This window comes from Leiobunum rupestre, chromosome 2 (assembly GCF_980474605.1).
Source record: "Leiobunum rupestre chromosome 2, qqLeiRupe1.1.hap1, whole genome shotgun sequence".
Taxonomy (NCBI): domain Eukaryota; kingdom Metazoa; phylum Arthropoda; class Arachnida; order Opiliones; family Sclerosomatidae; genus Leiobunum; species Leiobunum rupestre.
The window spans coordinates 33,484,880-33,556,968 of record NC_143385.1 but is presented as its reverse complement, the minus strand read 5'-3'; the positions used below and the strand labels follow the sequence as shown (position 1 = coordinate 33,556,968).

The 72,089-nt window shown below is 34.9% G+C and overlaps 2 protein-coding genes across 4 annotated transcripts in view; one reads left to right on the top strand and one right to left on the bottom strand.

The window, feature by feature from the left end:
* The window catches only part of LOC149957387 (uncharacterized), a 2,694-nt gene extending 1,447 nt beyond the window's left edge, over positions 1–1,247 (bottom strand). Inside the window, exons 1-2 of one of the 2 annotated variants that reach the window (XM_090164790.1) lie at positions 1,077–1,247; positions 236–369 (exon numbers count right to left, since the gene is read on the bottom strand). In XM_090164790.1, coding sequence (XP_090020916.1) covers positions 236–262 — 27 coding nt within the window. In that variant the 5' untranslated portion in view covers positions 263–369; positions 1,077–1,247. Of the gene's footprint in view, positions 1–235 lie in introns of both variants that reach the window. The other variant, XM_090164791.1, reaches the window with a different exon arrangement.
* Positions 1,248–53,856: 52,609 nt separating this feature from the next.
* Positions 53,857–56,490, top strand: LOC149957386 (uncharacterized). Of its 2 annotated transcripts, none has more exons than XM_090164789.1 (4): positions 53,857–54,009; positions 54,583–54,665; positions 54,772–54,905; positions 55,159–56,490. In XM_090164789.1, the coding sequence occupies exons 3-4, from the start codon at positions 54,879–54,881 to the stop codon at positions 56,092–56,094; spliced, it is 963 nt and encodes a 320-aa protein (XP_090020915.1). In that variant the 5' UTR covers positions 53,857–54,009; positions 54,583–54,665; positions 54,772–54,878; the 3' UTR covers positions 56,095–56,490. The 2 variants fall into 2 exon arrangements, with proteins under 2 accessions (XP_090020915.1, XP_090020914.1); XM_090164788.1 differs by having other exon boundaries at positions 53,857–54,014.
* The last annotated feature ends 15,599 nt before the right edge of the window (positions 56,491–72,089 follow it).

Here is a 72,089-nt window from a genome sequence, read left to right as displayed (position 1 = left end):
AAATGCAAATATTTGTCTTTGTTCTTAAGGTGGATAAACTACAATAATACACGAATAAATTAAGTAAAGCTAAATAACTCGTCAAAATTTAAACCAATTCCTTGAATATGCAAGAACAATTTTTGTGAAATACTCGTTTGCTACTTAAAAATTTTCTGACTATGCTGATTACTATTTAACGTTTCTAAACAAGGAATAAAGTGTTAATTATGAAAAAAATAACAGATGAACTGACCTTTGTATAACCAGATAGATAAAGCATTTTCAATCAGATCGAAGTCTGCGATGACTAGTGAGAAGAACAACCCTTACCTCTATATCTTCTAGTTTCAAAACAATTATAAAAAACGCTTTCACAGCTTCTGTGTACTACGAAAAATAAAACACTTTTTAAGAAAACTTGGAAAATTTTACTACTATAGTTTCTGTTGACTTGGAAAGCACCACACCATTGTGGTTTAGTTGGACAACTTAACCAAACAATTTTTGTTTTGGTTTCAACCTTATAAAAATGGTGGACCAAACTTTATTCCCAAACTATATATAAAATCAGGCAACCGCAAATTCCATCGAAAATTACAATTAAGGTGTCATTTTTTATAAAAATACAACGAATTTATTTCCAAAATGATCAAAATCATTTGATCAGAAAAACTTGACTTAAACTGGATGTATCTTGTTTCCATTTGGATCTAAATTTTGACATTGGATTGGGTCATTTTCGTAAGACCATTACACGTAAATTTAATTACTTTCCACATCATACAACAAATAGATCACAACGACAGCAAACGCTGGCTTATAGAAAATAACCCGCGTTCGTAAATTGTTACTACGCGCCAGCCTCGATGAATGCCATCATTTTCCGTGACCTTTGAGTAATGCCCTTTATTTCAAATACTTAATCCGAACCCTTAACAAAGCAAAGGTCCGGACTGAATTGTTTACAGAGATCATATAAAGGAAACTTGATTAAAGGTTGCTCAAATTTATAGACTTTTACAGAAAATTTAAATAAACCGTTTCGATTTATAGTCATTTAAGAAAACTTAGTTTTAAAAACGGATATACGTTACCGATGACAAAGTTAAACCATAAGTGAAGGGTTCTGGAATGTAAAGCTAACGGCGTCAAGAGCTTATACGGTTAACGGTATCACTCCTCATGCAAAATTAACGAAGTACGCGTATCCCATTTCAACGTTGGTTGGCAAACTTCACTTTGATGATGTGTTAAAACCAGTTATCTGCATAAATTTAAACATTTAGTTTAAAAAAATATTTCGCATACGTGTGTTAATTTGATTTAAATGAAAATTTGCTTTTATACCGACAGTTCAATTATTGAGATGACAAAATTTATTTTTCCATTGTATGGAAATAAAAACCTGGAATAAAAAACTAATATAAATTTATTTTGAATTATAATATATGGACGACAACGAAAGGCAATGCCTCCTATACATCTGGAATTTTCATTTCTAAAATACCTCCAATTTCATATTTTATTTTACTTTTTTATTATTAGGTTTGTCCGCATGGTTATATTGTGAACCTGCAGTATCTATGAGTGGGGAGTAAAAATTCAAACCGTAATCTGTTTTTTACACCAATTTATACTACGGTTTTGGTGGGGTAGTTCTCATATCAGTGACTTCACTGCCTCCGTATAAATGAACCATGAACTCTGTGCCTAACTTCGTGTAAATTTCTTCGGGGGCGTTCTCGTCGCACATTGGGGAGAGGTCAATGCTCGTTTTCCAAAACGGTTTTAAGGCCCCGACCTTCCCTTTTCCGAACGGAAATTCTGTCTCCTAACTTTGAAACAGTCTTATTTTTATCGATTTATCATCCGTCAAACTTCTTCATGGAGACTACTGAGCATATTTTGTACTTCCAAACGAAATAAATTAAAAAGATAAAAATATCTGTTTCATCGGCGGTAACTTGAATGTTAGTTCTTCCTTTTCTGTGCAGTTTTAGGAGGTAACTACTAATTGTCACGTCAGCCCCTTCGTGTTGAAATTCAGATTGCTCCTCGCCAATTAGATGCACTTTAGTACCGTGGTTAGAATTGCGGAGAGCCGCGATTAACTGGCGTTTATTTTCATCACTTTTCATTAGCATGTCTCTCGGGGGAAGAACTGAACCCTTTTTCAATATTAGTTTTTTCGATGCCAACTTTCTGGAGCGTCGAGACCGTTCGTGAGATTTTATAGACCTTTTCTGATTTTGATGAAAAATGACGAAAACTTTGTAAGGACCGTTCAAATGATGACATAACTTAAAAGCAAGATCTGAGACTGTACCAACTTTAGGCCAAGACGTATGATAAAGAGCTTCGTTTCCATCAATTATATCAACTCAAGTGAACCATTTATTTATCCGTTGTAAATTCCGCTAGTTTCGAAACTAATATGGATTTCGTGCCTTTTCTCATGTCACAAATATTCGTCAAACAACGAGGTTGGAACGGCGGAAAGTTCGTACTTGAATATGTCCTCCAAGCTTATTTCTCTCTTATTTGAAATTATAAGTAATCGCGCGTAAAGCCTTTCCATGTCATAAAGTTGCTGATTTCCAATTTTTACAGATTTCTTCGTAGCCTCCTTTTTAATAGGTCCATAAAATCCATTTGGTAAGTTCCAAGATAACTCGGAAAGTATTTGATATCCCACGTTAATAGCGTTATCGACGTTAACACTGGCTGTTGCGATTCGTCCAGCTACAATATAATAATAATCTGCTCGGCTAATACCCAAGGCACCATCTTAGGCCTAAGCCTTCATGCGACTTTTGAAGCCATTTTTTCAGGTGGCAGGGTTACAATGCGTAGGAGGATGGTGGCAAGCCCTTTATGCCACGCGAGTCAAAAGCTCCCTAAACTTACTATTACCGTTAACCTCAACAAGTTTTTAAGGAAGGGGAAACCGAACTGCTGGGGGGAAAACTTGCAAACTCGACTCAAAAGAAATTGTTCCGAGTTTTCACCCATTGCCACAAGCTGGGATCGAACCCGGCTCCTCTTGCTGCGAGGCGGAAGTGCTAACCAATCCGTCACCCACGCGTTGAATAGAGTATCGTTATTTTCTTGTGATGAGACTTTGTCCAAGTAGCTACTTGCTATTCGGACAACTTCTCACCAACGAGGCCTCCTTTTCCTTTTCCTTTTCCATGACGAATATACGTTTGCTCTCCAAACTTATCGAGGAATACTCCATTCCATACCCCATTTTGATGGCGACACACATGTTCTCCGTTCACAAAACTCTCGAAAGCTTCTAACGGCAAACACGATTTCATTTCTAAAAGATGCCACGTTATATATTCGGCGTATTTCCAGTGTCCAGCCGCAAAGAAATGGAATAATCTTCTAAGGGCAATGCAAGTGCACAAGCACGGGTTTGATTAAACAATCTATCCAGAGATGACTGTTTCTTGAGGTTTTCGACTTCTCAAGTGTTAGGTCTTGTAAGTATAAAACAAAAACTAGTTTGCTCGTGAATAAAACTTTTATTCCCGCAGATCTTTTGTTCTCACTCTTTGGATCCTTTCCCTCCAAGAGTGCCGTTTCTCACGCCCCCTCACGTGTAATCTTTACATCGAAAAAGGCGCGCCAAATACAAAATCAAATAAAGCAATTATGCCCTTGATAATTGTTCAAAACCTAACATCAAGAATATCATTTAAATCACAATATGTTGTTATTCCACAGTGAATAAGTGGTCGTAGTAGTTCTTCGACAACCATATAGTACAGTCATTTTAGCGAAATGTTAGGGTGTTAGTATCTCAACGGTTTCTGGATGAAAAAAATGCGACAAAATCGAAAAAAAAAAATAGTTTGACGCTGTACCTGTAGCCGAAAAAGCCACTTTCAGGGGTAAAATTGCCATTTTCAAAGTATTTTTTTTAATGAAGACGAAATTGCAATAGAAAGTATCTTAACGGTTTCTGATTAAATATTTGATATAAAATAGTTTATCTCTTGGTTACGAGGTAAAAAAATTTCCAGGGGTCAAATTATCATTTTTGAGCAATAATTTTGGTAAACACGGCAGAATTGCGACAAGGAATTCCAACATTTGTTACTTTATTGGTCCAAAAAAAACAGAAAAAATTATGATAACTTCGGCAGCAAAACCCTATTCAGGGATCAAATAGTATTTCCACCAGTCAAAAACAAAGCGTGCGCTTTAACTCAAATTTATTAGTACCAGAGTCGTTGCGCTATCTCGTAGCTGTAAACCGAATCCGAAACTAAAACCAAGCGAGTGACTCGACTGCGTAGTTGTTAATCACGTGTTTTACTTGTAAACAACCTAGGCTTAAAAAGGATCGTACAGCAAAATTGAACTTCAAGGTCAATAACATCAGTTGTTATGGAGGTGACTACAAAGTGTGCTCTCTGTGGAAATGAACTGGGAAAAAGAGATGATTACGCAGTATTCACTGCAAAGGGCGTAGATGGAATTCAACAATCTTGTAAAGCACGGAAAATAAATCGAATTGACATATGTATAGGCAATGTTGTTCATAACAAATGTAGAGCTACGATACAGAATCTCAAATGTTCTTTTAAAGCCGATTACTTCAATGAAATTTTGACAGATTCAACGTCTCAACGTACCTTACGTTCTTTGCAAAATCCTCTAGATTTTTAGTGTGATTGCCTGTTTTGTGGTGAAAAAATAGTGAAATATTATTTGGAAAGAGAAGATGCTTTTCCAGTTCGAACCACAGATTTCGACAAATCTATTCTTGTAGTGTGTGACCAAAGAAACGATAACTGGGCAGGCTTAGTACAGCGACGCATTCAGATCAACACGCCGCTGATGCTTGTTATCATCAATTGTGCAGTGTTAACTTTCACACTCATAAAGGGATTCCGAGAAAATTTCAAACCTCATATTCAGATGCAAAAGGACGTCCGGAAGACCAAGATCGCCGAAGTGCTTTTGTTAGTGTCGCCAAGTACCTCGAGGAGAATGACGAAGAACAAATTACAGTAACTGAATTAGTTTCGAAAATGAAAGAATACTTGCCAGATAATTCTGAATTAGAGCCGTACAGGGCAAAATATATGCAAACAAAACTACTCGAATTTTTTGAAGATGAAATAATAATTTCAACTGTCGGTGGTACGCCGGATACTGTAACTTTTCGGAAAACGGCAAATAACGTTCTGAAAGACTACCATATGATCAAAGAAAATTTGGAGATCCTGAAGAGGATAAAATTAATCTAATCCACACTTATGCCGTATTACTAAGGAATGAAGTAAAAGCAATGACGTTAAAGGAATAACATTTAGTTTATTCCAGCCCCGACGATGTTGAAGCAATTAAAACTATTGGCCAGAGAGTCTCAAAGCGTTTTTGAATATTCTAGTAACTGGAAAAGGGAAGGGAAAAGATAGAAAAGTGGCCACATTAGGGCAAGCTATTATACAAGCTATACGACCCAGAGTGGTAGTTACACTATTGCAATTGGGGCTGGGAATTTTGATGAACCACCATACAAACTCAAGACTTTTAGTCGATACTTTGCACAGTCTTGGTCTATGTTGTTCCTACACGGAGGTTCAGATATTTCAACGTTGCGCGACGGCTACTAGAGGAATATAATTAACTGAATATTTTCCTGGTAGTTTTGTTTAGTACGTAGCGAATAATGTGACTTTAGATGGACATGGTACATTTCACGGTATGGGGATAATTACAACTGTAACGCCTGGGGTTACGACTCAAAATAAAATCGAAAAGAGACCAATATCAATGGACGAAATTCGAAACATTGGACAGATTGATGTTAAACTATATCCATCAAACCTTACTTGTATGCGCCTAATTAAAGACTCTACGCTTAATGCTGAGACCTTAACGAATGAAGTATGTAATTTGGACAATGTTATAAAGATTTCACCATTTTTGGCATCGACGACCCCTATGTGGAGTGGAATGTGCCAAATGCTTTATACAGGTGATCACCCGGGAAAATCGACTTTATCCTTTTTACCTATGCTTGACATGGATCCAAGTAGCGAAACGTCTATTTATACAACTTTGCATTTTGTTTGTGATCACTCGTCTAAATACAACTGCACCTTAGTTTTAACATTTGATCAGCCACTTTTCTCGAAAGTGACCGGAATTATCGCCAATGAAAACTCTAATAATCCGTTAAAAAACATTGTTCTCCGACTTGATGATTTACATACTCAAATGAGTTTCATTGGAAGCATTGGCCATATTATGGGGGGATCTGGTTTGAAAGAGATCTTGGAACAAATATACGCCTAAAATACAGTAACACATATGCTCTCCGGAAAAGCGATGTGTTCCCTTGAAGAACGTTTTGACGACAATCGCGACGTCGCTGAAGCACAAGGTCTTTTACAAGCCTTGCTGAAATCAGAAACCGAGGTCGAAGACGTGGTTTCGTCGCTTGTATTCTCACGTCTCGAAGAAAAAAATTGTGCTAAAACTAGAAACCACAGCACCTGACTTATAGCTGTATATGTCAGGTTTGTCGAGGGTTATCACGTAGTGCGTCGTAGTGACCGTTATTTGGGTGGATTGTCGACCGATCTGATAATAGAACAAGTCTTAATGCGAACTGCAAAAGAACCTGGTGGTTTAACTCGCGGTCGTGGTATGACTGAACACCAAAGATTATTATGGGTTATGTACAGGCCCTTGTGTGCCCAAATGAACAGTGCTATGTAAGAATTCGCCGACTCTCTTCGTAAGTCTAGTCAACAGCGTGTTTCTACGTCCACGTCTAGAATAAAAAGGGACCAAGAAGACCGAAATAAAATAATTGAATTCCTTATTCCGTTAAATGTTTTCCAAGATTCGGCTCTACGAAACATATTAAGCGGTGTGACTGATCAATACGCGAATTCGCATCCAGCGGAAGATATAGGAAATTAAATTTTAGTGGATATGACTGGTCAATTCGTCTCTTCATTTAGTTTTAAAAGAAACAAACAAGTAATACCGTTAAACAAGAAAAATACTGTTGAAGTAGAAAATGGGGTCGATTTATATTGACCCGGAAATTTAATTTCATTGATTAATTGTTAGTGCTCAATCTAGAGAACAAAATTTTGAGAACCTCTTTACGTACGAGCTCTGTTCTTTCCCGGCTTCGCTGTTTTATTCTGAGGGAATGATGAGATAAGCGTCGAAGCCTCAATTGGCTAAAGACATTCAAACTATCGTTGGCTTTGGAACACGTCCTGACGGTATAGTTCATTATGTATTAGATGGAGGGACTCTACTTCATCGTATTCCGTAGGATCAAACTGCCTCACATGTACTCTGTAGCTGCAATTACTATGCAGCCCAGAGGTTTGAGCATTTGGGTATGCATCGGTTGGAGACGTATGACGTCTCTAACATCACGGCCAGGCAGATTTTAAGCTTTGTGTCAGCAATAGGACTTATTTAAGTCACCCAGTTTGGGGATGCACAATGGACCTAAGGTCGATGTGTTTTGGCTTGTCACCCCACTCAATAATAAGGCTGCTGATAGGACGGTAGGTGGTAGGATCATATCGAGAACCCTTCTTATGAATGGGCGTTAAGTTCGCTTCCTTCCAAGACGCGAAAATCACGCAGTGGGAAAAAGAGCTAGAAATAACGAGGGATTTAAGCAAAAATTGGTGAATCCCATCAGTGTACCCCAATAGAAGACCATATAAGCAGGCTCACACGTGAAATTCCTAAGAGTTTCCATGGGGCCTACAGAACCATTGGGGCTAGACACAACGATAGAAGGATTCAAGACTATCGAAGAAGCATCAGAACGGACAATGGAAGTAAAAAATCATTGAATACCAAAGCCGCCTCAGATAACGAAGCAGTTACAGAACCATCAGGTATTTTTAACTCAGTGATTGGGATCCTAGAAGAACTAAATTGGTTCACGTGAGTCCAGAATGCCTTGGGGTTTTCGCATATAAGAGATGTCAAGCTTGACTCATATTTACGACGTAAATTACGGACATTGGAAGTATAGGCATTTCTTGCTGCGGGGTACTGATTTTCGTACAAATAAAATCTTATCTATTAACGAGATTTTCTTTCATTAGTTTAAATAATTGTCTTTGCTTCATTATACACGGCTGATTAATGGGCTAAATCTTTCGCTGATGAGTCTAGGCGAACCAGCTTACTCGTTGCTACCTTAATTGATAAATGAATGCTTTTAGAAACATTGCTTCCTTAACGAAGGAACACGAGTGGTTTCACGTTTATCTGTTCTGCTCGTATGACAGTGGAGATGACGTTCGGCAGGCTAAAACCAAAATGGAGGATGGTGATGAAACGAATGGATGTACAATATAACGACGTATTGTGCTCTTGACAATAAGGTGGAAGGGTTGGAAAAAGATGGCTTTCAGCCACGGTGGCTCGAAGAAATTGAAGAAGTAAAGGAAAAGCTTTACCTACAGCATAAATCTAGAGACAGCACTACTGAAAGTTTAGAAACAATATTCGCTCGATTAGCTTTGAAGGACTATTCAGCAGCTGATTTTCCATAACGAGGAAGTTCACAATATGCTAGTCAAATATTTGTAATTTTTATTTCAATAAACCAATTATATTTACTTATGAAATTGATTTTTTTGCTTACCTTAGGGTAAAGGAATCTCTGGGTAATGTGTTAGTATTTACTGGAGTAAAATTAAAATGTGTTGGGCTTGCTGCAGTGTTGCTTGGTGGTTGGTTATTTAGAATTGGACTTGATTGAATTCTGATTTGTGGATTATGGGTGGTTAGAGAGGTTATATTATGGTAACTGGAAATAATGGTTGCTGGTCTCTTGGTTCGGAAATTGTCGGCAGCTGAAGATGTAAGGTTTTGAGAATTAGAGATAGGGGTAGCTGGACTATTTGGTAATTAAAGGCGCCTGGATAATTAATGTTTTTATAGATTTAAGTGAGGTTACTGGGGTACTGATAGGTTAAGTATGGGCGGCTAAACAAGGAATGATGTAATAATTTATAGGACGAGACATTGAAGACGTTGGTGTAGTTGCAAGAGATTTACCAAGAGTAATAACTTTTTAGATTTTTTTCATGGATCGGAAATGCATTAAGCTACCTCATCTTTCTTTTGTTAATGGAGGATCACCATTTTGTTTGTATGTAGCATCTGGAACTTAAGGATTTGAGATGGGTATACAACTTATGGTAAGATGCACTTTCATGTGGCCGATTTGAAGTTTCTTTGGTAGAATTTGGCATCTCAGGATCTGAAAGTAAATTAGGGCCTTGGGGCTGATATACTGAATAATTGTCGTATCTTACCATTGAAAACGTTTATATGATTTGTAGATTATTCAAGAAATCTCTTCATCTTCAAATCCTTCCGTTCCAACCCCTCTGCTTTTGAAACGGATTCTCAGCCCAATCTTGGTTCCTTTTTTTTGCCTACTTTCATAGTTCATTTATCTTTCTGTGGCGTAGCTCATAAGACTTTTAATTGGTTGAACAAGGTTTTGTTCTACTTCCTTGTAGATAAAGAAGTCAAAAAAATTTCTTTCAATTTTTAGAATATTGTAATTTTTTTTACGTCTCCTCCATCGTTAGAATATTCAATTAACTCAGCGTTTGTGTTCGCCACGGAATTATGATTATGTTTTCGCTTTCCTATAATAAATGTAATGAATACTGCCTGTGAAACCTTAATTAAAACTATACTTATTTTTTTAATTGGTACTAACCTGAGCATTTATTTTCTTTGTCGGTCAAATTGAGATTCCGAATTATTCAAGCTCGTTATCGGGCTCGACAATTTCTTCTTCTTTTTCTGTTTATGTTTTAAAGTTATGAAGGGTACTGTGAATTTACATTTACAAGATAATCTTACTGTTGGTTGATATGTTTAACCTTCGTTTTGTAACAAAATGTAACTTTATTTTAAAAACGTCAAATATTTTTAAGGAAAACGATAGATCTTAGTTTCCACTAGGACTTTTATATGACATAGTTAATAAGTTACTGTCATTATAATAATGGAGAAACGAGAAAAAATAAATAACGAGATATATCTCAGTAGAAGGAAAGTAAGGGCGAGGCTCCGACCCCGGGGTCGGGGTCCGGGATTTAAGGGGTGAAATGAGGGTAAAATCGTCGAAAAGTCAATGTATTTAGGGTATTTTTTCGCGACGATTTGTTTTTTCGTATATCAACATATTGTGTCCAGGCCAACTTGTTCATTTATCTACGCTTATCTCGAAAGATACTTGAACGTATATCTTATCAAGCTTTATCGTACGGAATAAGTTGAAATGATGTAAAAATTGATAACCTAGGCGACGCGTGTGCAGATTACCCCGGGGACGCGGTTAATTTGAATTTAAGAGTGTTTTGACGTCATTGAATATTCGTTGTTAAAGTAGAATGGAAATATTTTTAAACTTCATTTTAATATCATTGTAGTACGCTTGGCACTTGAACCAATCTCACGAGTATTTCTTAAAACGAATATCTCGATCACGTTTTATCGTACGAAATAAGTGGAAATTATGTAAGTTGTATGATACTTGATAACCTAGGCAGGAAGATAGCGCGCGCGTGCGCGGATTACCTGGGAGGCGCGGATTGCCCGGGCGCGCGGTTAATTTGAATTTAAAACATGGATTCCCTCTCCGAAATAATTCATGTACCCAAAATTGGATCGCAAGTTTTTTTCTTTTAGGGGAATCTCTATGGGAGTTTAACATTACAATAAAGCTAATAGGTCCAGTTTGGGGAACTTTTGGTCCGAAATGGGGTACATAGGGCCGAAAATGGTGACTTTGGTCGTTTTAAGGGTACTTTTGGTCTATTTTGGTCCATTTTTGGGTACATCAGAAAAGCAGTTGGAAAAACGAAGAGCCTTATTTTTTTTTCCACCCATCTCTAAACTCCAAAAATTTATTGCTTTAATTTATTTATCGCTTCCGTAGGTATAAAATAAGATAAAAACCACTTACCTATATTTTAATTACGGTAAATTAAAAATACTTAATTAGTGTACTAAGTTACGTTTAAAAGAACCTTTTGTAACAATTCCAATATGTAAATATAGGTATAAGGATTGAAAAAATACTTAAAGTGGTTTTACTGATAAACTCTAAAGGAATTTAACTTTAAAGGGTATCTTAGATTATTGTTTTTAATTTTATTCAAGTTGAAAACGTATTAAGAGTCCTTCAAAGTACTATAAAAGGATTTTATTTACGAACTTAATTCATATTTTCTTCAAACTTTCAATTCGCTTTTATTACTATTTAAATACGGTAAATTATAATTCTTATACACAAATATAGTCAGAAAGATACTATAAAACACTAAAATTAAAATTAAATTAAATTTGTGTGGATAAGATTTGTAAATATCATTTTGAAACTAATAACTTTCACGCTTTATTTAAGTCAAGCCAATAAAAACAATTACCTATATTTTAAATACGGTAAAATATAAATACATTTCCGATATGTAAATAGGTAGAATAACACTATGAAAAGTTCCTTTTTCTTCTTTTAATACGACAGCACACAACTCTGATACGCAAATATATAAAGAAAATAAAAAAAAATTTACTCTACGTTCGATACGTTAAAATACATTTCCGATACACACAAATATAGATAAAGAAATACTATAAAATGTAAAAAGGTAGAAAAATACTACACATTAACCATAATGAATTTAAGCTTACAACATCCCTCACGTATAGAGCATAACATATATGTTCAGAGTTAACTTGTTTCCTCGTTATCTTTATCGCATGTGTTTTAAATAGCGTATGGAATAAGTTAAGAATGTACTGAAATGGTGTATGTTTAAACCTCGTAGAATAAAGAGTAAAACATATGTTCAGAGTCGGCTTGATTACTAAAGCGAATAACACAGACGTTTCAGGTGTAGTCACGTAGGAAGAAAAATACTACAACACTCTCTATACTCTACATTCAACACGTTAAAATATACTTCCGAAATGCCAATATAGGTAGTAAAATACTACAAAATCTCTATACTTTACCTTCAATACGTTAAATTACATTCCAATATGTAAATATAGGAGGAAAAATACTACAAAAGCCTCTTTTCTTGGCGTTCAATATGTTAAAATAGATTTATGAAATGCAAATGTAGGTAGTAAATACTACAAAATCTCTATACTCTACCTTCAATACGTTAAATTACATTCCAATATGTAAATATAGGAGGAAAAATACTACAAAAGCCTCTTTTCTTGGCGTTCAATATGTTAAAATAGATTTCTGAAATGCAAATATAGGTAGTAATTACTACAAAAGCCTCTTACTCTACGTTCAATACGTTAAATTAATGATATGCCTCCGATCGAATCGTTCATTTTTTCCTATTTAAATATACGCATTTAAATTAGAATTGCTTCTAGTGTTCGGCAGTCGATTAATTATTATCCACAAATTTTCCGATTTATTTAAAAAACGTTGGTAAAAAGAATATCATTTTAACTTATTTAATTGTGTTTTTTACCCAACCAAGCATTTATTTGTTAAAAGTGGTATTTATTTAAATAACCAATAGTTAAATAAAAATTGTTAAATGTTTAAATAATCGAAAGTGAACAAGCCTATTTTTTAAATAAAACAAACAGACTTTAGAGTTGATAAGATTTGTAAATATCATTTGAAACTAATATTTTTCACGCTTTATTTAAGTCAAGCAATTACATTTTTGAAAATGAAAGAAGTTAAACAATATAAAAATTTGTAAATATTGTAAATATTTTTAGGTAATAAAGAAATTAAGAAATGTTTTAATTAAAATATCTTTCATTTTCTACTACATTTTTAAAAATGAAAGAAGTTTAACAATATAATTATTCTAATATAATTTCAAAATCAGGTATTATTTAAAGTACAAATGCATAATTTATTGAAGCAATTCTTATTTAAATACTTTTATTTAATCAATTTGTGTATCTGAAATGTATTAATTGTAAAATAAGTGGGTTTTACTATTTATCACGGTTTTTTATATATATATATATATATATATATATATATATATATATATATATATATATATATATATATATAAATATATATTGGAATTGTTACAAAAGGTTCTTTTAAACGTAACTTAGTACATTAATTTATTTTGGAAGTTCAAAACGTATTAAGAGCCCTTCAGAGTACTATAAAAGGATTTCATTTACAAACTAAATTAATATTTTCTTCAAACTTTCAATTCGTTATAATTTGAATTTAAATGAACACATCATGGGTTATAGGTGCGTAATCTACTATTAGACCGAACTAATTAAAAAAAATACTTAAAGTTAGTGGTTTTACTGATAAACTCTAAAGGCATTTTGGAATTTTCTAGAATAGCAAAGTAAAACTAAAACGTAAACCAAGTTTAAAACGAAACTAATAACTGGGAGAAAGGTTGAAATAAGTAATTTTTTTTTGATTTTTGGTTTTTTAATTTTTGAGTTCCCTATATTATTATAAACTAAATTAAATATAATTTTTGAAAATTTGTGATAAAAGATCTGCTCCTTCGTGTTTTACATATATTTAAAAACTCGAGATTTTAATGAATTGTTTTCAAAGCATGAAAAATATAGCAGATCCTTTGATTTTAATTGTAGTTAGTAGTTACTTAAAAAAAAGTCGCTAGCTGACTTGGAGCTGGTGTAGTTAAATTTTAAAAATGTGTATTTTAAATTTTGTTTGTAAAGGTTTTTTTGAAAAAGTTTAGTATTATAGTTTAAATTTATTAAATAAAATAAAATATAAATTATACATTTGGTTTAGTATTTTACTATTGCAAGTAAAATTAATAGTAATTTCAATTACTTTTTTAGTTTTTTTTGACAAATATGCAAACTATTTAGTTATTTCAAAAACAAATACGTCGAATTATTTGGTATTCGAAATACTATTGGTTAGTTTTTATATATTTAATTTTATTTTTCAGAACAATTTCTCTTTGTCTAGCTTCTTCTAACTTTAATTTAGATGGCCTTAAAGCCAAGTATTTAACAAATTTTGTAATCAAGTAGATGGAGCTTTAAACAATTTTTCAGTCATGTAGTCAAGGAAATGTTCAAATATACGTGTATTTGGTCATTTTGATGGTCAAATAGCCCAGTATGGAACTGCGAGATGATAGTCAGACATTGAGACGCGGGTGGCGCCCGTGCCCCAGCGTCCGCGCCCTGATGGTGCCCCGAGCCTCCGTCGACGTCTGAAATGTGAAATGGGGCACCGACGGGGCTGGCGCGGACGCTGGGGCACGGGCGCCACCCGCGTCTCAATGTCTGACTATCATCTCGCAGTTCCATACTGGGCTATTTGACCATCAAAATGACCAAATACACGTATATTTGAACATTTCCTTGACTACATGACTGAAAAATTGTTTAAAGCTCCATCTACTTGATTACAAAATTTGTTAAATACTTGGCTTTAAGGCCATCTAAATTAAAGTTAGAAGAAGCTAGACAAAGAGAAATTGTTCTGAAAAATAAAATTAAATATATAAAAACTAACCAATAGTATTTCGAATACCAAATAATTCGACGTATTTGTTTTTGAAATAACTAAATAGTTTGCATATTTGTCAAAAAAAACTAAAAAAGTAATTGAAATTACTATTAATTTTACTTGCAATAGTAAAATACTAAACCAAATGTATAATTTATATTTTATTTTATTTTATTTAATAAATTTAAACTATAATACTAAACTTTTTCAAAAAAAACTTTTACAAACAAAATTTAAAATACACATTTTTAAAATTTAACTACACCAGCTCCAAGTCAGCTAGCGACTTTTTTTTTAAGTAACTACTAACTACAATTAAAATCAAAGGATCTGCTATATTTTTCATGCTTTGAAAACAATTCATTAAAATCTCGAGTTTTTAAATATATGTAAAACACGAAGGAGCAGATCTTTTATCACAAATTTTCAAAAATTATATTTAATTTAGTTTATAATAATATAGGGAACTCAAAAATTAAAAAACGAAAAATAAAAAAAAATTACTTATTTCATCCTTTCTCCCAGTTATTAGTTTCGTTTTAAACTTGGTTTACGTTTTAGTTTTACTTTGCTATTCTAGAAAATTCCAAAATGCCTTTAGAGTTTATCAGTAAAACCACTAACTTTAAGTATTTTTTAATTAGTTCGGTCTAATAGTAGATTACGCACCTATAATCTATGATGTGTTCATTTAAATTCAAATTATAACGAATTGAAAGTTTGAAGAAAATATTAATTTAGTTTGTAAATGAAATCCTTTTATAGTACTCTGAAGGGCTCTTAAATACGTTTTGAACTTCCAAAATAAATTAATGTACTAAGTTACGTTTAAAAGAACCTTTTGTAACAATTCCAATATATATATATATATATATATATATATATATATATATATATATATATATATATATATATATATATATATATATATATATAAACACCGTGATGAATAGTAAAACCCACTTATTTTTCAATTAATACATTTCAGATACACAAATTAATTAAATAAAAGTATTTAAATAAGAATTGTTTCACTAAATTATGCATTTGTACTTTAAATAATACCTGATTTTGAAATTATATTAGAATAATTATATTGTTAAACTTCTTTCATTTTTAAAAATGTAGTAGAAAATGAAAGATATTTTAATTAAAACATTTCTTAATTTCTTTATTACCTAAAAATATTTACAATATTTACAAATTTTTATATTGTTTAACTTCTTTCATTTTTAAAAATGTAATTGCTTGACTTAAATAAAGCGTGGAAATTATTAGTTTCAAATGATATTTACAAATCTTATCAACTCTAAAGTCTGATTGTTTTATTTAAAAAATAGGCTTGTTCACTTTCGATTATTTATACATTTAACAATTTTTATTTAACTATTGGTTATTTAAATAAATACCACTTTTATTCAAATAAATGCTTGGATGGTTAAAAAACACAATTAAATAAGTTAAAATGATATTCTTTTTACCAACGTTTTTTAAATAAATCGGAAAATTTGTGGATAAAAATTAATCGACTGCCGAACACTAGAAGCAATTCTAATTTAAATGCGTATATTTAAATAGGAAAAAATGAACGATTCGATCGGAGGCATATCATTAATTTAACGTATTGAACGTAGAGTGAGAGGCTTTTGTAGTAATTACTACCTATATTTGCATTTCAGAAATCTATTTTAACATATTGAACGCCAAGAAAAGAGGCTTTTGTAGTATTTACTACCTATATTTGCATTTCAGAAATCTATTTTAACATATTGAACGCCAAGAAAAGAGGCTTTTGTAGTATTTTTCCTCCTATATTTACATATTGGAATGTAATTTAACGTATTGAAGGTAGAGTATAGAGATTTTGTAGTATTTACTACCTACATTTGCATTTCAGAAATCTATTTTAACATATTGAACGCCAAGAAAAGAGGCTTTTGTAGTCATTTTCCTCCTATATTTACATATTGGAATGTAATTTAACGTATTGAAGGTAAAGTATAGAGATTTTGTAGTATTTTACTACCTATATTGGCATTTCGGAAGTATATTTTAACGTGTTGAATGTAGAGTATAGAGAGTGTTGTAGTATTTTTCTTCCTACGTGACTTCACCGGAAACGTCTCTGTGTTATTCGCTTTAGTAATCAAGCCGACTCTGAACATATGTTTTACTCTTTATTCTACGAGGTTTAAACATACACCATTTCAGTACATTCTTAACTTATTCCATACGCTATTTAAAACACATGCGATGAAGATAACGAGGAAACAAGTTAACTCTGAACATATATGTTATGCTCTATACGTGAAGGATGTTGTAAGCTTAAATTCATAATGGTTAATGTGTAGTATTTTTCTACCTTTTTACATTTTATAGTATTTCTTTATCTATATTTGTGTATCGGAAATGTATTTTAACGTATCGAACGTAGAGTAATTTTTTTTTTATATATTTGCGTATCAGAGTTGTGTGTTGTCGTATTAAAAGAAGAAAAAGGAACTTTTCATAGTGTTATTCTACCTATTTACATATCGGAAATGTATTTATATTTTACCGTATTTAAAATATAGGTAATTGTTTTTATTGGCTTGACTTAAATAAAGCGTGAAAGTTATTAGTTTCAAAATGATATTTACAAATCTTATCCACACAAATTTAATTTAATTTTAATTTTAGTGTTTTATAGTATCTTTCTGACTATATTTGTGTATAAGAATTATATTTTACCGTATTTAAATAGTAATAAAAGCGAATTGAAAGTTTGAAGAAAATATGAATTAAGTTCGTAAATAAAATCCTTTTATAGTACTTTGAAGGACTCTTAATACGTTTTCAACTTGAATAAAATTAAAAACAATAATCTAAGATACCCTTTAAAGTTAAATTCCTTTAGAGTTTATCAGTAAAACCACTTTAAGTATTTTTTCAATCCTTATACCTATATTTACATATAGGTAATATTTACATATTGGAATTGTTACAAAAGGTTCTTTTAAACGTAACTTAGTACACTAATTAAGTATTTTTAATTTACCGTAATTAAAATATAGGTAAGTGGTTTTTATCTTATTTTATACCTACGGAAGCGATAAATAAATTAAAGCAATAAATTTTTGGAGTTTGGAGAATGGTGGAAAAAAAAATAAGGCTCTTCGTTTTTCCAACTGCTTTTCTGATGCACCCAAAAAATGGACCAAAATAGAACAAAAGTACCCTTAAAACGACCAAAGTCACCATTTTCGGCCCTATGTACCCCATTTCAGACCAAAAGTACCCTAAACTGGACCTATTAGCTTTATTGTAATGTTAAACTCCCATAGAGATTCCCCTAAAAGAAAAAAACTTGCGGTCCAATTTTGGGTACATGAATTATTTCGGAGAGGGAATCCATGTTTTAAATTCAAATTAACCGCGCGCCCGGGCAATCCGCGCCTCCCAGGTAATCCACGCACGCGCGCGCTATCTTCCTGCCTAGGTTATCAAGTATCATACAACTTACATAATTTCCACTTATTTCGTACGATAAAACGCGATCGAGATATTCGTTTTAAGAAATACTCGTGAGATTGGTTCAAGTGTCAAGCATACTACAATGATATTAAAATGAAGTTTAAAAATATTTCCATTCTACTTTAACAACGAATATTCCATGACATCAAAACACTCTTAAATTCAAATTAACCGCGTCCCCCGGGGTAATCTGCGCACGCGTCGCCTAGGTTATCAATTTTTACATCATTTCAACTTATTCCGTACGATAAAACTTGATAAGATATACGTTCAAGTATCTTTCGAGATAAGCGTAGATAAATGAACAAGTTGGCCTGGACACAATATGTTGATATACGAAAAAACAAATCGTCGCGAAAAATACCCTAAATACATTGACTTTTCGACGATTTTACCCTCATTTCACCCCTTAAATCCCGGACCCTGACCCCGACCCCGGGGTCGGAGCCTCGCCCTTACTTTCCTTCTACTTATCTCGTTATTTATTACCTATGTTAACTATAATTAACGTACCTAACTTCGAAAAAGGGAATATTTACGATTATATTTTTGATAAAAATGTATTTACTTAGAAACATCGTCAAAAGAAAAAGTAGCGTGATATGCGGGCTTTTCTTTACCAAAAGTTATGAACAGGCCCATATAGAACTAGTCCATATTTCTAATTTAAGACCTTGCCCAAGGTTTGATTTCACTACGTTCATGGGCTGGGACATTAGGACGTAGTGTTGGGCAGAGGACCTTGCGAATTTTAACCTTCAGGTTTTTGGCCAGATTTTATATATTTTTGTCGTTCCAGAACTGATAACCACTATTCCACCCCGGTAGATTCTAAAAGTACGCGAACCATTTTACAATTTCTTACCTAGCACGTCTTGTAGTATTTCAATAATAATATTGAATATTCAAATTATTCAACTTAATAAAAATTATATTAAATATGTATTCAAATTATTCGGCTAATAAATATAGTGGGAATTACTTTTCTTATTATATGAGAATGTATATTAAATTCAAAATCGTAAAAACTATTTTAAATTGCAACGTGACGAAGCGTTTTTTTTTAATTCAAGGAAGGAAGATACAAGGGCTGAGTGGGTCCGAGAAGACCGCGAGCCCGGCGAAGATTTTGAGGCGTGAGTGGGATGGGGGGGACAAATGCGGTCCGCCCGTCCACCGGATTAATCAGGGCGAGATGTGTGACGGCCACGCCAACGGGGGGATACGTGGGGACATGGATTAATGGATGTATATACCCCCGTACCCTAAAATACATAACGGGGGGGACAGGGGTGGAGACACCCGTGGCGTATGTATTACGACCACCCGTTGGGGGATTGGTGGTCGTCCTCAAACGGCCATCCACAAACTCTGCCACCCAGACGCTTGGGATTACAGGAGTACGCCACTACTCCCGGCCGTGACGAAGCGTTCTTTAGTTTAGGTCTAAATCGTTTTGATAATACATTTTAAGATATAGCGGAGACACGAAATCACGGAAACAAACAAGTTCTGTTTGGACGCAATTAAAAAATTTGATAAAATATTGTGGTGGGGCTAATGTGTTTCCTCATCAACTCAACTACGGTTAGGCACTGAGAGTTATCCTTTGGAAGACCACAATGGGAAAGCAAGTGCAAGGGAAGAGAAGTGTTTATTCTTGTTAGTATAATCCACCGCGAAGTTATACACTTGAACGGGGTTAGATGTACAAAAGTGACTTAATTGGATGAAGACGGACCCATGTTTTCATGCTTAATTAAACACAATACAAATTTTTTAAGTATAAGAAACACTTCCTGCGCTTTGGAGAAAACCAATTTGTTCACGTAGTGGCTATATAAAAGTAAGAAGAATGTAAATTCGCAATTGTCGGATGAATAAAATACATTAATAAACTAATTGAAATTTATTTTAACATATTAACATTTAGACCCGAAATGAATCATTTACATTTTTTTTTCTATTTCACTTTAAATTGTTGAATTTATATCTCGAGCCAAAGCTTTATCGACATAGGCCATGAGCTGTATCACCTCATCTGGCGATTGGCCGTGCTGCTCCACGCGATACTCTCGCCTTTTTATGAATAATGTCGAGATTGTGGGGTTTAAATAAAGAACAGATGAAATGTAGATTATTTTGATTGATACTCAGATGTATAAACTGTATATACTTCACCAGGTATAGGTTTACCGCCACGATTTCTTCCAATGTTCTCATAAGTATATCGGTGGGATCGTTCGACTCCTCAATATACGGTGACATTAAATCCCTTATATATTTGATAATGCTAAAGTATAAAGAAAAATTATTATTCTATAATTTTCCAAACATTTAAAAAAGTTTATAATTATTCAAAAATATATATTTACATTATTCCATCGACATTGAATATTTGCAAATATTGGTAGTAAAATACTACAAAAATCTCTTACTCTACGTTCAATACGTTAAAATTGATTTCAAGACGCTAGTATAGGTGGAAAAATACTACAAAACACCTTAACTTGGCGTTCAATACGTTTAAATACTTTTCCGATACGCAAATATAGGTAGAAAGATACTATTAAAACTTCTTAACTCTACTTTAAATCGCCTAAAATATATTTCAGCTATACAAATACATAGAAAAATTCTACAAAAACATCAAAACTGTACTTTTAATTCAACAAAATACAATTCCGATATTCAAATATTTAAAAATAATTAATGTACCGATTTGGTTCAAACTCGGGGGATTGGTAGACCTTCATGTAACATGAAAAATCCTAAAGGGATTTTATTTAATGGGCAACGGTTTTGCCATGGCAACGAAAAATGGGATTTTAACCGATTCCAAGGGTCTCCCCCTGTGAAAAATTGAAAAAAATTTAAAATACCAAAATTATAAAAAAAAATTAATTTTTTTTTAAAATTGACGAAAAAAATCAAAATTTATCACATTTTTATAAATTTGAACTAAATGGGTGAAAATGAACCGATATGGCTAAAATTGGAAAAAAATGTGAGAAAAATAAAAAATACAAACATTGAAAAAAATATTTAAAAATTTAGTAAAATACTTTTTTTTCAAAATTGAAAAAATAATATAAAATTGCAAAAAATATTGATCAAAAACAGTAGTTTCGATCAAAATTCATAGGAATGTAAAATTGGATTAAAGTATAGATTTTTTCAATTTTGAAATAAAATTATTTTAATCAATTTTATTATATTTGTATTTTTTTTATCTTACATTTTTTCAATTTAAGCCATATCGGTTCATTTTCACCAAAATGTGATCAATTTTAATTTTTTAGTTAATTTTTATCAATTTTTTATAATTTTGGTATTTAAAATTTTTTCACCCTTGGAATTGGTCAAAATCCCATGTTATTTTCAATGGGAAAATTTCCATTTTATGTTGTCAATAACATTTTTCGTTGCCATGGCAAAACCGTTGCCCATTGAATAAAATCCCTTTAGGATTTTTCAAGTTACATGTAGGTCTACCGATCCCCCGAGTTTGAACAAAATCGGTGGGTTACACTTCGGGATGTCTCCTTGTTAGTTCAATGTTTCATGTTGAGCGTAAATATATTTGACGTCTTCATAAACCGAAACGAGCATTCTTGGGACCAAAATATTACACTGCTTATGTTTGAATGAAAATTTTCAGGCGAAACCTTGTTTCAACTATGACACTTTCACCCAGCTCAAACTTAGACTTGCAACTCAACTAAGTAGTTATTTTACCAATGCTTTATCCTTGCAAAGAGTCAAATTTTTTTGCCGCAGAATCTAGCTGAAAGCGATAATTACGAAAATAATTTTCTTGACAGTGTTAGCTTAGTGTAATATTAATGGCTATTATGTTACTTTTGGTGAGACTTGTCCTGTGAATTTTTCCATTTTAAATACCTTTTTCATTTATAAACGAACTTGTTTCTAAAAATATATTCAACTTGTCAAATCTCGAAATGGGTTTACTTTAAGACCATAAATCTTTTCACATTTTTGACGCAGTTAAGCCCAAAGAACATTACCCGTAAATAATGACAAAAGTATCTGAAATCTTCTGTATTTTATTCTACGTATACAGGAAAACCTAATAAGGAAATGTTAAAGGTGCTTTATTTCAATATCACTTCCTCAAACCATTGAAATTTATTGAAAATGTAACTAAATAACAGATTCGTATATCATTTAAATATACCTGAAACTAAATAAAACCTCTTTTAGATAGTTATGCTTGAGGAAATAATGAACTTTTTTCAATAAGCATTTCATTTGGAAACCTTAAAATTAATGTTTTAAAAAATATTGCCCAATATTCGATTCCTTTTCAATATATAATAGACCACTAAAACTGGTGGTATTTCAACATTCAGTTATAAGACGCTGGGTGACTTAGGCCTGAGACTGTGCCTTGGGTATTAGCCCAGCTGTTTATTTATTTAAATATTATTATTATATTTAACTTTCTCTTTGGACCTCTGGTCACTTCACATTGGATTTTAGGTTAAATACAACGTCGTGTTCCTAGAATGGAAGCCATTGCCACCATAGCGTTGGCGTTAATTTCTGCAGTTGTATTTCTATTAGTGTATTTGTTCAAAAGTGTAAATAGTGAAAAGAAAAGATACTCCGAAATATCCAGCTTGAAAACCCTGCCCTTCTTGGGACACTTGCATTACTTCTTCAACCCAGCGAGAGAAGGCGCTGCTAAAATGACAAGTAAGTACAATTGCTTTTAAAATAATTGAGTGCCCGAATGTGTCATAAGAACGCGAAAAAAGTAAAAGCTTAAGGTATAAGTCAATTGTAATTCTGCGAGTGTAGTGATGAAGGGGTGACATTTGCGTTAAATTTCATAAAATAAGCCAAACGAAATGTTGGTTAACTAAAACGATCTCAACGGTATCAAGAAAGGAAGTTCCATCGATTTAAAGCGTCGTCGTTATTTGAGACAAAGTACTGATTGAATAAAAATTAAGCTAACTATTGACAGTTGTAAGAAAAAAGTAACAACAAAGCATTTAGTTGCTAACAGTGGCGGATTACCAAATAAAGGCCCCAAAAACACTTTTACATGAAGGACATTTTGACATTTGAGCCTGCGGCTTCAAAGAAACAGTCCATCGCTGCCTCATAACTTTGTTAAATAAAAGTTAATTTATTTAAAATTTATAAATTAATTTAACACACTAAAACTTAGCAACACCGGTGTTATCATCTCATTCCGATCAAATGAAATAAATTATTTTTAACAATACGTCAATAAATTGCCTATTGCTTAAGGTGTTAAAATCGAGAAGTTAAGGTGAGTGTTGCAAAGCAATTCATATATTTTTTTAAACGCAGATTTAACTGATTACAAAAATAGGCTTTTTCTCCAAAGTCAATATGCAATCATTAATTATTTAAGTAGGACTTACAGGACTTAAACGAGTATAAATTACAATTCTTTTTAAATCTATTGCAATTCGTACGAGACTCTTAAACTTTATTAATGTTTTCACTATTATTTAAAATAGTAATTTTATAACTTGAAACAGCTATGATGCACGTTATGACTGCAATGGGAAAACTATTCAAGGATGAAGACATGTTCTACGTAAAGATGGCTCATAAGAAGATAGTGGTTCTAACCACAGCTGATAGTGCCGAAGTTTGAACTTGTTCTTTCTGCTTTTCACTTTTTGTTTCCAACACCATTAGAATTTATTTTAAACAATCAGATATACAGGGTATCCATTTAAGAGAGCCAGAGTTAATAATCGAAAAGCTTTTTTCTTAGGAATTTTATATTTTCAGACAGTAAAGCACACACAGGGAATAATAAGATGAAACAAAACTCTGTGAGGTTGATCAATGTCCTGAATGTCTTTCAAAAACTATTTTAGGAACCGTTAGATTTAGACTCCGTTTTAATTAGAAAGGTGTGCGTCTACATATTTTATGTCCACGTGGTTCTGAACCGATGTAAACTAGCTAACAGAAAGCCAAGAAAATAAATATCAAAAAAGAAGGTTATAAATAAAACTGTCCAATATACCACGCTAAGGTGTTAATAATTTTGAAAGAGCTTGTGCTACGGCTTCGGCATTAAAATTCGGTTGACCTTGACCCATGTCATCAAGGTCATTCAAAATGCATCTTGCAAACCGTTGGGTTTCAAAAGTCGGTTCCAATTTGAACAGTGTGCAAAATCAGTTTTTAGGTCTAAAATGATTCAATGAACCTATAACTTGAGATTAATTAAAATACATTTTTATGATGATAAGTAGTCATTGAAAATGTTTATTCGTGATCTTCTTGTTTTTGGTGTTTATGTTCTTAGCTTCCGATTGGTCAATTAACATCGATTCGGAACCACTTGGTCATAAAATGCGATGGCACACCTTTCTAATTGGAACTGAGTCTCTAAACCCAACGGTTCCTGAGATAGTTTACGAATGACCTTCAGAGCATGGTCCATGAGTTTTAAATCATTTAATGAAGCCCTGCGCATGCTATGCGTTCTGAAAATATTAAATTCCTAGGGAAAAAGCTTTTCAAATATTAGCTGCCGATCGTTTTTCAGTGGACATTCTGTATCACATATATATTTAAGACTTATTATTTTTCTGCACATCTTTATTTGACATTTATTGTAGTAGAAGATGTGTAATTTTCAACATCAGTATCAGTCTCATATTGTAGAGCAAGTGATCGAGAACACAACGTGGTTTCACGAAGTCGAAATGAAGACCTTTTACCTAAAAATTCGTTATAACATTCTCAAATATTATTTTTAAACACGGCTTGTAAATAAATGATTATTTATTTATTTATATTATTCATTGTTACGTTAAGCACGTCGTAATGTCTTAGCCGTTATTCGGTGTTGTTGTATTCCACTAGCGGGGAAGGGCACTGCTCAGCTCATTTGATTGATGTTTTTCGTTTTGAACAAAAATGAGCGCTTAATTATAGTTATCAACGATAAATTATCGGGAATGAGCCGAAGTTCATTTCCGTCTCTCATACGAGCGCTTAAAGATAGGAGTGCCGATCCCTTTTCCAAGTCGGGTTCGAACTTGAGCAAATATCAAGATAGCGATCAAGAGCTGAGCGGAAATTCAAGCGAAATGCCCATCACTGGCTTCCAGGTTTCCACAGAATTGCCCATGTGAAGGTTATGTGTCCATAAGGCCTAGATTAAAATTAAACTGGTTACAAGTTTAGAGAACAGTTAGATATAAATATTTTGTCTCAATAAAAATCCCGTTGTATTTGCAGCTCCTGCTAACCAGCCGAGAAGAACTAGAAAAATCCGGTTTTTATAATCCTTTAAGAGCAGGAATTGGAAATAGCATAATTGTTGCTAAGTAAGTAATATTTGATAAAACGAGAAATTAAAACGTATGCAATTTAAATGTCCAAGGATCTGTTACCAGTGTTCCGTTATTGAACTAGAACAAATGTACGAGGCTTAAACTATGTCGAATTTAATATGTAGTGGGTTGGCGTAGTGCATTGCACTTTCACTTCAAAGCAATAGGAGCCGGGTTAAATCTCAGTTTGTGGCACTAGGTTAGAACCCTACTTTTGGGTTGACGTTGCTAGTTAGGTTAATGTTAATAGTTAGTGTAGGGAGGTGTGGGCTCGCGTGGAATGAATAGCTTGCCACCACCCTCCTACGCATTGTATCTCGGCCACCTTATTTTAGGGCTTTAAAAAACGTCCTTCGATGACTTACGCCTAAGGTGGCGCCTTGGGTAATAGTCTAGCTGATTATTATTATTATTATTATATTTTAGCTAAGTGAGTAATTATTTCTGAAATCGACAGGGTTTGTTGCTCGATAGTGGCGGATTTCAACCAAACTTTTTTGTGGGTATATATAGCACTCGTATGGAAATTAATGAAGCACGCGGGCCCTAATTGAAAAATTTCAAAAGTTATGAATTTTTCAAATTTGACTTTTTTTGAATAGATTTTGCGCACTGTCTTCATATTATATTGAATATCTCAATTGGTATTGGTTTTTTAAATACAAAATTTGGTATACCAGGCTAAAAGGACCATCTAAAGTCGATATTGAGGTCAATATTTTTATAGATGTTATAGTTTTTGCAATATGAGCTCATTAGGGGGGTAGTACTTGATGTTTGATTCAGAAAAAGGGTCAACTGGAAAGTCATTAAATATATTAGCTAACAGCTTACTGATAGAGAGAAAATATACGTTAAAATAAAATTGATGGTATCTCGATTATTAAGGTCAAAATATTTTTTTAAATTTTAAGGTTTATTCATTTTCACACAAAATATTGCTAATAAATTAAACACAAGGTAGGACTTATCATCTATTTACACAAAAAGGGTGTGCTCCAAAATTGATGAAATTTTATATTAAACATCTCGGCGCACGGATATTGCTTACCGAAAAATTTATAAACCCACAAATAAAGTTTGGTTGAAATCCGCCACTATCGAGCAACAAACCCTGTCGATTTCAGAAATAATTACCCTAATGGAAGACACTGATTTGAAAACTAGAGCTAGTAAAAATGGATTTAGGAAAACTCGATTCCTTCTAGTGAAGCTCTTAGATAATTTAAAATGTGTATCATGAAACTACTGAAGCTGCGCATTTAACACGTATTAAGATATTTAGAAAAGTGCATATCAGGTTTTGATAAAAATCTTACAAGGGTATAAGATTACACTTACAACAAAACATTGATCGATAAGTGTTCAATGTACAAGTAAAAGCCTTGGCATCTTTCTCCTAATGAATGTGTGACCTTGAAATCCTGTTCAATCATTTAAAAATTTACTTAAGAATCTACATCATTTTCAAACTGGAGCTGGCTTTTTAGAATTGAAAAACAGTTAAATCGCTTTAACTATAAAAAAAACTTGTTATTTTACGTGCATTAGTCATCTTATATTTTGAAAATTTCTTTCAAGCAACGAATGGTCTTATAATAAAAAAAAATGAAATATTTCATTTTAATTAGAAGTAACTAAGAATGTGCTCAGATATTAACATGGATTTGGCAGAATAGCATCCAACTCTGATTCTTCCATCGCAAACTTTGTAACAAAATTTGGTTTGCTTTGTTGTTTTCACCACGTCTTCAGACAGCGTGATTTACACAAAGAAAATCTTAAGCAGACGGCTTGAAGTATTAGGCGATGGTATAGATAGGGTGAATAAGGGAACACGTGTCCCCCATTACCCGAAATGTATCAATGTTCGAAGATTTTGCTTATTAAATATTCCACTGAATTACCGTTAATTAATTTAGAGGTGACGAAGACTACTTTAAAAGGAGAAGAATTCTGGGTGAAATCTTCCACAACAAGAATTTGTCTGCCTTGGACCAAAACTTGCAGCGCCACGTGTTGTCAGTTATAGAGAAGATAAATCAACTGGAAGACCGTTCAAAAGTGGACATCAGTGAACTCGTTACCCTATACACGTATAGAAACGCATTCGGTAAGTTTTCTGTGAAACGTTTCAGATGGAGAATTATTCGTGAAAGTCAGACATAAAATGGTCAATGGATTTAAATACAATATGAACCGTGATCAGATATATCGAGGAACTGTGTCGTAAAAGATCATAGATCTTAATTTCAGCAAATTGACAATTTAATCCACTGGCCTTCGAAATTGGCCTATTAATCTTCTATATTTTCTGTGGACGTACGTATTTTTAATTTGTATGAAGAGTGAAGCGTGAGCGTGGATATTAATTATATTCCAATGTGTGTTTAACTCACCAACCAAGGCGTGCTCTGCTGGCTGAGAACAATAATAAAATATAAGTAGCACTCCGAGTTATCTTAACAAACCACACTCATCGTAGAGGGAATTCTAAAACAGTCGATCTGTCAACATCTCAAGTTATATTAAGTTAATTTGTAATAACTCAATTAATTGAAAAATATGAAAATTATTTCTATGACTGCTTTGAGGAAATTGAGGAGCTCGAGATAGATATGAAAATAAAATCTCCTTGCGAAAAACTTCAACTTATCCATTGTTTCCATGGTCAGGCGTTCTAGTGAAAACTAACATAAATTATAAAACCGAGATAGCTTTTATGTTCGTTCGAAATTTGGTTTACGAACCTCTCATAATCATTCGTATCATGTGAAAACAGGTGTCTTAAATGTTGCAACATTCATTAGTTTCATTTTGGGAACGCTAGAGACAAGCCAGAAATTATAAGCAAATGATGGAAATATTTTAGAAATTAAAAGTATCAAACGAATCAAACATTGAAATCACCGTTAAAAAAATTGTGATCTGTTTAACAAGGTTCAGGGTAAAGGATAATTCTTAGACCTCAAATTATAAATGAAATAAGTTGCTTGTCCAAAAGTCTTATAATTTAGGCCTAACTATAATATCTGTGTTTTAAGTTTCTCTTTTTATATTAATAAATGTTTGCCATTTTTTTAAATTATCGATAATTTATTAGATTTTTAACATTTTAAATTTTAAACACCATTGCGCAGACTGACACTGTTGAACCTAACAATTTTCATTTTTTAGCTATTTTAAAGGCGTTGTAAAACATTGAAATAGAAATTGAAGCCTAGACGAAGGTAGCTTTGCCCATTGAAAAATAAAAAAAAGTTTTTTCAGAAGAGGGGTCGGTTGAGGGCCCTTTAAATCGGAGACCCTTATAACCGGACCTATTTCTTTTAGTCCATAACACAACAAATCAACAAGAGCAAAAAAATTAAGAAATTAAACCTGCTTTGACTGCTAACTTTGGATTTTATTTCTATTTGTCTAGTTTCAATAAACAAAACCTTTTTCACTAATGCCATTAGAAACATTCCTGGTAGTTGCAAATAATGAAGTTAGTCCCGAAAATATTAAAGGAGAGTTGCTAGAATTAAAATATGGGTTCGGTTTGAGTCACATAACGTGACGATAACTTATGCTCAATTCACCAAGTGCTAATACTCTGTTTGAATTTAGATCTCGCTTTGAAAAACCAACTGAACGAAGAGGAAAGTGATGATTTATTGGATAATTGCGAAAGGTACATATCTTCATACTTTTACAATTTATATATAGTGAAATTAATTGTTTTGGGTAACTATATTATTTTAAACATCACAAAATTATATATTACGTCACAAGACAGACCTTTAAATTAGACCAACCTTCGCACGCACGCCGGATATAATTTCATTATTCTCAAACCATGTTTTAATTTTAAACTATTTTGAAGTCTGTTACTCTTAAGTTGAAAATAGATTAATCGGTTTTTATTCTGTCGGACTGACAAATAGCTATCCCAGGTAAATGCTTCAAGCAATGTTTTCAATACTAAATGGGTATTCGTCATTTTGTTCAGGTGTCTGGAAATAATCGGGCACAGAATTTCAGAGCCTTGGATGCATTCGGATATACTTTTTAATCTGACTTCATTGGCGCAAAAGAACAAAGTCTTCCCATTCCTGTTTCATCAAATAAAGGCAAGTTCATTGGCGGGCGTCAATTTAGTATTTTCAATATTATAGGAAGTGCAAAGGGTGTTGGGGTAATAAATCCCCATTCATTGTTCCTCTCTGTTCAATTGGCGGTTTCTTTCCCCTGCGATTAAAGATGGTGACACGTTTCCCTTACTTGACCTCGGAGTATAATTTTAAAGGGGCGTCTTAAGTCTTAAGACTGGGCAAGATTCAGCGCCTTAAAATTTTCGTCTACATTAAAGATACATTCTGAACGAACCAATGGATGAAAAGTTTGAAACTAGCTTTCAAATAAATCTTGAAACTTATTTCAAGTCATATTTATAATTCACTGATGACAAAATTCGTGAAAAGTAACAATATCGTTCCGAATTACAACCTACTTTCTAATATCTCATTGACAACACAAACTTTACCTAGACGAGCAGATGTTCGGTTATCTACATGGTGCGGGAAAAATATTATTTTTGAATGTTATAAAGCGATAAACGATTTTTCAAGACGATTTTATATAACATTTAAGTTCATTTAAACGGGAAAAATGGTCAGTGGAATATTTCTTATATCATTTGGTAGGTTAATTAACGTTTAATTATCGCCAACTTTACATTAATTTCAATGGGGCGGGGGAAAACTTTTAACCAAGTTACGCACGAGCGCGCCTCTAGAGGCAGCGCAGATGGCGTTACTGTCGTTTTAGACAAGAATCTAATCGGTGCCTTGTCAGCCATTCGATTAAGCGTTCTAGTTTGTTATCCGATTTCTACGACTAAAACTTCTGCTTCTGCGGCTGGACTGCATTCGCTACCGAAAACTTCAGCGCCACCTATATAAACTCGTTTCGTTAGCGAATTAGGAAATTTAACGGTCACGGTGATAAGACTATACTGCCGAAAGGGATTATTGTTTTCGGTAGCGATTCTAGCGAATAAGGGTGATTTGGGATTTTTAAGTAATTTAGAAAAAATAAGCTTGCTTTGAATAATGATTATTTAAGTAATAGCAATATTTCTGGTGAAAAGTGGTTTTTGCAGATATTAAATATCAACGTAGACGAATAGTTAATAATAAACTACAGACGACCCGAGGTGTTACTCACCGATTTTGTTCAAACTCGGGGATTTAGTAGACCTTCAAGTAACTTGAAATTTCCCCAAAATAAAAATTTCAATGGGCTTCCGTTTTGCTATGGCAACCAAAAATGGTTTTGACAACTAAATCTAAACTTCTCTTTACGGGAAAAATCTTAAAATAACAGGGTCCCCCCCCCCGTGAAATATTTGATAATATTAAACTTTTTGTTTTGTAACAATATCTTACTCAAATGAAGATTTTTTTATTTTGGGTAAATTAACGTAAATTAGGTTAGAGCAATTGAATTTTGGGTAAATTAACGTAAATTAGGTTAGAGCAATTGAATTTTGGGTAAATTAACGTAAATTAGGTTAGAGCAATTGAATTTTGGGTAAATGCGAATAAATTTTGGTAAATAAAAACAAACTTGGGTAAATGCGAACAAAATTGGTTAAATGGAAACCGACTTGGATAAATGGAAACGAAATTGGATAAATGCGAATATGTTTCGGTTAATGCCGAATAATATTGGAAATTACGAATAAATTTGGGTAAAGGAGAATAAGTTATGGTAAATGAGAATAAGTATCGGGAAATGCGAATAATATTGGGTAAATAAAAACATAATCGGATAAGTGCGAAATTTGCGAATAAGTTTGGGTAAATGCGAAAACGTTTCGGCATATTCCAATTAAATTGGGTATATTAGAATAAAATTGGTAAATGCGAATAAATTTCGGTAAATGGAAACATTATTGGGTAAATGCAAATGAAATTTGAGCTTACCCAACCATTTCGCATGGAACCAAACTTATTCTTATTTACCCAATTTTGTTTACATTTACCCAAATTTATTAACATTTCCCCAAACTCATTCGCATATCATTTAACCAAGTTGGTTTTCATTTACCCAAAATTTAATTGCTTTAACCTACTTGACGTTAATTAACAAAAAATGACCCGAATTTTAACAAAAATAAAACAAATTTTGAGTAAGATATTTTTACAACAAAAAGTTTAATATTTTAAATATTTCACAGGAGGGGGGGGGGGGGCTGTTATTTTAAGATTTTCGAATGTTAAATCCTGTAACGAAAAGTTAAGATTTAGTTGTCAAAGACATTTTTGGTTTCTATTTCAAAACGGAAGCCCATTGAAATTTTTATTTTGGGAAAATTTCAAGTGACTTGAATGTCTACTAAAACCCCGAGTTTGAACAAAATCGGTGAGTAACACCTGGGGTCGTCTCCTTGTAAGTCAGGGCGTAAAATTACACCGCCTTACATTGTAATATGTAGAAATTCCCTGGATGTCAATTATCAACTGTACGTTCATCATAATACACTTTTTGAAGCGACTAAATGATGTTGAGTCTGCACTATATTTTGTTCCAAAATTATTTTGAAAACCCAGCAGAATCCAGCTAAAGTTCAGTTTTTTTTAACTAATATCATAAGCAGTATATGATGGTTAATACTTATAAGATTTATCAAAAACTTCTGATTTTGTACATCTTGTAATGTTTAGCAGTATGATATATTAATAGTTGCGATCATATTATTGAAAATTCTGTATTCCATTTAATAATTTAACAGAGTTTATGTAAAAGTAAAGGCCGAACAGAAGGTGAAATTGATTATTTGAGCGTTTTGGAAGTAATACAGAAATTTCCGGAAAAATCCAAATATTGGAACAGATTTGAAGAAGAAATGCATGACATCTTGGGCATTATTTTCGGAGTAAGTACAGTGAACTTTACTTACTAAAAGCTTTTCAGAATAAGTCATAAAGAAGAGTCCGGATATAATTAGCTTGGGGCATTTCTCCAAACGACAGTCTGCATGTATGAATAGATTTTCTTTTTTCACACTGCAGTGATAGTCATAGCTAAGTCACGCTTGGTTTAAGTGATGCCTTAGTTAAGGGTGCCAATCATTTACTTTAGTGAACTTACAAACAAACATATTCTCATGTTTATTATTCTGTACCCTGGCAATCACTTTCCAGACATTTAACTTTGGCCGAGAGTGATGGAATTGTTTTGTGTGAAATTTCAGGCATTCGACACATCGCGAAACACTTTAGAGTGGGCTGCATTCCTGATTGGTCATAATCCAAGGGTGCAGGATAAAATATATCAGGAGCTGACTGATGTCCTGGGAACGGATGAGCAGCAACTTACCTGGGAAAATATCTCCAAACTGAAATACCTCAAATGTGTCGTCAAGGTATTTTGCACTTTTTAATGATTATTTGAAGCAGTTAGAAAGTTACCCTGGAATAATTATTGCATTGTCGTTGTTTGTGGTTTTAATACTTGAACCTATATATCGGCAAATATCTGAATCAAACACTCTTAGTTCAAGCTGTAGTAGTTCAAGAATAAATGACTGGTGGCTCAAGGTGAACGGTATTTATGGCGTAGCCCAGGGCACGTGGCAAGGGTCTACCCAAATTGTATGGTTCTATGACTAATGATGTTTTATTTAATAATAAATAAAGCTAATTTTTTCTCGGTTTTCCACATCGAAACAAAAACCTGCCTACGCCAATAACGAAATCCCTGACAGAACATAACGTGGCTGGTGTGTCAAGCAAAAAGTCATAAGTGCAGATTTTAAAATATGGATTTGCTCGGAATCCGAAAATTTTAAATCACTGGACCAAGTTAAACCACGTTCACACCTCGCCTTGAAATCGATTCTAAAGGTTTCGAAACAGTTGTGTTCACCAAGCTTAATTGAGTCAAACCGTTTTCTACAGCTAAAGTGTGAACGTAGCTTCATTTTTCACGAAATTTAATAATCCAATGGTTTTTACCCAAATTGAAGCGACAAAACTGAAGTTACAGGTTCAACTTTAATTTTGGATGATCTATTATAAACGCCGTCAAACAGTGAAAATCGCTTTGTTTAATATCAAAGTTTTATTAAATGAAGCTGCAAAATTTAATCATCTGACATCAGATGCTCTTCTAATTCGTGTTATGCAATATTGTCCAAACTTATTTTCTGCTTGTGGTAGTTGGTAATTTGGTCATGTCTTCAAGGTCCTTTGAAGTTTAAAAAATACGTTCCAGTTACAACGGCGTGTATCGTTTCATTTTTTATTTAAGTGCTTCACTTTCTCATATTGAACACATTGTTTCGGCTCTAAGACATTTCTACAAAAAGTGTAATGACGCCTTTTTAAATTGTAAAAGAGTGGGTTCTTAATGGTTCTACAGAAATTTTTTTAATCAACTTTAAGACATCGTTTGAGGTCGCGGAATTTTCTAAGGTTCAATGACACACTTCAAAATAAATTAATGTTTTTAAATTTAATTTTATGAACAATCAAAGGAGGTGTTGAGACTCTTTCCACCGATTTCTATTATTGGAAGAAAATTAAAATCGGAAATGCAATTCAGTAAGTATAAACCTTTAATAACATGTCACATTCTAGATTTATGCAATGTAACAATATTATTTGTAACACAAGACCAATTATATTCTATTAAGAAAGCACAAAAATAACCAAGATCTAAGTGTGAGTGGAATTTTGTGCAGGTAAATTTATTTATTACGGCATTATAAATGTTGAGTCAAAAATCAAACGAGCTGATTTGAAATAAAGAAATTGAGTTTCGGGGATTGACTTTCATACTTTAATTAAATAAAATCACTATTTGTATATTTTTATAGACAATTTTTCATGTTTTCCGTCTTCAATTGACATTATTTAAACACTATGTACATATTTACCATAAGGGATTCGGTAAAGGGGTTTCCAGGGAGAAGTTTTGTCAACTCTTTAAAATTTGACGGGGAAGGTTCCCTCTCATAATTGCACACCTTCAAAATATATACTCAGAAAAACCGAAAAATGCTAATATTCTTTGGATGGATATTGCTTTCTTAAAATCTAAAACTCTTCATCGATTTCTTTGGGTATTATCACGATGGTTGTTTTTCTAAATGCTGTTATAACTAATCACAAGGCCATTTACTTAAACATTCACCGCTTTACTTCCACGATTTAATTATTAATTATATTTAAAGATGAGAGAAGGTAAGTGTAAGGTGGCCATTTATAATGGTAAATTTAACAGATGAAGAATTTGGACCGGTTGAGGGCACGAAATGTTACTTATTTGCTTTAAAAAATTATAGTACTTATCGTTGAGCAAGTAGTATAGAAGTGTATGTTCTGGTACTAGGGAGGCCCAAAAACGGAGGGCTATGGGGAGTCAAGGGATCACTAGAGGGAGTAAGGAAAACAGGGTGGGGGAGTCCAGAGGAGGCTATAGCGGGGAGTCAAGGGTTAGTAAAGGGGAGCAAAGTTAGAAATACAAAAAAGTGGTTTCGGTTTTAAAACATTTTATTGTTAAAAATCTATCTAACTTGTCATTTTTCAAAAACTATGTTAATAACATCTTTTGTAAATGTGTTCTCCCTCTCCAAGTTCCTATATAGCCACCCTCCAGATCCGGTCAATAACGCTAAAACATAATATATACATGGATTTTCAATAACTATTATAAGAAACATACTAAGTGCCTTATACATTGGGCGGCGGAAACTTTGTATCGTCAGCCTCCTGCTGCGCTTCACAAAACTTGTTGTAATGGCTAAAGAAATTCAAATTATTAAATGTCCACTAACTCCAAAATACCGTATAGTCAGTACCTGTTAGTAATTAAATTCTCTGTGATCTCAGCAATTAAAGCTAACAACAGGTCATCAACCCCACCCCCTGGTGTGTCAATCATGGGTGTCATTAATGACAAAATGCCATTAATTATACTAAATTAAAATAAATTATATTCAATGGAAAGACTAGCAAATTTATGAACATACGTTACGGCGTTCACGTTCACGTTGTTGATTGAAAGATCATTAGTAATCAGGGGAATAGGCTCCTGTTCTGGATTTAAAAGTGACGGACTTGGGGGGGGGGGGTTGGTAGCGTATCATCAGAACTATACACATATTTAAATTAATATGATATTTGGTTGGGAAAAGCTAATTTACGGAAAATAGTTCTACCGTCCGACAAGGAATACGAGTATATTAGTATAACTTACTCTATATCCCGACTAAAATTTCCGGAAGTCTCTGAATCGGAATGTGGCCTTTTTACCATTTTAGAAGTTATGGTTACTCTACTTTCATTGATAATGTCTCCGGTTTTTATACCTCGTTAGGACTTTGTTTCCCGAATTAACATGATTAATTTCGTGTCATGGAAAATTTCGGTGTTAAATTTACCGATTGCAGTAATACACATTGAACCTAAATACTAAATTTATCTCATTAGTGGATCTCAATTTTTTCCATATTTTGATATCTATCGTAATGATAAATAAATGCTGGTACTAATGTTCAGTCGCTTATCGGCATTTTCGGGTATTTTTATTATCGTCATTAAGACGTCATAAGTGTGTTTCAAATAGTGTTTGAACAAACCGATATTAAAATGAACCTTGGCACATCATCGATTATTGGCATTTTTCCAATAAGTCAAACTTCAAGTTTCTTTAGGGCATCGTCACTGCTCTGATATCAATGAATAAAATAATTTTTAATTATTTGATTGGATTGTTCTAATCACGTGATTACGGTGGTATAAAACCGCGGGGGGGGGGATATTTGGTATCTATATCTATTCTCGTATTGAAGAGTTCGTTACTATACTTAATAAATAATTTCAGTACGAATTAAAATTAAATGTTTCCTTGCGATCAATGCTCTTCCACGTTTTCTGCAAAGAAAAATCTTATCCGCCCCGTTTGTGAAAAACATGAACATAAGTTCTCGTGTAACAATTGTATAGTCCGGAGCCGTTACCGAAAATTTCATCCCGCCGCACCGACGACTCTTTCCGCCGATAAATCACCATAACAACATCACCACGGTGACGCCTAATCTTGACGCCGATCCAAATAATCGATTGGGTTGTCATTCAAGTCAATTTGCTGGTCCATCTCATCAAGCCAACTATGTTCCGGTAACAAATACACGGGTACACCGTGCGAAACGTTCAAAGTCTAAATCGGTAGAAGGTCATCCGGCCAAACAAAAACAGAATTGACTTTGACTTTAGAGACAGTCAGTACAACGATGACCTTTTGGAGAGAATAGACGTTTCTGCGATCTTGGGAAACGAAAATGACGAGGTTGCAGATAAATATTTGCCGCAGTGGGAAGAGGAAAATCCAGGAGCTCAACCCACCGTGGATGGGAACGCCCCGGAAGATCAATTGGAGGAGATCTTAGCCCTCAATGGTAATGTTTTTGCAGCACGCTTTACACCTTCGAGAGTGAAAACTGATGCGGAACATTTCATCAACCGTCATCGACAGCGATCGAATCCTACATCAAAACTAAACTTCAAAAAAAGAAAGGGGTGAGATTTTATTTCACTATTCGCTGTAGGTATAGCCGTCCCTTAGCTAACGAAGGAGGCTTGGTGGATGTAATGATTTATTTCCGGGTGTTGACGTACGCCACACTAAGTCCGGATGTGATCAGTAACCAAATTGACCAAAATATACAAAAGGTAGTGCAGTCCATGGCAGAATTCGAAAATCTAGGATTGGGATGGCTTCTAGATCTTATCATGTTTCTCAAAATCAACATAATTCCCTACGCCCCTTTAGTGGGTGGAACCTTTATCGAAACTAGCCAAAATAACGACCAAAAGCTGTAATTTGAAGCTCAATGCTCCGAAACACATACTGGTGTTTCTCCACAATTTAAGTTCCCACGACGCTCATTTAATAATGCAACACATCGGAACGATCAAAGAGAAAGAAATCAACTGTATCGCAACGAATTTGGAAACGTACATTCCTTTCTCTTTGGGAAAACTACGGTTCTTAGATATCTGCCGCTTTTTACCGTCCTCTATGAAGACACTCGTAGTCAACTTAGCAAAAGAGGGCCTTCGAATTTCCCTACTCTAAAGGCCAATTTCACATTGGATGAAGTCACGCTGTAATTGAGAAAGGGTGTTTATCCATACGATTTCGTGGATGACGTTGGAAAATTCGATGTCACATCTTTACCACCTAAGGAGGCTTTCTTCAACGTCCTAACCAGAGAACAAATTAGCGATTCCGACTACCAACACGCAAATAATGTATGGGATACATTTCAGATTTAGAATCTTGGTAAATATACTCTTTTGTTTTGTCTCCGGGTTCATGTAATGTTTTTAATAATTTTTTTAGGGGAATATCACGATTTGTATGTGACGTCGGATTGTCTCCAACTCGCAGACGTTTTTGAATTCTTTCGGACAATTTGTTTTCAATATTACAAAATGGATCCCGCACACGCGTATACGGGACCAGGTTTTGCGTGGGGAAGTGTGCTCTGTATGACGGGGATTGAACTCGACCTGCTGTTGGATGATGATCGAGCGTGGGATATCAATGATATCACCCCGATGATCACCTAAATGAAATATTCTCGAAGTTGATTTAGCTTATCCTAGCGAACTTGATAACGACCACAACGCATACCCCTTAGCGCCGGAGCAGCGCCCAACGAACTTTCGTTGTACTCCGTGGCGCAACTTTAACACCTCAACATCCCGGTTAAAGATAGCTTTCCGAAGCTGGTTCCTAACCTCAACCCTAAGAAAAATTACGTTATCCCCAACCCGAACCTATAATATTACGTAGGTAAAGGTATGAAATTCGAAAAGGTACCCCGCGTTCTGTCCTTCGCACAAGGAAAGTGGCTTAGCGATTTTATAAATTTCAATACGGAGAAACGCAAAGCTGCGGTGAACGACGAGGAACGCAACTTTTTTAAACACCAAAATAACGCCTGCTTCGGTACGTACACTGGTATTCAGAAATTTTATCATATTTGGACTAAATAACAACCGCTTAACCGCTTATTTTTCAGGAAAACCTATGGAGAACCTGCGGAACAGAATTAATTGTCAACTTGTTCAAACTACGGAAAGAGCTACTAAAAACTTGTAGACGTTAACGGTAATAGTTAGTGTAGGGAGCTGTTGGCTCGCGTGGCGTGCAGGGCAGTGTAACCCGGCCACCTAAATTAAAGGCTTTAATAGTCGCTTGACGACTTAGGCCTATGGTGGTGCCTTGGGTATTAGCCTAGCTGATTATTTTTATTATTATTTTGTATTATTAAAAAAGCCAATTCGCCCGCATTTGATAGGTTTACTACCTTCAACCCGATCTTGTCGCGATACATTTGAAGAAGAAGAGCCTCACCTAAGATCGGCCCATATGTACCGGATTTGCTATACTCGAACTTTCAAAACTGTTAATGTATCAGTTTCATAACGATGTAATCAGGGCCCAGTACGCCGATAAAGCGAAACTTTTATTCACGGATACTGATACGAAATCGGCGACGTCGTCTTTAAAATACTTATTTCATTATTGTATTATTAATTTACATATATAACCCCTACATACAGTCTAAAATATGTCATTCAGACGAAAGATTTATACCGAGACTTCACGCTAAAGCCAATCACTACGATTTCTCCGGATACCCAACCAATCATCCACTCTACCGCGAACAAAAAGTTTATCGGGAAATTCAAAGACGAGCTAGCGTCTATTCCGTGTAAAGAATTCTGCGGATTAAAACCAAAAATGTATTCTTTATTGTACGCCTGTGGGGAAAAGAAAATGGACAAAGGGATATGCAGACGGGTCGTCAAGAAATTCGTTATGGATTGTCTGTTAAACAGAGAAGTCACCACCGCCCAGATGACGAGTATTCAAAGTAAAACACACGAGTTGTTCACGGTGCAGCAATCAAAGTTGTGACTTATCCCGTGGGACGATTAACGCTCCATTTTAGAGGAAGGAATCTCAACTTTAGCGCATGGTCATTTCAGCATTTCCACGATGCAACAGTGTGTTTAACCCGCGTTCGCGCGCGAAACATTTTCCTAATTATTCCGCGGTACGCGTAGCCGCCGGGGCCGCCCCGCGAACGGGCTGGTTTTCAAGGCACTAATTTATCAACTTGACCGTTGGGAGTCCGTCTGCTTCTCAAAATCTTCTGAATTATAAATGGGCAATTTTCCAGATCTTTACTGAGTCGCTGTATTTCCTCCTTGTAGAAAACACCCGAAATGAGCTCGGAATTGAGATCGCTCAGCTTATATACCGGCGGGTTTCTTGGAATTCTTTCTACTACACGGAATAATTCTTCCGTCCAATTTGCCAAATAGCCCTTTTCTTATTTATTCTGACAATATTCCCAACATCGAAAGGAAACGAAATTGGTGGAGAAAAATTAATCCTTCCGTATAAATTATTCCACACATCAACCAGTTTACATTTTATAGAGCTGTAATAAGTAATGTTGTATGATCGGACAAGTTCGTTCAAAAAGTTTATAAATTTATAGGTATGATTTTAAGTAAAGTAACGATACATCCGTTCTTTCAAAGTCCTATTAAAACGTTCAATGACGGACGCCTTTACCTCCGAGTGCGTTGTGAAAAATTTAATTCCACTTTGTTTGAAATATTTTTGAACAGCGGAACACACAAACCCACTTCCGTGGTCGCTCTGGACTTTTATAGGCCGACGTCCCGAAGTTGGAATATTTTTAAAAACCTCTACCATCGTCTGTTACTTCTTATTTTTACCGCTACCACAATCGAGAACTTGCCGAAGACATCAATACAGCAAAGCAAATACCTATACCCCTTATCCCAAAATAATGATTTAAGAACATTTTCCTTTGCTAAGCCATCGTAAAACTAGTCAATTCCGGGAACGATTTTAATTTTTTAAGAACTTACCGCTGAATACGCCAAAAGTTATATAATATGCGAGCCGGAAATTGCATCACTGCGATATATTAATTCTCCATTGTCGATAAATTTTATATTTGTAGATGTCTCAATCCATTTGTACAGCGCTAAACACTGGTCGATATAATAGCCTGGGATAACAGAGGTGATTTGCGTTTTCCAGTTTTTAACTAAAGTGTTTTTATTTTCTTTCACTACCTTGTTGAGACGTTGTTGTAATTTGTGTTTGAAAATATTTAATTTTTCAGTTTCTTTCAATTTTTTATGTTCCATAACGCTTTTTGGTTCAGTGTGTAGTTCAAGGAGATAATCCACTTTCGGTATCGGCTCGCGAGTTTTCCCGACATCAGAATTTAGGAGTATTCTAAAAACGTCTTCCGAAACTAACATCATTTTCCGGGCCATCACTTGATTGCCTTGCTAATAGCGGCGCCTGCGACGGAACTGAGAATTAAGAGGATTGGGGCCAATAAAATAGGTAAAACTAAACTAGAGGTGTCAACGAACCGAGCCAGTTCATGAGGGCTCACAACTCCGCCCGGCTCAATGTGAATCGAAGCGAGTCGAGCTAGCAGTAAACAAGTCGAGTGTCGAATCGAGTTAAAAATTATCGAACCGAGTTTTAGAGCTCGCTCGTTAACCAGCGGAAAACGAGCCGAGTCGTGAGCTGAGCCAAAGTCATATCGAGCGAGCAACGGGTCGATCTAGTTTCTTGACGAGCAAATCGAACCACAAGCTAAGAAATTGAGCGCTAAAACGAGCCGAGTCTGCTCGCTTGAAAATTGTTATGAGTCGAGTTTTTTCGTGAGTGGTTCATTAGTTAGCTCGCTATTTAATAGCTCCAAATTTTTTGTAAGGTTAAAGGAACGTATATTGGAACAACTTTATAAAAATGGAACTTAGGTTGATATCATTTGGTATTATATCTTCGGAATCAGGGGCGTTGTTTTGGGGGTGTACCAAAGGGCTGCTCAGCGATAATCATGAATGGTGATGAATGTGTGACACATTTTTACAGCTAGCCTTAATTTTGAACCCAAGACAATAAACAGTTTTAAAAAATGTGGCTTCCTGGAGGACTAAATTAAATTTATACATTTCATTAGTTTAGCTAAGGCTGGACTGGTTACGTAAAGGTGCGGTGTAAAGTTGCCTTAGTCGGACGTAGGGTTCCTAGTTCTGAACTAGGTCGGCAAACTATTTCTTGAGAAAAGGCGCGAGGAGCCATCGCCCTCTTGCCCTAAACGTCAGTCTGGCCCTGAGTTAAGCGGCCTTATTTGCCGAATCTGAAGAGAATAAAGAACTCCAACCACCGCTTATCCTAAATCGATTTATATAGCAATTCTTGGTTGCCTGAACCTTGTTAAAATATTTTAAAATATTATTAAAATGTTCTTATTGAACTAGTTTCGATTTTGAACCAAAAAAAACCCTAGTTCATTGTAAAAATTATATTTAGGCATCGACAATTCTTCCTGATTTTACTTTAAAAATGGCAACTTAATGTCTAACTTCTTTCTATTTTTAATTTTCGGTGGATTTTTACCTTGCCTTATTTCATTTAACTGTTTTTTACTCGGACTGCATTTGCACTGATTTGAGGTTCAAAATAATAGTACTTTATTTGTAAGTAACTACATGCTGAAAAAGCGTAAGCGCTTTAATCAGGGCCATCGCCATTCTGAAACATTCGGTTGGCTCTGATAAACAGCGCGAACAAGAAAAACCACGCAATAACCGAAGAAACAACTACGTTAGGTAATAATACGCGGATAGGACTTCAAGGTCACGAGATTGCCGATACATATATACCACGTATTATTCCATTATAAAACTTTTAGTTTTCCCCCAGTTAGTGACTCTCTTTTTTACTTATTCGCGTTTTTATAAACGAAGAGCCAGTAACGTCTCACTACTCTGTACTCAGTTTTATTTTAAAGTATTTTTGAATTCGGCTGACAATAATTAGCAGTATAATAATTAGTTTACCTTACATTTAGGTGTTTAAGTGTTTATTTATTTTCACGAACTCGCTCGGTTCAATGAGCGATGCCCGAATCGAACCGAGCAATTTTACTCGGAAACCGTTTCGAGCGAGTTATGTTTTGAGCGAGCCTTAGACGAGACGAGTCTTAAACGAATCAAGCTATACATGAGTCGAGCGCAACTCAAATAAGGCTCGGCGAGCTAAAACGTCACCCGAGCCGAACTCGAGCTGAGTCAGTTTTAATCGAGCCTATGTCGAAGCGAGCCATAAATGAGCTGAGCGCGTATCGAGTCGGGACATAACCGAGCCGAGCCATTTTCGAGCCAAGCTAGAAAACTCGAATCAGCTCGCTCATTGACACCTCTAAACACCTGTTTGATTAAGGATCTTTCTTTTCTTTGACGAGGATAGCTTTCGATGGAATTTACGGAAAACATTACAATGTTTCTTCAACCGCTTCTTGTGGATGTCTGAAATTTTAATTGAACATAGTGTGCTACTAAAGTTTTTAATTCTCCATTACTGGCGTTTTTGATTGCGGCTTTTCTTTGGCGCGGTTTACCGGATGATACATATTTCAAAAAGTTTATATTTTCATGCACCCTATTCGGCGGAACCATGTCGCGATTTTATGCGCCTTCGCGATAGCACAGCGATTGCGATCTCGGTGGAACTTACAATGTTCTGGTGGATTTATACAGTATATGGTCGAAAGACGGGAACAACTCAAGTCTTCAACGTTTTTGACGTCAACCGGCAAAAAGTTTGAGAGCACGCCCGCTTTTTCTATCCCTTTGCAATAGAATTAACTCGCCTTTTCACGGATAAGTATCGCGACGGTTTCTCGACTGCCATCTGCACTGTCTTTTATCCTCCTGCGAATGTCCACGCTTCATAGTCTCCCGTTTCGTAAAGGGCCACCTTCTTAATAACTTCATTGAGCGAGCGGAGAATGGATTTTTTTAGGAGAAGGCTCGACGTTTCAAACAGTCTTGACTAATTAAAAATTTACTTACATTACAACGTCTCGAAGGAGAGATTCACTACAGCTCTTTGGAGATTTTTATTTGTCGGCTTTACTACGGCTTGTTTGAACGCGTCTATGACGAACTTGCTATTTCCGGGTGATATTTGTTTTGCGAGATGGTATATGGCTGACTAGTCACGTGAAGATTTAAAAATAACTTAATAGTGCGCATTTAGGTTCAAAGTTAGTATCTCCTTGCCGGGGTAGTATAAGTTTTATTAGAATCAGGATTGAGGTATTGCGCTGATGGCTGACTCTAACGAAGAGATTTGTTACATCTTTGTTATTGGCAATCTCGCGTAGCAAATCATAAAGTATTACAAAATTCTTTATATTCGGATCAAGAATATTTACGTCCAAAAGTCCTTCGAGAAATACCACCGCTGGCGAGAAATTCAGTACAGAATTAAACAAAGTAGATTGATATTCGGTGTAACACTATATTACTCTATAAGTGACTGGGTAAATACACTTTCTCATATTCTTAATTAGGTTTGCCACAAACACGGACTTTCCCGATTGGGGAGTGCCGCTTATTATTCCGTTAAAAGGGTGCTTTAGGCTTAGGTCTATTTCCATGACTAGCAATGTCGAAGAAGTATAAAGTTAATCTATTTGTAAAAGCATTTTTTTCGAACTACAAATAATAATAGTTAAAATTTCTTTACAAAATTCGTGACTCAGAAATGTTTTGTTTAGAAATACATCATGCGTAGCAGAAATATCGAGAGACTATAGAGCATCCGGGTAGGCGGTCTGTACTCTCTCGGAACAATCTTGAACTAAACAGTCATGTTGTAATTGCGATGGGAGGGAATACATACACCCATTACAATGTAATCGAATTGATTAACGTAACAGGAACAGTACGTTTTCCGCTATCAGAACTTGAACCCGTAAAGTCTCCCCTAAGATAGTTGAGAAATTCGAAAATATAATGACTATGTTTTTCCACAGCTCAATTCTAACTTTAAACCCTTTCTTTGCTGGGAAGAGCATTTCGTGGTTCTTGCCAGTTCCAGGGACCATCTCTCGAATGTCCAGATTTTAGTCGGGATATATACAATGTTATACTTATATACTCCTATTCCTTGTCGGACGGTAGAACTATTTTCCGTAAATTAGCTTTTCCCAACCAAATATAATATTAATTTAAATGTGTATAGTTCTGATGATAAGCTACCACAGCCCCCAAGTCCGTCACTTTTAAATCCAGAACAGGAGCCTATTCCCCTGATTACTAACGATCTTCCAATCAACAACGTGAACGCCGTAACGTATGTTCATAAATTTGCTAGTCTTTCCATTGTATATAATTTTTTTAATTTAGTATAATTAATGGCATTTTCTTATTAATGACACCCATGATTGACACACCAGAGGATGGGGTCGATGACCTATTGTTAGCTTTAATTGCTGAGATCACAGAGAATTTAATTACTAACCGGTACTAACTATACGGTATTTTTGAGTTAGTGGATATATAATAATTTGAATTTCTTTAGCCATTTCAACAAGTTTTGTGAAGCGCAGCAGGAGGCTGATGAAATAAAGTTTCCGCCACCCAATGTATAAGGCACTTAGTATGTTTCTTATAATAGTAATTGAAAATCCATGTATATATTATGTTTTAGCGTTATTGACCGGATCTGGAGGGTGATAATTGAACGTAGGTGGCTATATAGGAACTTGGAGAGGGATAACACATTTACAAGAGATGTTATAAACATAGTTTTTGAAAATATGACGAGTTAAATAGATTTTTAAGAAAAAAATGCTTTAAAACCAAAACCGCTTTTTTGTATTTCTAACTTGGCTTCCCTTAACTCCCCGAACACTTGAATTAAAGGTATTTTAAGTCCTTTGATGACTTGCGCATATAGTTGTTCTTTCAATATTATCCTACTTTTCTAATTAATTATGAATAGCAAATCAGAAATTTTTTACATCATTAGACTACTTTTTTTATAACACGGAAAACTCCTTAAACCGATGATGATTAAAATAATTTATTTTTTTCAGAAGGAAAAACGGTGCCAAAGGGAACCGAGGTAGCTGTTTTGATCTCATTTATTCAGAGGAACGAACGGCACTTTGAAAACCCCGACTTGTTTAATCCCGAAAGGTTCGAAATGAACAACATTCCCACTTTCGCCTTCATCCCATTCTCGTACGGACTCCGGAATTGTTTCGGTAATGCCTACTTATTAATAGAATCCCTTTACGCTTATATTTAGTTACATCTAGAAAAAGACTTGAGAGTTTTCCAATTTTTTGGTGCCGTAAAGTTTAAACTAAATTGGTTTACGAGTTACCGCTTATATTATATATGGGGTTCGTTCAGTAACGCAAATGTGGGAAAAATAAGTTTTTACTTGATGTTTACTTGATGAGCGCTTGTCGTCATAGTGACGTAGAAAGCTACTGAACAGTGTTATTTCTCGTCAGCGCTATTTTTAGAGATAAATGTTACGGGGCCCAGAAATCAGACGAAGCGAAAAATACAATTTTAAATAATAAATGAGTTGGTAAATAACGAAATTGTTGACGACAATATTGTTTATTGTAAAAACGATTTATCTATTATTAAAAATGCGAAAACGGCCACTCAAGTAGTAGATACATTCCAATTAAAAGATAGACCTATGACCAAACCAGTAGAATTGTTGAATGAAACTACAGTTGTATCATTTTAACTACTCCACCAGCTTAACTATAAACACCAATGCGTTTGAGCTCAAGACATGGGATGCCCATCGTGACATCAAATAAAAACGACCAAAATCGTACAGTAACAAAACTTTGGCATGATGAGCGTTAATGAACGTTTCTTTCGTACCTTCCATTTTTCAAGATGGCGTCGTGAAATATGCATTATACCTAGGTGACCAATCAACGCTGCAAATCTCAGATAAATCAGCTAACAATTAAGGCAACTTCCGCGGCCGGAACATTAAATATTTGAATCTGTTATTTTCCAAATTGGCTACGTATATGATCGACTAAATGTTTCCAATATCTGAGTGTGACTAATCGTTTAGAATAGCAACTTAATAGCTTCATCACTCAAAATAAAAGTGCAAAAGCGCTGGAAATAGTGAAAAAGCTGAGCTCCAGTCGATACGTTTTGGCGACCTGTTGAATATCAATAGAGACCAAGATCGACGAAAACACTCAGGCGCAGAAAGTGAAATGGCACGGTAACGGGCTTTCACTTAGCTTGGTTTAGAATTATTCCGTAATTTTTAAATAACGTGTGAACAATTACCTGGTTTAAACTGAAGCACGGTTAGGAATTATTTAACTGCTATATCAGTCCAGTGACCCAATCCTGTAATTCTAGTGTCTTTACTATACGTAGCACTGACTAGAGTGTTCTAAATGAACAAACTGGCAATTGTAAAATTTAGTGTAAAATCTTAAATAAGAACAACTCAAAACCAATTATTTAAAAAATATTTTTAATTTTAAATTGATAACTGGTAATTTACAAATTTAAAATCGCAAAATAACTTAACATGAAGGTTGCATTTGCTTGTTCAACAAAGCTTTCTCCAAAACCTTTTTACACCTGATTAACAATTTTGAAAAATAGTAATTTTCAGCGATTTTTTTAAGAATCTTCGTGGTTACATTCGATCTGTACAGCTGATTTCATTTTTAAATAATAAAATAAAATTGATTAATTTAAATTTGATAAATAAAATAAACGTCCTATTTCAAGTTTGACCCAAATATTCACCTGCTTTTTGAATAATTGTAGGACCAGCGTATGGATACAAGATCATGCTGTCATTTCTGGCTCACCTCTGTTTCAGATTCATTATTCAATCAGTGGATCGAGAAGATTCCGTATTAACCAAAACCATGATGGTACAAAGAGCAGACAAACCGATTCTGGTGCGAATGATATCACGACAGTGAATTCTTCTTTCCGCGATAAATGTTATTTGAACTTATATCTAATAATTTTGGAATATTTGTTTGTGAAAGGAAAAATTACGGCTTGTATATGCTGATAACGATTAAACAACTACAAACCCAATTTAAAATCATAAATATACGACGAGTACTTGAAAATCCATTCGAAGTCATAAAAGTTAAATTAGATAAATTCCAGAAGAAATTTTAAAGAGTTTTCTTGATTCAATGACAAGCACTTAGAAATATTATAATTATATCTCAAAGACAACAGCAAACCAGAAAATTCTTCAGCGTTATTTTGATTGACTAAATTTTCTATTTGCAAAGTGATTTGAGATAATATTGCGAGGTCTAGCCTTATCATTAAAGGTACAATTTCATGAATGCTTGACGTCTTCCACAAAAAGTGAAGAAGGGGAAGTGAAGTTTCCATGTTTCTATTAAGCTTTTATTACGCCATTTACGTAGAATGACACCAGTTAATGTTGAATAAGTGAATAAAAATTATCGTAAGAAAGTAGCTTCATGATATGATTAAGTATCGGGGTTTACTAAAATTACTATACTTTAATTCATAAATTACAGCAAAACAAATTCAAATGCAAATTTTATGTCCTTTCGTACAAATTATTGAACTAATTAACCCTTTTATACAGGGTCTTTTTTTTTGCTCGGAAAAGTGTTTTTTTTTCAAAAACTATTTGTAGTACCGATTTCAAATTTGGAAGGTCAATTCTCTATACCGGGGGACATCAGTTTGAGAAATTTGAGCGTTTTCGGTAACGTTTTTCACCAATTTTGAAAAATTATTTTTCGACCACTAGGTGCGAGATAAAAAATTTCTATTATAAAGTTTTAGGCCGTCATCGAAAACCCTTAAAAATTGTTCACTCGACGAAAAACAATTTATTTATCAGTGAAAATTCGAGCTTGAAAAATTTACAAGTTGGTGAAGCCAAATTACGATTGTTTGAAACGATAATTGAAAAGGGAACAAGTCTAATACAAACGTAGTAGAGTTTTCACACTTGAAAAAATGTACACGTTTGGTTTTTAAATGCAGATATTTTATTCACATAAATTTTTACAAAACATTTTCAATAATATCACCATTGGCTGCAACACAGGTTTGTGCGCGGACAATTAAGTTCTCAAACGCTTTCTCTACCATTTCTGGTGTGACGTCTCGGCAAGCACTGATTATTCGTCTAATGAGTTCCTCCCTAGTTTCAATGGGCGTGGCGTATACCTTTGCTTTAACGAATCCCCAGATAAAATAATCCAGCGGTGTTAGGTCAGGTGACCTTGCTGGCCAATGCACTGGACCATTTCTCCCTATCCACCTTTCAGGAAACTCGTTGTTGAGGTGCTCAGTTACTTGCCGGGAAAAATGCGGAGGGGCGCCATCTTGCTGAAACCACAACTGACGTCTTTCAGCCAATGGAAGGTCGTCGATTGCGTCACTCAGTTCGTTCTGTAGAAAATGTAAATACCTTTGGCCGTTGAGGTTCGTCGGCAGGAAAAAGGGACCAATCAAACGGTTTCCAACAAGTCCAACCCAAACATTGACCCGTTCAAATTGAACCTGGTGATGATATTCAAAACCCCAATGTGGGTTGATGTCAGACCAAAGATGGCTGTTTTGATGATTAAAGGGCCCATCTCTAGAAAATGACGCTTCGTCGGAGAACAAAACATGGCGCAAAAATTGTCTATCTTCTTGGACAGCATTTAGTAACCAGTTGCTAAATTCATAACGTCTTTGATGGTCTCCGTCAATTAGTCCTTGGTGGAGCGTAGCTCTGTATGGGTGATAGCGATTCTTACGAATAATTTTCCACACACGATTTGCAGAACAACCCAAATCAGCAGCGGCGTTAGCGCAACTGTGACGAGGATATGCCACAAAGTACGCGAGTACATTGTTCTCGAAGTCTAAATCCGGTTGACCCAATCCGCGAAACCTAGGTTGCAAGTTACCAAATTGATTCAAATCGTGAATTGCTCGTCTTACTGTATTTACAGATGGTGCTCCATTTGGATGTCTTTCTGCGAAGATTTCAGTCACTCTTCTAAGGTTTTGCGCTGCTTCTCCAAAGTAAATGGCAACTATCTCGGTACGCTCAGCTACTGAATAACGAGGCATTGTTCGAAATATTATCAAACACTGATAATAATCTCCCAAAGTTTTCCTTTAAATACCCAATGCATGTTTAGGATTGACCTATAGCCTCGTGTTTTTTAAATCCGGTCGTTGTTTTAACCAAAGTTTCAACTGGATTAGGTAATTCGGTTTCAATTATCGTTTCAAACAATCGTAATTTGGCTTCACCAACTTGTAAATCTTTCAAGCTCGAATTTTCACTGATAAATAAATTGTTTTTCGTCGAGTGAACAATTTTTAAGGGTTTTCGATGACGGCCTACAACTTTATAATATAAATTTTTTATCTCGCACCTAGTGGTCGAAAAATAATTTTTCAAAATTGGTGAAAAACATTACCGAAAACGCTCAAATTTCTCAAACTGATGTCCCCCGGTATAGAGAATTGACCTTCCAAATTTGAAATCGGTACTATAAATAGTTTTTGAAAAAAAAACACTTTTCCGAGCAAAAAAAAGACCCTGTATATTTTACACATAAAACGCAAGTAAAATATATATGACGTACTCGTCTTTAGTGTTTTATTCCAAAACTTGGTTAAGACATTTCATCACATACCAGATAAAGGATGACAATACAAAGATAACTTTGAATCTACGAGATGGTATTGTTTGTATTTCTGTATAAAGGAAGTACAATGGTTAAACAGCTCATTTTTATTTTTTATTTAGTATGCCACAGTTTTTCTTACGAACCCCCGTTGAGGAGTGAAGGGTCATCTTTCTTTATTTTCTTTCAAGTAACTAAAATATAAAAATTTCAATCATTAGTTTAATAAGTGGTCATCCACATAAAAATATTTCCTTACTCCAAAATTGTCGACCATATGACCAAATGTTAAAACCTTTATGATACTTAATGACGCATAGCACCCATAGAACAAACAGTTTGGCACACCTTTCATATTAAATTTTACATTTTTAAGATCGAAACCCAGAAAAATTGGACATATTTGTGAGCCTATTACTGTATATGATGTCTTTGGGCTAACAACATTGGTCATTTGGTTTATAACATGTATGTTGCTATTTGATTGAAGTCTAGTAGATATACTATTTGCCTTTTTAATGTGGGTTTAGGGTATCGTTTAATATTCCCTGACTGTTGGTTCCACTTACGTCGTTAGTTTGACCATTATATATCTTAAAGACAGTCAATATTCAATCAAAATTATCAACGATTTCCTAGGTGAGGTTTGGTTTATAAATCCACTATAATATTGAAATTGGATTTTAAGTATCTTATGAAGCAACAATATTGCAAAAAATGTTTATTTTTCATTATTTAGCGCTTTTATGGCGAAATTGAATAAACTAAGCTTATGATGAAGGATAATAAGTAAAAGATCAGTGTTGTATTTAGTTTCTCATTTCTTCTGAGCGCTTCATAATCAGTAACAAAAATGGTATTGTTCGTAAAATATTAATTGTCCGTTCCTAAAATAATACACATTTCTCCCATCCAATAACAAAATAATTAAAATGATAGTTTATCTCAGGAAATAATTAGCGTCAGTCTAACGGATAACAATTATTTCCAAAAAATTGAGTCGATAATAAATATTTCTCAAACGTTATTTGGTATCACGTTTTTTTAAATACTAAATAATCAGGCTAACGAACAAAGTTATTAAATGGATAAATTATCTGTATTCTCATCGATTAACCAAGTTGTTCATAATAAATGATTAAAAATCCCCGGTCCTTAAAAGTAATTCAACATGTTCGACTGTCTAGTTACACACTCTGGAATTGGCTCCTACCCCTTTATAATCTAGGTGCAGGAGATGTTTAATTAAGGGGACAGATTTTTATTTGCTTATGGTTCGGGTATGTGTCATCTCATGAAAAAATGAACAACCATAATTTTCCTTAACACAACTAGCACAATCTCAAATTTATTTTAAAAAGCACAACTTAAAATTATTTTTACTCAGCACATTTATAAATTATTACTCCGCTCCGGTCAGTTCAAATTCCTTTTTCCTACTGATTAGTGACCTCTCACCTCTCGCCACTCGTCACTCTTCTAAAACAAAACTTTCCAAGATGTAGTGCTCGGAATTCGCATAACTTTTGTTCATTTGAAAAGGTCTATTGAATATCAATCGGATATATCCATATGGACAAAATAGGCCTTTCTTTATCTACAAATAAAAATATTCGAAATACAAAGTGAAACGTATAATTGTATACTTTTTTTATCCGAACCCTCTTATCAACGAATAATCTTAACCAGAGATAGTAACCGTCGCATATGTTCAAAGTTCCCTTACCCATGGATAAATCTAAATAAACATTCAATATAATTGAATAAATAGTTCGCCTTTTTCAAAATAATATTGTTGATTTGGATAGGTTATTGAAAACAAAGTAGACTCTACTGAGGCTGATATATGGATTACTTTCAACACCTACAGTTACAAGACAATCACTTAATTTCGCTCAATCTATTCAGCTAGGTTTAGCAGTGAAACTACATAATCAGTTCGGGTCTCGAGATCTTATAGACACTCTTCACGCAATTGGATACATAACGTCATATGATGAAGATAAGTCAGCCGCTAAGTACGCGAGTGAAAATGAGATTGTCTCTGACGTTTTCCACGGTGAGGGGCTTATTAATGCTTGGTTCGACAACTTTGACTTACAAGTTTTCACACCAAATAGTGCGAGGGAAACCCACTGCATGGCTCTAGAAATGGTTCAAAACAGTTACGAAGCTTCTTTTATGACAACGGCTTCTAAGGTTTTGGACCTTAATATCCCTAGACTAAACAGACAACAAATGTCTAATCTAAATATCTAAGATTTATCGCCTACATATCTTCATTACTTCAATGGTCAGAAGAATTCTAGTCCACCCGAGCTTCGTATAAGCTCTGGAATTCCCTATCACTTACTTATAAAACTATATGAATCTATAGAAGCTGCTTTGCAGAGCGATTTCAATTGGCTTTTGTCACTTAATAATCAAAAAGATGAAACGAACTTGGTTCCCGAATGGTCCGGCTATATGGCTATGAAATCGCGAGAAGAACACGCCGTGAGAAAATGTACAATCTACATGTTCGGTCCTTTGATAGACCCGTCACCCTCACACCCGAATACTGTTTTGACAACGCTAATCTATATAGAGACAATTATGAAAAAGAGTTGGGTTGTCATATTTCCACGTAAGTGCTGATATGCGATTATACAAAGGTCTTACACAAATTAAGTGGTCTTTTCCAGAGATATGGAGAAATTTGATTTTTAGACCAAGAGGAATGCACACTTTGATGATTATTCCATTTTTTTTGCGGCTGGACACTGGAACTACGCCAGATATATAACGTGGCATCTTTTAGAAATGAAATCGTGTTTGCCGTTAGAAGCTTTCGAGAGTTTTTAAACGGAGAACATGTGTGTCATGGCCTTAAGTTGGTACAGTCTCAGATCTTACTTCTAAGTTATGTCATAATTTGAACGGTCCTTACGAAGTTTTCGTCATTTTTGATCAAAATCAGAAAGGGTCTATAAAATCTCAAGAACGGTCTCGACGCTCCAGAAAGTTGGCATCGAAGCAACTAATATTGAAAAAGGGTTCAGTTCTTCCCCCGAGAGACATGCTAATGAAAAGCGATGATAATAAACGCCAGTTAATCGTGGCTCTCCGCAATTCTAACCATGGTACTCCTTTTAATTTATTTTGTTTGGAAATACAAAATATGCTCAGTAGTCTCCATGAAGAAGTTTGACGGACGATAAATCGATATAAATGAGACTGTTGCAAAGTTAGGAGACAGAATTTCCGTTCGGAAAAGGAAAGGTCGGGGCCTTAAAATCGTTTTGGAAAACGAGCATTGACCTCACCCCAATGTGCGACGAGAACGCCCCCGAAGAAATTTACACGAAGTTAGGCACAGAGCTCATGGTTCATTTATACGGAGGCAGTGAAGTCACTGATATGAGAACTACCCTACCCAAACCGTAGTATAAATTGGTGTAAAAAAACAGATTACGGTTTGAATTTTTACTACCCACTCATAGATACTGCAGGTTCACAGTATAACCATGCTGGCAAACCTAATAATAAAAAAGTAAAATAAAATATGAAATTGGAGGTATTTTAAAAATGAAAATTCCAGATGTATAGGAGGCATTGCCTTTCGTTGTCGTCCATATATTATAATTCCAAATAAATTTATATTAGTTTATTATTTCCATACAATGGAAAAATAAATTTTGTCATCTCAATAATTGAACTGTTGGTATAAAAGTAAATTTTCATTTAAATCAAATTAAGACACGTATGCGAAATATTTTTTTAAACTAAATGTTTAAATTTATGCAGATTACTGTTTTTAACACATCATCAAAGTCAAGTTTGCCAACCAACGTTGAAATGGAATACGCGTACTTCGTTAATTTTGCATGAGGAGTGATACCGTTAACCGTATAAGCTCTTGACGCCGTTAGCTTGACATTCCAAAACCCTTCATTTATGGTTTAACTTTGTCATCGGTAACGTATGTCCGTTTTTAAAACTAAGTTTTCTTAAATGACTAAAAATCGAGACGGTTTATTTAAATTTTCTGTACGTTTCTTTGAATTTGAGCAGACTATAATCAAGTTTCTTTAAATTTGAACAGTTTATAATCAAGTTTCTTTAAATTTGAGCAAACTTTAATCAAGTTTCCTGTATTTGATCTCTGTAAACAATTCAGTCCGGACCTTTGCTTTGTTAAGGGTTCGGATTAAGTATTTGAAATAAAGGGCCTTACTCAAAGGTCACGGAAAAAGATGGTATTCATCGAGGCTGGCGCGTAGTAACAATTTACGAACGCGGGTTATTTTCCATAAGCTAGCGTTTGCTGTCGTTGTGATCTATTTGTTGTATGATGTGGAAAGTAATTTAGTTAACGGGTAATGGTCTTACGAAAATGACCCAATCCAATGTCAAAATTTGGATTCAAATGGAATCAAGACAAGTCAAGTTTTTCGGATCAAACGATTTTGATCATTTTGGAAATAAATTCATTGTATTTTGATAAAGTATGACACTTTTTATATTGTAATTTTCGATGGAATTTGCAGTTGCCCGATTTTATATAAAGTTTTGGAATAAAGTTTGGTCCACCATTTTTGTAAAGGTTGAAACAAAACAAAAAAATGTTTGAGTAAGTTGTCCAACTAAGCCGTAATGGTGCGGTGCTTTCCAATTCAACAGAAACTATAGTAGTAAAATTTTCCAAGTATTCTTAAAAAGTATTTTATTTTTCGTAGTACACAGAAGCGGTGAAATCGTTTTTTATAATTGTTTTGGAAGTAGAAGATATAGAGGTAAGGGTTGTTCTTCTCACTAGTCACCGCAGACTTCGATCTGATTGAAAATGCTTAATCTATCCGATTATACAAAGGTCAGTTCATCTGGTATTTTTTCATAATTAACACTTCATTCTTTGTTTAGAAACGTTAAATAGTAATCGGCATAGTCAGAAAAATTGTTCTTGCATATTCAAGGAATTGGTTTAAAATTTTGGCGAGTTATTTAGCTTTACTTAATTTATTCGTGTATTATTGTAGTTTATCCACCTCAAGAAAATAGACAAATTGAGCAAAAAAAAATTGAATTTCTGAGAGTAATTTGTCTTGAACAACTTTTTTTTTCAGATTGTACTATTAATCTCATTTTTGTCGATATTGGAGTTCCACACCGCAGAAATAGTTTATTTCGACTCGGAAGTACAGAAGAATGAGCCCGATTATTGGGCTTTTCAAAGGTTCACTCTCCCAAATTCAAGAGTTACCACTCGGATTTTCAATGAGGGTCTTGCGTGTCTGCTTTTGCGAGATCTGCATTTCGGACCATTCGGCGCATCAATTTTATCATTAGGAATTAAGCCTTCAATGAAGATCAGCGCAATTGCGGAGAACCTTCTTGTTTATTACGGACTGTTTACCGACGCGGACAACATAACCTATGAAAACTACAACCCAAAAACGAACACAATGAACATTGGTATCAATGCCCCCGATGGACAACGCGACGCCTACGTTTGCTTAGCTTCGGAATTAGCTCTGAACAATATAACTTCCATACAATTTTACACCGGCATTCCCGTAGAGGGTCAGTGGTACTATCTTCTTAATCAACATTCGGGAAAGGCTATGACGCTTTCTAATAATGATCATGGAGGGAACTTTTCCATTACTTACTTTCGAGAATTATCTTCCCAAAAATTTAGATTCGAAAAACTGTGCAATGGTCCGTGCGAAATCGATTGCAATATGAAGTACGTTAATTGGGACGGTGGGTACAAAATCGTTAATAACAAGGACAACCAAGACTTGGTATTGACCGTTAAAAACGCGAATACGGGTAACGACATCGTAGCTATGGCTGAGCCGTTCCGGGGCGCGCTTCATCAAGTTTGGTACATCCAAGAATACAGCGCCGGATTTCGCTTCCGCCCAAAGTTTTTGACCAAGAAATGTTTGGACGTCTTCTTTTACGACATTCACGTAGGCGCGCGTGTAACTACGTACAACTGCCGAAATGCTGAGGACACGAGCATGACTTGGTTGGTTGTTAAGGCTTGTCGTTAAGTTATCGTCCATCTGTTTTCGTCGGAAAGTTTAGAAATTTAAACAGGGAATTAACCTTTCATGGCGGAAAGGGCAATCAGCGAAAAAAAAAACATAAAACGTTTGCAGTTTACTTTGTAGCTACTGCTATACAAAATTTACTGTTCAATAACTTCTTGTAGTAGATTTAAATTAGAGTAGTAAACACTATTATTACTCGACTTATTCAGTGAAAAATTTATTGTTCTCCAAATGCATTAATCACCATAAACCAATTTTCTTTAAAAAGGGGTACGCCTTACAGCGATAGTTATATTTCTACTGGGTTAGGTTCTGGTCTCTGAGTAATGGTTGCTTAGCAACATGTTTTGTAATTGTTTTAAATAACATAATAAAATTTCTCTTAATTTTGTATAATTTTTATTTAATTGTGTTCCGATTTTACGCTTTTAGTTAAAATAAATTAAGTAATTAGATTTAGTCTGGTACTATTTTTACAATTTAGGTTCTAGTTCAATATAATTTTTATTTCAATAAAATTAAGTTATCGCTTAGTATTTAGATAAAAATTGTTATTTGGGTAGGTAATCGGCCATTCGGTGATTTCTGGTATATTAAGTCCTTTAAAAAAAGTACCAGCCAGTTCTTATTTCAGATTTTATATTATATTTGAAATATAATTTCCTGAATATGTCTTTTCTGTTTATAGCTACTTTTACAGGCTTTGCTTCTTTAAAGCTACAATGGCAGATCGACAACCTTTTTATGATACGCGTTTACCTTGAACAAATCAATACTAAAAAAAACTTATACTCATCACTCTAAAGACTTAAAGAAGCGTAATTCACTCTTGGCATGTTTGAACGTATCCAAAAGGCGGCCATGTTAAAGAAAACGAAGTCAATCGATTTTTAAACGTGGCTTCTCCTTGTGATACGTTTACAATTGTGCAGTTGCTGTTACGAAAAATTTTAGCAATAGAGGGTTAGAAAGAATATTGTTTATCGCTTGCTAGAGGCATTCTGTTACTGTCTTTGAAATCAGAGCTCACTATGACGTCATTGGCCATATCAAGCGAACATTCAAAATGCATTTCAGAAATTATATTGGGGAAGCTACTTGTTTGCATTGAAAATGTCACTGTGTACCAATTTGAAAAAAACTAACACGTCCAGGCTTTTCGTCTTCTGTTTCGTCAGATAGGGAATAGCAATAGAGGGTTAGAAAGAATATTGTTTATCGCTTGCTATTGGGGAAGCTACTTGTTTGCATTGAAAATGTCACTGTCAGATAGTGAATACAAAGGCGTTAGTTTAAAATGTCTTTATAATTCATTTTAACCTACCGTGTTTATAATTAAGAATTCATATAAGGCGGCATTCCGTTGGAAAACATTTAAATTTGGACTTTTGTAACAGGGCGGCTCTGAAACTGCCCAGCTATAAACTTAACTATAGTCAGCTTATATAAAATGTTATATCTTCTGCCGACTAAGCATCATGGTTTCACTGGTTAGGCCATAAAACGTTCACTACATTACAAAAGATGTATTATTCTTTCCGCTAATAGTGAGAACGTCTTTCGTGTTGAGTAGCCCTAGGTGGCATATGATACCTATAGATTACCCCTTTAGTGGCATCTTTCCTTTTGAAATGCTTCTTAGTGATATCTCTCCTAGTGACAACAACTTTCCTTTCCCCTTAACTACTGAAATTTGATGACTATGCTAATTGATGATTTTATGAAGGTGGAACTTAGCTTTAAAATTTGCCCTCTAGTTCATAGATTAACTTTAATTAATCTTAAAACGCAAACTTATTTTACGAGCAACATAAAAGAGTTTCTAGCGCAAATGCAAATCGCTCACGAAAAAAACATTGTAGTGAGAAAAGTAGGTGGGGGGGGGGCAAGTAAGAAACTTTTAGCTCGAAGCTCTGCCCTTGGACAGAAAATCCGGCTTCTTTAATTTAATTAAATTACTGATACATACTGCGAAGCGAGGGTAGCATATGTACAGCCTTGCAGGGATACACGATATTAGAGATGATGTATTTGGAACAATTTGGCGCAAGGCCCAAAGTGTAGTATTGTTGAAAACATCGTTTGGGAGTGAATTCCAATTCTTGATGGTGCGATAGGTAAAGCGCCATTGTCTCAATTTAGTATTTACTCTGGGCTTGAAGATTTTGGGCAGGTGGCCTCTAGTTTTTCGCAGGGGTCGAGTTTAAATAACGCATCACAGTAAATATCAATGTTCCAGACCACAAACTCCATAAATGGACAATGTCATTAACAGCGTGGCGGATGAGAGGAGAGTCAATGTTCAATTTTCGGTTCCTGAACTCAAGGGGCAGTTTGTCTAGGCCGCGTTTTAATTTAGTGAACCTGTTGTGCGCCTTCACGAAACATTCATGGTCACCAGAGGCATGTGGAGTCCATACCTTAGAAGCAAAATGTATGTTAGGGAGCACCAATAAGGTGTAAAGTATGCGCATTAGACGTGGGGAGCGGAAGTTAACGGTGCGGTGTGTCAAGCCAATAAGATAGTTGATCCGTTTAACCACTTTGGAGGAATGGTGGCTGAAATCCATGGCGGAGTCAATCCAGACACCCAGGTCGCGGAGAGAAGAGTCGGCTGGGGCTAGCGTGCCACCATTCAGGGTATAAGGTAATTGAGGATTCATGTGGACAAATTAGCATACACCGCTTTTGGAGACATTGAAGCTCATACCGTGATCGTTGGCCCAAATAGCCACCACATCGAGGTCAAGACGGAGATGGGAGCGTTCTTGATCAATATGTACAGGGTTCGCAAGTAAAGTGTAATCAGCAACCAAATAAATTTTAGAGTGCTTGACCACACCGGGCAGAGAGTTGATGAAGATATTGAACAAGATTGGGCCAAGCACACTTCCCTGGGGAACACCATTAAGAGCAATCAGGGAGCATGATGTAAGGCCCCGAAGGACAACAGCTTTCTTTCTGTTTGTGACGAAATCCTCAAGCCAGTCCAATGCTTTGCCCTGGTATTCCTTTTACAAAGCATTTGGTTGTGGTTAATAGTTGGTTAGTGCGGTGCCTCCAATAAATACTTTTAAAAAAGTATTTTTTTAAATCATTTCATTTCATAGGTTTTTTTAGTAGTGATATTAAGCTTGTCAAGTTGTGATATTAAGCTTGTCAAGTTGTGATATTACGCTTGACAAAATGTGATATTAAGCTGGTCGAGTTGCGAAATTAAGCTTGTAGTGGTGCGATATTAAGCTTGTCAAGTTGTGATATCAAGCTTTTCGAATTCGGATATTAAGCTAGTCAGATTGCAATACCATTCTTAAGGTTAAAAATTTGACTAACGTATTCAAAGTAAGTTTGATTATTTATATTCATTTTAAGGGAACATATTTTAACTAATTTGAAACTTTCCAGTTAATCTTCCGTATTTTAGAAATGAATACTCCGAAATCATCAACATCAGGCCTAAATTTGTCCCAAGGTCTCCTTGTCCAAAATAACTGAGACGATGCAATTATCTACCCAAAAGAAGATTTATCAAATACGATAGAATATCTACCCAAAATAACTGAAGAAAGCAATACCTCGTGGTATGATTTAAAATCACCGCCCGTTCAATTGAAGATGTACGTTTCTAACGGACGGTAACATTTTTCTTTCTTCAGTAGATGCACAATTTTAAATGAATTTTTGTTGATCTAATCGACGTAGAATAAAGGTGTCTTATGCCTTTTTTGTATTGATGTTTAGGATGCTAAATATTGCTTTAATTACGGGAAAATTCGATTGCTCAATGAAAAAAACGGGAAGACTGTATCTTATGGCTGCTTTAAGGTGGGGTGGCGGAGTGGTTAGCACTTTCGCCTCGCAGCAAGAGGAGCCGGGTTCGATCCCAGCTAGTGGCACTGGGTGAAAATCCGGAACCACTCCTTCTGCGTAGAGTTTGTAAGTTCTCTCCCCACTGGTTAAAGGGGTTTTCCACCGAGATCTTCGGTTTCAACTTCCCATAAAAACTTGCTGAGGTTAACGGTAATAGTTAGTGTAGGGAGCTGTTGGCTCGCGTGGCATGAAGGGCTTGCCACCACCCTCCTACGCATTGTAACCCGGCTTATGTGGTCGAAGGTGGTGCCTTGGGTATTGGCTCTATTTAAAAAAAAAGTATAAGAGAAACGTTTTGCGGTTGATAAAAACCACGTTGCTCTTGTGGTGCTAAACGATGATCTACCTTGAGCTATAACGCAAATTTGAGACACTTCCCAACGAAGATATTTCTCTTATCAGTGAAGCTTCATGGAAAGTGGATATGAATTCATTCATTCTTTAGTTATTTACGATTAAGGAAACTTAAAGAAATGTAATATATCAAAAGTAATTTTCCAATTTTTGAGATATATCACCCCCTTTAAGCTCATAGATCTTACTTTCAATTATCTGAATATCAGGACGGAATTTTTCAGGGGGTTGTTTGTGTTAATTTAATGGCAACTTTTTTAATAAAAACCCACACTCACAAAGAAAGTTGTGGCCTAATAATCTTTGATTTGCACAAACATCGGATAACATCATCTACTTTTGGAAAAGTAATAAAATAAAATTGAGTTAAATGATACAGCCTTTGGTTGTTATACAAAGTCTGCTAATTAAAGTAGAGTTCGCGCTGTGCAATAAGATGGGAAAAGAAATGTGTTTATTTTTCACAAGTATGAAAAGGGGTTGAAAGTTATTGGCCAGCAGTAGATAATTTTTAACAGCGGTATTGTTTTACCCTAAAACGAACCATTGCTGGGTACATCTCCTATTCACCTGATAGTGTTGTGCTTGACTAACCCTTCGGTTTGCTCGTATGTAAATGTTCCTACACATTTGCAGCTTTATTACCAAGTGATATTTTTAAGAAGCAGGTCTCTTACTTTTTATACCAATCATGGGAACCTAAGTTGAAATAAACCCATGGATAATATTTTCAAATCATTGGCTATTTAGGTTTAAATGGTTTCACCTGCTTTGATTTGATAGTTGATTTCACGAAAAGTATTTTCATTCATATCGTGAGATTTGACCTCGTTCTTTGGAACAAAAACATAATTACAAAGATATATTTCTTTGATTTGCTAACTGCAATTGAAAAATCATATCTAACTCATGGTGGAATAATTGGTATAAGACTAACGAGGCCGTGATAATTAGTTGCAGACTAATAATTTGAATACGTTCCTGACTCTAAAACAAGCGAGCTTAATGTGTGGCACTTGAACTCTTGCGTCCCAGATGGCTCTAGTGTTGGGATATAGGTCATGTTACTCTTTCAGCTTTGTCTTATCAATGGCTTCTCGTGTTGGCCATTTGAATACTCATTTGCCCTAACCTCAAATACATGATACTGATCCACGAAATTGTAATTCTGCTCATTTATTTTACTTGACACACCAAACCTATCAGCATGAGCCCTAGTCGTATTCTAATCATCACTAGGAAAAATTGTTGAGTAGGGGTTAATTTTCTTGGGTTACCAAATCCCGTGGTTTCAATATTTTTCTTCCGATACCCCAATAAAAGGTTTTCATTTTTCTTTTTATCTCTTTAATAATTATAAAATTGAGCAACATTAAAACTGTAAATGAACGAGGCGAAACAACATACAATCAAACATTAACTAAACCATAGCCGGATAAATAAGATTAGTTTCCATTTTGCGACATGTGCTTAAAAACGAGCAAACTGTGGGAATCTTTCTATTTTATAAAGATAAATAAAAGCAGATTAATTCCGTAAAATATTTTTTTACAACTAACACATATAATCAAAAACGGATCACGGGTATCTCTTAAAGAAAAAGCTATTTAAAAATATTTTTGGGAAGTTAATTAATTTCCGAATGATGAAGATTATTGGCACTAATTTGGTATAGAAAATTATTTATTCCTTAAAAAATGATTTTCTTTAAATATCTGACAAATATTCGGAATTAAAAATTAGTATTTGATATTCAAGAGCTACACGTATTTATAAAAAAAAGGACAAAAGTGGAAGGATTTCGCGGTTTAGTTTATCAAATGATAATATTATAATGTTTTTTTTGGAAAAAAAATAAATTTAATGTCATTCACATACGTAGCCTTTAGGCTTGGAGTTACTTGCTAAACGGTAGCGCGTCTGTGCCACGGTAGCAGTTGCGTTATCAATTTCACCTTCAAGTTTAAATAGTTAGTAAAAAAAGTATCTCAAACGTGATTTGATCAGGCAGCCTTCCATTCTGGGCAACATTTGTTTCATGGTTCTTTGTCACGTAACGTAAAAATGTGCAGCGACGCCACTTATGCATTTAAGAGAACCAGTTTGCTCTTTTAGAGTGATCCTACTCAAAGTTCCGTTAAGATTATATTCTTTACATAGTATATTGTACCTGGCCCACAATTGGTCGGAGTGTGCAATAACTGGCGGCCTTACCGGGGAGTCGGGGTCTGGCTCTTAAAACCCATCACGGGCGGTAGCGCGCTGGGAGATGTTAGCTTCGTCCAAATGGTCCTATCTCCACGTCTCACTTCGGTCCGGTGTGGGCTGGTAACTGGGCTTCGGCCCGGGCTAACGGAGAGGGTCCAGGCTAACCAGCCGCCTCAGCGGATTGGGTAACCTGATGTGGTGCTGCGGGCCTCCGTATGAGGGCATGGCGGTCCTGTTTCCCGGCCTTTTGGGCTCCGGCCGGGATATCCGGTGCCAGCTGTGCCGGGTTACTTGGACTGCTGTGTGCTCGGCGTTCCCCTTTAGGAGCTCTTTCCAATGGGTTTGGCTCTCTACCTTCCTAGGTAGGGTGTCGGCCGGAGTTGCCAGAGCATCCGCTCTTACTCCCACTGCTGTGTGCGAAGTGGCGCGCTGGTCGGCCCATTGCTGCAACTTCTGCTGGGTTGAGCGGCTTTCGTCAAGGGTGCGGCCATCAGTAGTGGGGTTCTGCTACCCATGCTGGTTTTGTCACCAGTCCGGGCTTGTGGACACTGGCGTAGGGCATTATGATGAGGTGGTGTGGTTTGAATCTTACCGGTACACCGGGCTCTAAATCTGATGCATGTCCAGTTTATTTTACCTTAGATAAATATTTACTGTGTATTGTCCTGAACCAAAGCGTCGTTGTAAGTATAGTTAATGATCAACAACGAAATTGTTGAGCCTTGGACCGAGGAAAGACTATATATAGTATACATCGTACGTAGATGTATCTAAGTTAATAGTAATTTTGTACTTATCGGTTTATTAGTCTACCAGAAAAATTATCTTTTTTACGAAAAACAGATGCATGGACAGTTTTTATGAATAATAATTTAACTTTAATGATGGAGTTTCGTCGCTCAACCATTATTTGGACCATCCGTGGGAATCATGGTCGATTTTGAAGGGCTTCATTTTATTGCACATTGGACACTTCATTTTTTCAAAATTTAGATTTGCATTAAATTTCGTGAAACTGCCAAAAGAAATACTACGAAAGAGGTGGTCTCCATTTTTCAAGACCAAATTCGGTTTGTACTCGAAATTCCCAAATACCAGCGATATATGATCTTTCTTCATCGGTCAAATTCATATGAGCAGTTGAATAAACATTGGTTTCATGGCTAGGTGAGTTTTGTGCTGTTCCAGAACCACTTCACATTTTTCGCCAATCGACATACAACATTTTCCCATTTTGCAAGTCCCCTGTGATTTCAATTGTTTCTGATCTTGCTTGAGCGACTTGCAATGTATACCCGAGCGTTTTCAGTGCAAGCATGATATTTTGGATACATCTGAAACGAATTGGAAGTGTTCGTTTTTCTTCGTTATTTTCCCTTCACTGAAGTCTAACAGAATAAATAAAGTTACTTAAAGGGACTATAACCTTCAAGACGATCTTTTTTCAAGACCTCTTAACAAACCACTAAGTACTGACAAAACTATCTGAAGTTAAGGCGAGAGTGGTGAAAAGTGTTTCCGTGTTATTTTATGAAATTTTAATTTAACATTAAATTGAGCTATTTATTGGTAATTGAAACACTTTCTGTACTCTAAAGTTTTATACCCTACTTGTAGAAATCGATTTAGGAAATATATCAACAGACGTCGTGGCAGACAGTATGCGTTTATGAAATATAAGAAACTACTAAATGAAACGGAATTATGACAAAACCCTTAAATGTGAGTTTAATAATTTAAATAATTTTTCAAATAAAGAAATTATGTTTATATACGTCTAGAGGAAACCATGATTTAGTCGTCAGTTTTGAGGGAACTGAAAAAAATTATGTACCAACAATAGTATTTTTCATCGTATATGAGATATTAAAATTGAAAACTTAAATGGTTTTTGACATTTTTTCACGTGCAGACCAAACTCTGAAAATAAGCCTACACAATATTCAAATACGTTCTTGTCTACACTTACAAGTTAGATGTATATTGCCGAGGTACAAATACAAAACTAAACATTACCATTTTAATTTTGCAAAAACTTTGCTTTTGTCCCATTGGGTCGATTCTCATTCAACCGAATCACATTCGAGGGACTGTCCCATTCGACATTTTGTTTGCTCACAAGTGAAAGCATGAAACCTAACCTAACTTTACCTAACCTAACCTTACCTTACCTATCCTAACGAAATAAACAGATTTCACCTTTAGTAAAATATATGTTCCATAACGATAAAATAGCGTATCGATTTACAAAATCACAGCCGATCACGAATAGCAACCGACCAAGTTAGGAATATGAGTTAATTTATGGAGTGCCAGCAGCTTGAAACCCTGCGACGTCACCAATGTTAAACGTCTATTGAGAAAAAACGCTAGTTTTCATGACAACCATTACGGAAGCTACGGCTGTGACGTCACTTACTTTTAAAAACGCATCAACTGCTAGCACTCCATATGTTCAAAATATTTTTAATTATTTTTATTTTCTCTCGGTTCGGGTATTGATTTTTACTTCGATTTGGATTTGTAAAAATATTCTATACACTTTTTCGAATAAATGGGATTCGACCCAATAGGATTGCAAAATTAGAATTCGATCAATTGGGAAAGTATATTTTTTGATTCGATTCATTGGGAATTCGACCCAATAGGATTCTATCCAACGGGAATATACCAAAACTTTCCTTTCCTTTGGTAAATTATGTGCCTTTGATAAATGTACGCGGATAATATCTCGTTAAAAACATACATTGTCACAAGCTGTGCACTTAATCTGACTCTTAAGATCTTCCCCTTTTTTGTGATAAATAACAACTTTACTCGGAGACTGAATTTCATCTTCATGGATTCACTTAATGTGATTTTTTAAGGCTAAATCTGAGGCTAATTAAGTGTCACAATATTGGTAAACATAGTTCGATGACATTGATTGATTTTCTGAATTATCATGGTCTTAATTCTCTTTAAACTCGGCATCTCTCTTTTGTTGATGTAGTCTTTCAATATATCTTTTTAAACTAAACCTAGAGGCGAAAATCTTGTCGCATTAATCACAGATGAAATTTTAACTGAAATGTGGCTTAAATACTCAGAAAAGTGTTCCGCCAACCTTTCGAATAGACTAGTATTTCCGTATGCCCATATTAGGTTCCCGCCTTTTTGAAAAGTAAGCGGACGACTCCACTGAAATCGTCTGCTAGTCCATCGAAGCTATGCTGAAATAAGTACTACACTAAGTCAAAACCTAGGCTTCACTATTTTGTAAATAATAATGAAGGACCGTTAGACTTTGATAATCATTATTTTTATAAGGAAAAAGACAAGTAATTTAAAATGTATGTGAAATAACGAATTTCATAACTCATTCCCAAAGGATTTTCGTCCAAGCTCGCACGTAATCATTTACCTTCCAAAACGAGAAGAATTTACTAAATTTGCGACATAATTCTATATAATAACTTAAGCCAATTTGATTGGTTGCACCGGCCAGTGCTATTACAGCAGGGAGTAAGTACATTTCGCCTCTGAAAATCAAAGTGGTGAGTTGTTACCGCCGGTTGTGAGCCTTTGCATTGCAATGATAATTTGTATTTTCTTTATTTCGACAAAAACGTATTCGCAAACGAAAGCAAATGTGGCAGACAGCGAACACGGATGGTAATAATTATTTTGCCTTCTTAAGGGTTTGATCATCCATTACGCCCTCTATTTTTTTAATTTTTGTACTATCATTTTTTATTTTCTCTCTTTTTTTAATCTTAAATATGTTTTTTTTTCATACGTGTATCTATAACTATAAGTCTAAAGTTAGTCGTTTTATTTATTTATTTATTTGTATGTCATGTTCCGAAAAACTCGAGAACGGTTAGCACTATAGCTTTGAAATTTTAACTCAATGTTCAGGGTCTGATTTCCAACTAAACGCGCCTAATTCCAAATACCTGACATGTTTATTAATATAATTCAATTTTACTCATAATTCAATTTTATTTTACACGAATTTGGACTTTCGCTTATTTGCTTTCCTTATCTACTATTCCGGCTGGTCTCGGCTTTCAATTTTTTCTCGACTTCCACCCCTTTGCTTCCCTTATCTTCACTCCAGAGTTCCTTGCGCCCGTCCCGACCTTTAAACTTTTTAACGGGTTAGTGTGAAATTCGTAGAAGGGGAGTTAGTGTGAAAGAAGAGGAGGTTTACTTGGGATTTTTCAGTAGTTCAGGACTTTTTGTTACGCGTGTTACGTTTTTGCTACAGCGTTTACCTTTCTTACGTACAAATCAAATCAAATTCATTAAAACTAAGACCCCGGGCTAAGCCCGGTATTAAAGCTAGTTATTTCATAAAATAAAAATTTCCCTTAACGGAATATATGTTTTGTATTGTTCTTTTTGTTTATCCCCTTCAATTAAATCCAAAAAAAATTGTTTCATCCAATAAAGGGATTTAAGTTTTAAAAATTAGTTTTATTTCACGCCAATAATAATTACCACGATCAAATATCAAGTTACCTTTTCTTTTTCCCCTTAAAGGGACAGTGCCTTATAATATGTTTCCAACGTAAAATCCTTACAAAATGTATATTAGATCACCGGAATCTATAAGAACCTTAAAATTATCCGATCTAAAAGTGTTAAATAACCTCTAGAGGAATAAGAAACTGCAACATTTCCAGTCGTCGCCCCAGAGACGAGAGAAAGAAGGGACCGAAACAAGCTGAATGGATCATCGATATGGTTTTAGAGGGAACAGGCCGGACGAATCGAAGTCATGGAAGTCATTCCAATCAACAATCAAAATCATTTAGCACACTTCCGGCCGCTCACATTTTCCAGTCTCCCCAAGCTGGAAAACAACAAAACCAGAGGGCACCCTAAATGAAAAAAGAGATCCGCCGCTCATGTCAGAGAACCACGACACCAGACTAGTTTGGATTTAACAGAAGAGTTTCCCCAGTTCGTACTTTTTTTCCGCTCTAATCCATAGTGAAAATAAAAGAGGCCGAAATGCCCAAATAAATCTCCTACAAAAGACGCAAATTTAGCACAATTTTAGTTTAAAGCCCAACAACTTCCCGAGTAGAGATTTTTTCAACGTTCGTAGGAACAATTCTCGGCCAATCGTAATCCCCAAAGGAGAAACTTTTAATACACGCAACGCCAAAGTTCGACCCGTTTGTAGGAATCAAAACTGGCTCTGTCCCTTCTTTGTCGAGAAACAAAGTCGTCCTCGTCACTTACAGACCCCCAGAATTGCGATACATCAAGTAAGAATATCCCCAGAAAGATAGACGTCCATCCCGGAATTTGTATCATCTATCGTAGCGTTGAAATTTCCTATTTTCCCAAAACTAACATCTTCCCGCTAATCTGTCGCCATTAAGTCTCACTCCTTAAAATTATGTTTGAAAGGTTCCGTTCTCACCTATTATCTTTTTCTTGAAGCCCCTCGTATATGGCTAGTAGTATATCTCAGAAAGAGTCACCTCTTAAAATGCCACCGGCAGATACAAAAGACCTATTAAAAAATACTCCCAGGAAAAGAGCTTATAAACTGTTATAAACTGTTATATTCTATATCGAGGCGGTATACTCTCCCCAAAACTCCGAATAATTTAAATCTTTTAAGTTAGAACAGCGGTTTCTAATGGTTTGCTATGGAACCCTAAATCATCCCGCTAATTGTGGCGGATCCCAAACTATGTTTTTTTTTTCATTTATCTTAAAAGACTCTGGAAACGAACAAAGATTCTCCGAACCCCTGTGACCCTTCCACGGAAACTATTGTTTGATATATAATTTACCACCCAATGTTAAAGAGTGGGCACCGCCCACCCTCAGGATACGTGGGTGGGCAAACGAATACAAAAGCTGTTGAGGATATGTGATTTTTTTAGTTAGATATCTAAAATACCATCGTTAGTTGGAGGATTAAAACTTGGGCGCCACCCACCCTCAGGATACGAGGGTGGGCAAAGCAATAGGAAAGCTGTTGAGGCCATGTGTTTTCCTATCGTTTGATATAATTTACCATACTATGTTAAAGAGTGGCCACCGCCCACTCTGAGGATACACGGGTGGGCAAAACAATACAAAAGCTGTTGAGGCCATGTGATTTACTATCGTTAGATAGACGGAAATTATCAAAGGTAAAATTGGTAAGCAAAACACGAACAACATAATTCTTTTAAATTATTGAAATTAGTGAAAATATGATTTAAAGAAATTATCAAACTGGGATTAAAATGTGTTTATTTTAGGAAATTTATATCAAACATTAGGGTAGTTTAGGCACCAAAAGTCATGTAAATTCGGAAATTCATAAAAAATACCCATTAATGTAATTTTGCAGAACAGAAATTAATAGAATATGTCATTCTCGAATTTTATATTACCTCGGTTATTAAATTGGTATTTTCTTAGAGCAGATATTTAACATGGATTATTAACAACGGCATTAATCAAATTATTGCAAGAATGTTTTTATTTACTTAGAATATGGCCAGACGGAGATTATGTCCCCATGGTCGCATACTTTGCAGCTTAAGGGTCTATTGCAAAAGCCCTAAGTTTGACTGATTTGGTTTTTTGGTCTCCTTCTTTCACGTATACGCGAGCGTAGACGATTCCAATCTTTTACTTTTATTGTTCTATCGAATGAGCCCACTTTTTTTCGGTCACTCTCCCTTTAAGGGGGTTGGTTGGAGGGGGCGGAAATAAACGGCACTGCGTGCGCGTCAAAGTGTTCTATCGAATGAGACCAAGTTGTTTTTTTCGGTCACTCTCCCTTTAAGGGGGTTGGTCGGAGGGGGCGGAAATTAACGGCCCGCGTGAGGGGGCGGAAAATCTCTGGACCAACTATACAAACTATGAAAGTGCTCAACGCTTAAAGTTCAAGCATGAAATTCGAAGAGGGTGGCGTTGCTCGCTGGATAAAGGCGTCGTTTTGGAGACTACGCGGCCAGAAATCTCGGTTCGAATCCAGATGTCGCCGATAATATAAATCATTTTTCGCAGCTCCATCTACCTTGTCGTTGCTTTCCACGACAAACAAACAAACAAACAACAACACTTAACGACATTCCGTCTATAGCAATAGCCCCACTTCGATATATATATATCGATGTGGAACTAAAAACCCTCATTCGTCAGTGTTAGTACAATTATTTGTTGGTTGTCCCGGATATTTTACTACATTCCCAGAGTGTCGCCACTCGCGATGATATTTTTTACATAGCTGGTCGCAAAGTTGGCACAGTCGTGGCAACGTGATTTTTAAGGTTGAAACACCGCTGAAGATAAGGGTGACCAGTGTGGTTTCAGACTGGAAAATCAGTGAACCTAAAACATTACCCTTGGTGTCTATGCAAACATAACGAATGGTATATTGCACTGCTTTTTTTCCAGATAATAACGGAGACGACTTGTATCGATTGATTTATACGGAGCCAATACATATTTTAGAAAATTATCCGACATGGGTAAAAGCTCGAAACAATCGTCGCTGGAAAAATTAGAGTGATCCAGACGTCACGTAGTACACTAATTATAATTTACTTTTCATAGTGCCTAAAAGTTGCCGTTTCGTTGTCCAAAATTAGGGCAGCCCATACAGGTCGTATCTTTGATTTCCCTAAGTAAATTGGATCTTCAAATAAGAAAACCACCATAAATGTGAAATGACGTCCGTTGCACCAATTAATTTTTTTTGTTTAAACGAAATATGAATCCATAGTCTGATAACTTTTATTCATTACTCTTTTCTTATCTAGTATAAATTTATAATCAATAAATGACAATTGAGAACAAAAATTGTCCAAGGTTGAGTGAATACGATTATCATAAATTACCTATTTTCTAAATTATGTGAAATACGAAGTAAGACCCGAGTATTCTAATTAAATAAAAAAATTTACGTTTAAAGTAAATTTTGAGGTAAGAAAGAAATTACTTATTTAATTGAAACAAGTTGGAAAGCTTTCCAAAATATACCTTTCCTATTTGCTATTGGACGTACTAACTACTGGACACGGCACCCAGCGATATTCCGTAAGAACGTAAAATATACGCGCGAGAAACTATTTTATAGACAAAAACCAACCAATTGTATTATAGGTCTTAAACAATGAAGTGTATATAGAAGACAAAGCTACAGCGAAAACCAAAACTATACGTGAAAGCACTAACAAAAATTTGCGTGGGCTCATGACTACAACCCAAAGAAGCCGATAAAAATCAATGCAAATCAAAAATCGTAGAGTTGAATTCTCCCCCACATTATCAACACTTTCGACTGACAAAATAAAACAAGAACAATAACCAATGAAAAATAAATAATAACAACCCAACCAAGTAACAAGTTAATTAAGATACTTAGGAATCAAGAAAAAGTCAATCTAAATAACCACAGTAATAAACCATGTATTAGCAGAAATATGCAATTAAAATAAATATTTATAACCCAATCAAACAACAAGGTAATTCAAATATTTAGAAATCCAGAAAAGTCAATTTATATACCCACGATAAAGAAAACTGAAAACACCAACACCAAAAGAAATAACAAGAATCGAAACACACCTTACCATTAACAAAGCCCAAACAAGCCACTTGACTGAATATTAAAGACTAAACCACAGCTCGTATATCAACAAACGTCAATCCAAAGCCACTGCGTTAATCACACATTTTAATTCAAAATAATTTACGAACTTAAGACGTAGTTAGAATCAAAACGGATAAGTTACAGAACACGACGAATACAATTCAAAGGTTCCACAAAATATGTTCAATTTCGCTGAAGAAGAAGATACGTTTTAAAAAAAATACAACCGCGGTTCGGTTCCTAGCCTCGACCATATTTTATATTAAAACTATAATAGTTAATTAAGTTTAATTAAATTTCTAAATATTAAAAATGTATTAGTATAAATTAAAGTTAATAACTTTATAAACACCTTATGAACTTTCACCAAATCTGTTCCCGAAATACGTCGCGACTTAACAAGCAGTAGTCAATGATCACAAAAAGAGGGCGCTTTTGGAAAAACCTTTCCCGTAATTAAAAATATTTGCGTACGCAGTGATTACACCTTACCCCGAAAATGCGTACGCGTTCGCAGCCCAGGCAGACACACACCCCACCCACAGACCCGGTGATTGTATAAGCCCTCCTCGGTGAGGTAAAAATTTACGAAAAAAGTAATAATAATTTGTTTAGCTGTAATTTATAGATAAATGTTAAAAAAAACCTCTATACTTAATCATTTCATGAAGCTTCTTTCTAACGGCCATTTGTATTAACTGTATCAACATTAACTTGTCGCATTCTACGTCAATCGCGTAATAAGAACATGGAAGATTCATCTCGCCTTATTCACTTTTGGTGGAAGACATCACTCATTTATAATATCCGCGTGGCTGTACTAGACCTCGCAATTATATCTCAAATTAGTTATTAAATGAGAGATTAAATCGTTCAGAACTTCCTGGTTTATAATAATAATAATCAGCTGGGGTCTCTAAGAAATAATTATAATATTTCGAAGTGTGTTCGTGACAAGGCATTG

Bases quoted from the DNA above. Each gene is read 5' to 3' on its own strand.
- LOC149957386 (XM_090164789.1), top strand. From the start codon at position 54,879: ATGCTTAATCTATCCGATTATACAAAG. The intron at 54,906-55,158 runs GTCAGTTCATCT...TTTTTTTTTCAG, and splicing joins ATCTATCCGATTATACAAAG to ATTGTACTATTAATCTCATT.